At 30.8% G+C, this 72089-nt stretch overlaps 4 protein-coding genes and 1 pseudogene across 4 annotated transcripts; all 5 read right to left on the reverse strand.

Moving 5' to 3' along the window:
- Window positions 1-3870: 3870 nt before the first annotated feature.
- Window positions 3871-5628, reverse strand: LOC108488171 (protein NUCLEAR FUSION DEFECTIVE 4-like; annotated as a pseudogene).
- A 12565-nt stretch (window positions 5629-18193) lies between these two features.
- On the reverse strand, window positions 18194-20480 carry LOC108487598 (protein NUCLEAR FUSION DEFECTIVE 4-like). The gene has a single exon (XM_017791969.2). It carries the CDS (start codon window positions 20272-20274, stop codon window positions 18439-18441), a length of 1836 nt encoding a protein of 611 aa, XP_017647458.1. The 5' UTR covers window positions 20275-20480; the 3' UTR covers window positions 18194-18438.
- A 14272-nt stretch (window positions 20481-34752) lies between these two features.
- LOC108489412 (glycine-rich RNA-binding protein RZ1C) lies at window positions 34753-39302 on the reverse strand. The gene is made up of 4 exons (XM_017793950.2): window positions 39173-39302; window positions 38893-39042; window positions 35240-35730; window positions 34753-35161 (listed from the first exon to the last, which is right to left on the reverse strand). The coding sequence occupies exons 2-4, from the start codon at window positions 39001-39003 to the stop codon at window positions 34933-34935; spliced, it is 831 nt and encodes a 276-aa protein (XP_017649439.1). The 5' UTR covers window positions 39004-39042; window positions 39173-39302; the 3' UTR covers window positions 34753-34932.
- An 832-nt stretch (window positions 39303-40134) lies between these two features.
- Window positions 40135-45565, reverse strand: LOC108487224 (protein SEEDLING PLASTID DEVELOPMENT 1). Its single transcript, XM_053020417.1, has 10 exons — window positions 45380-45565; window positions 44319-45155; window positions 43598-43812; window positions 43075-43225; window positions 42792-42983; window positions 42358-42520; window positions 41937-42241; window positions 41460-41636; window positions 41180-41341; window positions 40135-40625 (listed from the first exon to the last, which is right to left on the reverse strand). The coding sequence occupies exons 2-10, from the start codon at window positions 44775-44777 to the stop codon at window positions 40323-40325; spliced, it is 2127 nt and encodes a 708-aa protein (XP_052876377.1). The 5' UTR covers window positions 44778-45155; window positions 45380-45565; the 3' UTR covers window positions 40135-40322.
- Window positions 45566-51690: 6125 nt separating this feature from the next.
- Window positions 51691-56049, reverse strand: LOC108487088 (ACT domain-containing protein ACR10-like). Its single transcript, XM_017791320.2, has 6 exons — window positions 55537-56049; window positions 54876-55097; window positions 54145-54250; window positions 52848-53184; window positions 52125-52409; window positions 51691-52017 (listed from the first exon to the last, which is right to left on the reverse strand). Exons 1-6 carry the CDS (start codon window positions 55688-55690, stop codon window positions 51880-51882), a joined length of 1242 nt encoding a protein of 413 aa, XP_017646809.1. The 5' UTR covers window positions 55691-56049; the 3' UTR covers window positions 51691-51879.
- Between the last annotated feature and the right edge of the window lie 16040 nt (window positions 56050-72089).

Raw genomic sequence — 72089 nt, forward strand, 5'->3', positions numbered from 1 at the left:
CTAAGATAGGTATTACTTATTTTAACTGTTGAAATTGGATAGCTTTAGGGCACGTTTTCAAAAACAACAATTGATTTCAAAATAACACGACAACAAGCAAAGCTTCCGCAATGAAAGTATTTTCCAAAATTAATCACTTTTCCTAAAAATGACTTAATCAAATCGGTTTCCTAGAAATATCCATGACGTTAAGGTGTGGCAATGGCGGTATGCATGTCTAGGATTGGATCCGAAGGAGCTTGGTATTAGCGATCCGATGGACTCACCACCTCTTTTCCGGTTTCCTACCTGGTGCACAGCTTCCATTCACATTAACCTATAATGAAATTATCTTTTAAAACATTAAGTAAGTTTTTCTGGATCAACAATATAAAATATTTTGAACGCTTCGATGTGGCATGTCGGATCCGGTCATAACGTCTGGGCCGAGTTTGGGGTGTTACACCTTAACCCTAAACCGTCGCCGGAACAGAGTTACGAGGCATTATCGGACATATCGGATAATTTACAAATAATTCTTAAATAAATAACAAACATGATATAGAATAATCATAAATTCATATAAACTTTTACTAATTGACTTCATTCATTCATTTTTTTTAAATAAAAATTCAATATAACCCTTTTATAAATATCTAACCATCCCTGCGATTTCAAATCGCAACCAAACCAATTCCAATATTTTAACCAATGCATTTATATACTCAAATATACTTGAATCATACATGACATATTGACTTAACAACTTAAGTAATGAAAACCCTACTATCATTTTTAATTAGCTCTTAAAACTATTCAAACCATTTTAATTCAATATCAATGCTATAACAAGTTCTACCATTTCACTAATTTAATCATCAAAATACCAAATACCTTTCTTTACAACAAAAATTATATAACATACTAAAATAACCATTAAAATCCCTAAGTACTTGCCACTTTCACTTAAGGGAATAAAACATCACCAAAATCTTTTTGCTGGAGTCGGGATAGTTCAGATGTTGGATCGGGACACTGGACTTCTATTAACCTGCGCACGGAAACAATCGTACGCTGAGTATATCATACTCAGTGGTATTACCATAATTCAAATTATAAACATAATAATCATATAAATTAAATCATCTAAATTTAATATTTACTAAACCAATTCAAACATAAATTTGCCATTATCAATATATTCATACAATTTAATTTAGCTATTCGTCAATTGAAATCATATACATTCATGTTGAGCCATTATCTAATTCATAACCATTGGTTCATGCTTTCCATTCTCATACTCACATTCAAATCACATTTTCAATTCTTGTTCCATTTTTACATTTCTTTAAATGGCTTAACCAATTCCTTTTATTCAACTTAACTTTTCTTTTATTACCCCTATTAACAGACTCGGACTTTGGCGGATACTCGGATCCAACCAAACACACCAGTTTGGCACCCAGTGCCTCATGCATAGTTCAAAGCAAAGTTGACACCTAGTGTCTCATCGGCCTAGCTGAAGTGAAGTGGTACCCAGTATCTCATCGAATCTATCCGAATAACACCCAGTGTCTCATCGACTCGAGGTCGAAGTATCCTTGAACACTTCCAATCCTCCAATCCTATGGCATGCCAACTATATCCGACTCAACCCGACTAGTTAATAGGGTTTCCAGATCACATATAAATCTCAATTCGGTTACAATTTCTCACATTTTCAATTCAATCATTTTCCACTTTTCAATCAAATTTTCAATTCACATATTCATAGTTCAATACACTTTCTCAATTCAATATGCATTTCAATTATTTACATATAATAACAATTCAATTTAATTTCATACAATTCAATACTAATACTTACCATGCATATCAACTTAAAATTCAACAATTAATAATAATTAAATTCGAATTATAGTAATACCAACACGTATTTCTCATTCAATTCAATTTTCTAAATTCAATTCAATAAAATTACTTACCTCAATATTTACTTAGTATAAAAAATAAATTTAAAATTAATACTTAATAATAAATAACTTGAATTATAGTAATACAAACCCGGATTTGTTCGATTACTCCTCGACAACTTTTTCTTTTCCTTTCGGTGTCGATGCCTCGGGTTCTTTGCTAGCAGTTAAAGCATAAAGCTCTCAAACCCTAATTTCTTATTTTTCCTTTTTCTTTTCTCCTTTCCTTTCTCTGTTTCGAATGGTTCTGTTCTTTTCTTTTCTTTTCTTTGTTTCTCATTTTACTTTGTTTTATTATATGCTTTATTTATTTATTAACTTAATTAGTTTAATATAATAATAATTATAATAAATATCTATTTAAAACAAATGTATGTGTTACAATTGTACACATATATATTTTACATTTGTATATTATCATCCACATGTCCTTACTTTATTTATTTCATAATATAATAATAATAATAATAATAATAATGATAATAATGATAATAATGATAATAATGATAATAATGATAATAATATATATTATATTATTATTATTATTATCATTATTATCATTATTATCATTATTATCATTATTATTATTATTATTATTATTATTATTATTATTATTATTATTATTATTATTATTATTATTATTATTATTATTATTATTATTATTATTATCTTTTTACTTAAATTTTAAGTAAATAACTAAATATATTACAAGTGTACCTATTTAATTATTATCTCAATATACTTGTATACTTCATCACCCTACACTTGACACACAATTAGATTTATTTGTTTATTTATCTATAATTCATATTATAATTTAAATAAAATAATAATTAAATAATATAATAATTAATAAATTAAGAAAAATCTTATATTTTTCTTACACTTATGTTGCCTCATTCTACAGTAAATGGCATATTTGCCGTTTTGACTTTTTTATTTAATTTTAATCTACAATTAAACTTTTACCTTTTATTCAATTTAGTTCTTTTAACTATTTACACTAAATTAGGCTAAATTCACTTAATTAAATCCTAATTAAGCACTCGACTAAACTCATAATTACTTCTAATAATTATTTATGACTCGATTTACTAAGATAAAGGTCCTATAACTCATTTTTCTGGTGCCCGTGAATTTTGGATCATTACAGAAGACCTTATTTGAAATAAAGATTGGAGGAATTTATTGTGGATAATGTTGCAATTCAAATGGTGATTTCATCTTCTAAAAGTTACTTGGAGAAGTTGTTATATTTTGCCTATAAATATGCATCACTTATGCATGTGTGATGTAACTTTTGTGAGTGCTTGCGCTACATTTTACTCATTGTTTGCTTGTGTTTGTACTTTGAACTCTTTATAGGCCTTATTAGAGAGTTGATATTTGTTGTGTTGTGAGGTTTTTTAGGTGAATGATTGTAGCAAGTTGAGTTTATTTATTGGGGCTACAATTACTTTTCATGTAAAAGTAGATTGAATTTTAGTTTATTATTTTTCGAATTTTATTTACAAAGTTTGTGTGCCTATCTTCTCTCTTTCTCTTATCACTGTCTTTATTACACAATTTCATTAGAATTTGTGTTTAAACATATATTGAAATATTAAATTGATAAAAAGTCAATTAAGATGTTTTTTTTTTATATTTTTATTATTTTAATTAATTTTATTATTCAAATTATGCCATTTGGCTTTGTACGATTACTCAAACCAATATGTGTTTTATATGGATATATTTAAAGAATTACACTTCTTACTCGTATACAAATATGTTAAACTTGTACTTCAATCTTTAGGCAGTGCCATTACAATATCTAAACAATCATTTGTTGCACAATTAACATATACATAAGAAACGCCTAACAAATGAAGTAAAAAAGATGTCCAACAATGGGAGACAAAATAAAAATGATGCCTTAGCTTTCCACCATTTGCATCTCTTGTGCCGATTTCAGAGCCATTTCCTTCTCATTTTCCGCTATTTCATCTCTGAATCTCTTGTAAATATCACCCCCATAGTATTTATGAGTCCTAAGAACCAATACAAGTATCACAATCGACCCAAATGTGTTAGTGGCAGCAAGGATCGAAAACGATAGCCTGTAACATTGTTTCCCAATGCAAGTCAGCTCTTTCACCATTGATCTCGTCATCCCCTTTGCTGCCAACTGCTTCAATGCCTCTTTATCATAAAGTTTCCCAACGATTCTCACGTTAAGTACAAACGAACCCAAAGGGCTTGATAGCTGAGCACAGTTGAAAAGCGTGGCGTAATATTTCAACCCAAAGAGCTCTGAAACTATGGTGAAAAGCAATGTTTGTTGAGCTCCAAATGAGAACCCTAACAACAAAGAAGCAAGGTAAACAGAACCAGGCCATGGGAAGGCGATGAGCAAATCACCTACAGAAGCTAATAGGAAAACGAGTGACATTATCAATGGCCGAGGTATTTTGTACTTCAAAAGAATGATTTCAGAGACAAATCCAGCGAAAACTCTACCAAATTAGTTCCATATACTAAGCAATGAAACAACTGTGGAGACAGCTTGATGTGGATACCCCAAGGATTCACCAATTTGACCTAGGTTGTCCGCTGCTGTTAAGCTGCAGCCCAATCCACAAAATGTACCAAGGAAAACCAGGAACATGTCTATGCTAAAAAGAGCTTGTAAAATGGAGAAGTCTTCACCTCTTTTAGGTGGCTTGAAAATACTTGAACACCCTGAGGCTGAGGCTTCCTTGGTCTCCATTGATTCATATTCTATCTCGGACTTCATCTCCGTCTCCGGCAGTGTCGGTGCCTCGTCTACAAGCCTAATTGGGGCAGTGAGTTGTTCCCTATTCCTCCAAGTATAGAATTCTTCTCTTACAGCTATGAAAAACGGTGAAAACATAATGAAACATACTGCAACCCCACTAAATAGATAAGCAGTATGGGAAAATGGGACCTTTTTTTGAGCAATGGTTAGTGCCATGATCAACAAAGCTAGAACAGTTGCAATCCCCAGATATTCATGCAACACTTTAGTTTCATTAGGATGTGCAGAGATCTTCATGGCTCTAATATTATAAACAAAAACCAAAGAAATTGCAGCTGGAAACCAACCTATAAGAAGAATCAAAGACTTTGAATCATTCCCATAGATTGCATAATAAATCTGTGTGAAAATTGCACCACTCAGCCCTACAAACCCTTTCATCAACCCAAGCATCATCCCTCTACTTTGTGGGAAGTTTTTTACACAAGTAACTAGTGAACCAGTGTTGGCAAAGTTTTGGGAATTTGCACCAATACAGATATATGCACACATTTGCCACACTTTTGGGGTAGCAATTGTTTTGGTCACTGCCAACCATATCATGAAGTAGCCTGTGAAATTCATTAAAGCACCCACCAGCAACACGAACCATGTGGGGGTTTCCTCAGCCAGGAGCCCCGAGACAACTCCGACGTTGGCTCCGAGGTCCTTGAATGTGCTCATGAGGTTGAGTGTGGATTGGTCGGAGCCTAAGGTTGATTTTATGTCTTTTGAGTAAACGCCGAATAGATACGTTGCACCAGCACATGCCATGATTAAGAATGATGCGAACATCATGAACCATCTGCCAGTGATGACTTGGAGAAAGAAACGGCAGCAGACATAGCCGGAGCTCCCGCTGGCGGTGGTTGCCATGGTGGTGCTAATAGCAAACCTGGCGATTTTGAAGTTTCGGGGCTGAAAAGTAGTGAAGTAAATGATAGTTTTCTTGAAAAAAATGGAAATCTAATCCTTAAAAAACAATAGAATTTTAGAAGTAAAAAAACAAAAGTCAGATTGGATTTTCAGGTGAGAAATAATCTTGGATAGGTGGGAAGCAGAATCTGAGTAGATTGATTGGGAGCTACATTCAGTATGGATTTTTTTTAAAATTATTTTAATTTAAGTTTAAACACGTATCACCTAGTTATTTTGATTTAGGTTAGATATATTTTAGAGTTTTTTTTTACATAATTTATCGTAGATTTTAGAGTATAGTTCGTAATTTATGGTTGTCTCCTTATAACAATTAAATTTAAATTCTTTTTTTTAAGAGCGTAACGTATTTTACTATTACATTTAATATTCTTTTAAGATATGTTTCGATTTTTTTATCTGAAGTTTAGAATTATACATAATAATCTCTCTTTAACTTTTAAATAGAAAATTAAGTAAATTGCAATGCTTTCAATTCCATGTACTTCTCGTTAACAATAATTTTTAATTATTCATGTATTGTAATAGTTTTATAGTATACTATAGTTTTCCTCCTGTAATAACTTAAAAATATTTTATTATATTTTTGTAATATAAATAACCATTTTAAAATTTTTAAATGCATTCTCTTTTATTTAAAAAATAAAAATATGTTGAAATTTAAAATAAAAATCAGAAATTCATTTGAATTCAAAACTCAATTGAATTCTATTTTCTTATTTAAGGTTCCAATAATTAATGTCTATTGAATTTATAAGATAAAAAATAATTGATTCCAAAGTAGGACGTAATGTAGCACGAAAAATATATTGGCAAAGAATAGGTGGAATGGAAGGTTCGGAATGGGTTGGGTGTTGCTTCAATTGTTTGATTTAATTACAAACCTAATCATTAGAATGAATAGGAAAAGGATTTTGTTCATTTAATCAGGAACACACATTATTAATGTTGAGAAATGAAAATTGTATGTCACATTAAATTACTACTGTGAAAATAAAATAAAATAAAAAACACATAGATTTTACATGGAAACCCTTTCGAGAAAAAACCACGGGCAGAGGAAAAAAAAATTCATTATGCCGAATTCGAAAAATAATTACAAAAGAAATAGACTATGTCTATTTATAGGCTTGTAAAGCCATATTCTAGTAAGACTGAAATATCTTATTCTAATCAATATAAAATAGATAGAGTTTAATAAGATTTAAAAAACCTTATTCTAAAATAAAATAAAAGAAGTGTAGTTCTATATGAATTTTACTTTTATTTTATTTCACCACTGTATTTTATTTAAATAAGGATTCGGGTCATTTAATTCTAACAATCTCCACCTTGACACGAATTCTCAACGAACAAGTTCTTCATCGAGAACTCTCAACGAACAAGTTCTCCACCTCTTCCATAAAACCCCTTAAGGGTTTAACTTCAACAATGGACACCAACTAAGTCTAAGCAATGCTCAAACTTGGTTATAGGAAGTGACTTAGTTATCATATCTGCAAGATTTTCATGAGTACTAATTTTGCTCACAACAATATCACCACAAGCAATAATATCACGAACAAAATGATATCGAACATCAATGTGTTTTGTTCTCTCATTAAACATTTGATGTTTTGTAAGGAAGATTGCACTCTGACTGTTACAAAATACTGTACTGATTTGAAGGTCTTAATTGAGTTCACTAAAGAGTCCCTTCAACCAGATAGCTTCTTTACAAGCCTCAGTAATTATCATGTACTCAGCTTCAGTGGTAGACAAAGCGACTATAGTTTGCAAAGTAGCTTTCCAACTGATTGTACAACCTCCGATTGTAAAGACATAACCTGTGAGAGATCTTCTTCTATCAAAGTCTCCAGCAAAATCAGCATCAACATACCCAATGACTCCATCTCTAGTTCTTCCAAACTATAAGCAGACATCAGTAGTACCTCGTAAGTATCTTAAAATCCACTGAACTGCTTTCCAGTGTTATTTACTGAGATTCGCCATATATTTGCTAACTGCACTAACTGTATATGATAAATCTGGACATGAATAAACCATAGCATACATGAGAGATCCCACTGCACTAGAGTATGGAACATGTGACATGTACTCAATCTCATCATCTGATTATGGACAGAAAGTCGATGAAAGTCTGAAATGGGTTGCTAAAGGAGTACTAACAGGCTTAGCACTCTGCATATTGAACCTGCAAAGAACTTTCTCAATGTACCCCTTCTGACTTAGGTACAATTTACTTGCTTTTCTATCTCTAGGAATCTCCATACCAAGTTTCTTCTTTTCTGGTCCCAAATCTTTCATCTCAAATTCTTCACTTAGTTGGACTTTGACCTTTCTTATCTCTCCTTTATCTTTTACTGCTATCAACATGTCATCAACATAAAGAAGTAGATAAACGAAAGAGCCATCACTATTTTTCTTAAAGTAAACACAATTATCAAAACTACTTCTTTTGAAATCGTGAGAAGTCATAAAGGAATCAAACCTCTTGTACCACTGTCTTGGTGACTGTTTCAAACCGTAAAGAGACTTTTTTAGCAAACAAACATAGTCCTCTTTTTTTTATACTGTAAAACCGTCTGGTTGTTGCATGTAAATGTCCTTCTCAAGTTCTCAATGCAAAAATGTAGTTTTTACATATAACTGTTCAAGCTCCAAATCATGCATGGCCACAATACCAAATACCAAGCAAAGCTCAAATCGAACCATGCTTCACAACTGAGGAGAACATATCTGTGAAGTCCACTCTTGTAATTTGACTGTAACCCTTTGCAACAAGCCTTACTTTATATTTGGGTTCTTCAATTCCTGGAGCTCCTTCTTTCTTTTTAAACACCCATTTACAACGAACAGCTTTTTTACCTTTAGGAAGTTTCACAAGATCCCATGTTCTGTTTTTTTGGACTGATTTCATCTCCTTTTGCATAGCAAACATCCACTTTTTTGAGTCTTCACAGCTAATTGTCTCAGAATAATTAGATGGCTGTCGGTTTGCATTTATATCTTCAGCCACATTTAAAGCATAAGCAACTAGATCAGCCTCGACATACGTCTTTGGAGGTTTAATTTCTCTTCTAGTTCTATTTTTGGCAATAGAGTATTGTGGTGAAGAAGCAACTATATTCTCAATTTTTGTACTGGCTTGAGAAGTTGACTCTGTATTAACCTGATGCTCCACCAACTTTTGATTTTCTTTATTGGAAGAGTCTTTAAGAGATAAATTAGGTAGCATAGCAGTTTCATCAAAAACGCCATCTCTGCTAATCACAACTTTTCTATTTTCAGGACACCATAACTTATATCCTTTTATACCGGCTTTATAACCAAGAAAAACACATTTAATGGATCTCGGTTCTAATTTTTCGTTATCAACATGAGTATACGCAGGACACCCAAAGATCTTTAAGTCAAAATAATTAGCAAGACTACCAGACCATACCTCTTGTGGAGTCTTTTTCTCAATGGCAACGGATGGAGATCGATTGATCAAAAAATATGCAGTAGAGGCTGTTTCTACCCAAAATGACTTTGGTAAGTTGACATTTGACAACATACATCGAACCTTCTCCATGATCGTCCTGTTCATTCATTCTGCAACGCCGTTTTGCTGTAGAGTATAACGAACTGTAAAGTGTCTCACGATTCCTTCTGACTTGCACAGTCTATTAAACTCATCAGAACAGAACTCTAAGTCATTGTTTGTGCGGTGGTATTTTATTTATTTTCCCGACTGTTTTTCAATCATAATTTTCTAAGACTTAAATGCAGAAAACACATCGCTTTTCTGCTTTAGGAAGAACGTCTAAACTTTTCTGGAAAAATCATCAATAAAAGTTGGCATATAATTAGCTCCACCTCTCGAAGGCACTCTGGATGGCCTCCATAGATCAAAATGAATATACTCCAACGTTCCCTTCATGTTATGTATTCCTCTGGTGAATCGAACTCTCTTTTGCTTCCTAAAAATACAATGCTCACAGAACTTCAGTTTGCAAATTCGTTGCCCATCAAGAAGTCCTCTTTTGTTCAATTCTGTCATGCCATTCTCACTGTCCTAGGCGCATATGCCAAAGTTTAGTAATATCATCATCTGACAAGGAAGAGGAAACGACAGCTGCATCATCAGTAACAGTAGAACCTTGCAAAACATATAACTTGGCAGTCTTTCTCTGCCCTTTCATCACAACAAGGGAACCTTTGGAAATCTTTAAAACTCTACTTTCAACTGTGTATCTGTACCTTTTTATATCAAGAGTACTCAACGAAATTAAATTTTTCTTCAATTCTGGAACATGTCGTATGTCACTAAATGTTCTGATAACTCCATCAAACATCTTAACTTTAATTGTTCCAACACCTACAATTTTACATAAAGTATTATTTCCCATCAAAACAACACCTTCAGCCATTGTTTCGTAAGTTGTAAACCAATCCCGATTAGGACTCATGTAGAAAGTGCAGCCTGAATCAAGTATCCATTCCTCGCTCACTTTAAAATTATTGACAGAAGCGACTAGAAGTTCATCATTGCTGTAGTCTTCTACAACATCAACTTCACCAGAATTTTCTGATTGTTTTCCCTTTTGATTCGCAGCCTCCCTTTTAATCTTATTCTGTAGCTTATAGCACTCAGATTTAATGTGCCCTTTCTTCTTGCAGAAGTTACAAGTTTTACCTCTGTTTGAAGACTTCGATCTACCTTTAGATTTACCGCGAGGATTCCGTTCATGTGTCCTTCTACGATCATCATCAGCATTCCAATCTTGTCTCCCACGAATAATGAGACCCTCTCCCTGAGAGTCGGGTTTAACCACAAGATGCTTCATCTTATCATACGAGGTCTAAGAATCATAAACCTCATCAACTGTGAAAGACTCGCGGCTATATAAAATCGTGTCTCTAAAGGTTGAATAAGACAGGGGCAACGAACAAAGTAGAATCAACCTTAGATCTTCCTTATCATACTGAACCTCCATGGCCTCCAAGTTTGAGAGAATTTCTTTAAACACTATTAAGTGTTTGTGTACAGACGCACCTTCCTCCAAACGATGAGCATAAAGACGTTACTTCATATGCAACTTGCTTGTTAGAGTTTTCGACATACATATTTGTTCTAGCCTCTTCCATAATGCAGCGGTGGTCTTCTCTTTCATCACATCCTGCAAAATTTCGTTGGACAAATGCAAATGTAATTGTGTTAACGCCTTTTGATCCTTACGCTTCTTCTCTTCATCAGTTAATATCGAAGGCATCTTATCTATATCCCTAGCAGGGCATCCTCCAGATCTATTTGCGCAAGAACTGCTTGAATCTTAATCTGCCACAACACAAATCTGGTGTTGCGATCCAACATCGAAATTTCATACTTCAAAGACGCCATTACCGTGATCGAGATGAACAACCCAGAAGCTCTGATACCAATTTGTGAAAATAAAATAAAATAAAGAACATACAGATTTTACGTGAAAACCCTTTCGGGAAAAAAACCACAGGCAGAGGAGAAGAAAATTCACTATGTCGAATTCGAAAAATAATTACAAGAGAAATAGACTATGTCTATTTATAGGCTTGTAAAGCCATATTCTAGTAAGACTGAAATACCTTATTCTAATCAATATAAAATAGATAGAGTTTAATAAGATTTAAAAACCTTATTCTAAAATAAAATAAAAGAAGTGTAGTTCTATATGGATTTTACTTTTATTTTATTTTACCACTGTATTTCATTTAAATAAAGATTCGGTCATTTAATTCTAACAACTACACAAATTTTTCTCAAGGACTGTAATTTTTTTCGCTACTCAAATTTATTCTAATATCAAATTATCACCTCTCCTTTTCTATTTCTCTTATTTACTTATAAATGTAGATAAAAATAAAATTGATTTTATAAATACCATAAAAAATATTGGGATATCAACTTAAGATGCAAAAACCTTTTTTTTTTCTTATTTATACAGAAAATCGAGAAAAAAATAATTAAGAAAGGTTTACTTAGGTTTAAAAAATCCTCCATAAAAAAATAAAAAACCAATTGAGCTATTGTGAAAAAAGCCAACACATTCGTTTCATTGGTTCATCATTTAGTTTCTCGACGATCTTTGCCATGCTGGTTAGTAATTTGGAAAAAGAAAACAAGCATTTCCTTTTTCTACCTTTTCAGTTTTTGTTATTCCTATAGATTTATAATATTTATCCTTTGGAAAAAGTTTGTTTTTGTCATAAAACATGAAATTTTAAATGACTAAATTACACTATTAATTATTAAATTATAGTTAAATTTTATTTTAAAATAAACTATTTAAAAGTTTTCATTTAAGTCATTGATTGTTAAAATAGATGTTATATGACGTTCTATGTTTGCACTGCCTGTATTAATTGAAAATTCGCATTCCCTTTAATTTTATAGTTTAATTTTTTTATGAAAAAAACTTTAAATGTCATAAATCTGTAAACCAAAACTTAAACTTCTCAAACAACTTTCTTCTTCGATCTTCGACATTAATCGTTAGATAGATTTGGATCTAAGATATATTTTACTTGTTGATGGGTACTCATCTACTACACTAATCGTCGAATAATAGCTTGGCTATTCACTACTTGGACTTATAAAATGAACTGCCTAGTAACTTAAATAAAAACTTTCGAATAGTTCAATGATCATTGTATAAGTTTTTTAAGTTAAGTGATCAAAACATAAACTTACTAATGATTTAGTGACCTTAAATATAATTTATTCTTCTTCTTTTTTTGTAATAAATGAGGGAGGTATAATTATCAAAATTAAATTGGTTCACTAAATTAAACCAATTAAAAAGAAATTTGATGGTTTAATTAGTTCAATCGTTACCATAAATTTGAAGAATGATCAAACTTGTGAAAATTTGTTGAATTAATTAAAATTGATTGAATAGTAGAAAAACAGAGTAAAAATTGTTTAAACCAAATTTAAGTTACTTTGAATATTTAATTTTATTGTTATAATTTATAAAATTCATAATTGTGTTTCTATTATTATTATTCATTTACTTATTTGTTCTAATTTTTTTAACTTTTTAAAAATTTATTTTGTCATGATGATATTAGTGTTATTTGAATTGAATCATCTGGTTGGATCTAAAAATCAATTGGAATATTAATCCAGTGAGAAGTCTATAATCAGTTCAGCCGAATTTGGTTGCAAGAAAGAAAAAAAGATTGAGAGACAAATAACATGTTGATAGGCCCAGATGTAATAATTGGCAATGGCTTGTCCTAACAACTTATTATGTTTGACCTCGACAAATTATGGCTATCAAAGTCAACAACCCAACTAGAGTTGAGGCCGCAACCCATTTTTGTTGATAATTTTCTATTTTATGCTTGGCTAATGCGTTTCATTTTTGTGAATTGCATAGTGTAATAAAAGGTTTATTCAATAGGAAAGGCTCATGAGAAAAACAACCTATAATTGCTACCAAATATTAAGGTTTTGGGATCCAAGTTTGAATCTCGTAAATGTCGTGCCTAAGTTTTTTTTTTTTCTGATTATTCTTAATTTATTTTTTTCTAAATATTTTTTAATTTTTAGGGTAAATTACATGTAGCTAACAAAACAGTCACTTAAGTTTCATTTTAGTCATTCAACTTTAAAAAAAAAACAAAATAGTCCTTTTAACCATTTTCCGTTATAGCCGTAACGGAAACATGATATGGCATTTAACAATGGGTTAGTTTTCATTTTAACAGTCCTTTTTAACCCTAAATAGCCCTGGGCAATAGAAGAAGAAGAGAAAAAGAAGAATAAGAGAAGAAGAAGAAGAGGAGGAGGAGGAGGAAAAGAAGAATAAGGGAAAATGGAAGGAGCTTTGTATCAAAAGTTCTCAATGGTCAAAATCAGGGAACTCAAAGATGACTACGCTTCTACGGCACCGACACCTACATGGCCAACGCCCTCTGCCGCACCAAGGACATCTTCAGGTGGTCATTCCATTGAGATCTCCTCAAGCTTTATTTTTTCTTCATTTTCTACAGTTTTGAGAATGGATTTGGCTGCTGCAACGTCTTCAATTGAAGGCATTGGTGGAAAGGGATTCTAGGCAACTCACGATATTCTGAGTGGGACACGACGCTCTTGAAAAAAGCTTTAAGATCGGTAATGATCTGTAAAGTCTCATGATTTCTTGTACCGTTTCTACAAAAGCTAGTGATAGATCTTGCTTTGACATCACCGCCATGGCTATGGTGGTTTTTTATTTTAGACAAGGAAAATAGATTGTTTTAGAAAGCTTATCTTGAGTGTTGGCAAAGGATCTTTTTATTTTATATTCATTAATCCTGGATGGAGTCATATCTTCGAACTACAGATGACTTGATCCCGTAAAGTATGTAAGCAGGCTCGAAATGAGCTCCAGTCAGCTACTACTCACATTTACGCTTCCTCCTCTTCTTCATGTGGATTCTTAAACTGAAACCTTCAAACCCGCCTTTCCCTCTTAAATGGGCTAATCAGGTTCAGTGCTAATCTCCTTGTACTAATTTGTTCATTGATTAATTACCAGTGTCATCACCTTCTATGGTGCTTGAGTGCTTGGTTTTTCAAGGATGCGGGTGGCTTGGGGTTGTTAAGCAACTGTTGTTGTGGCTCTTGATTTGTAGCCATTGTTTTGTTGTGGGAGAAAAAAGATGAAGAGAAAGGAGAGAAGAACAAGAAAAAATAAAAGAAGAATAAAGAGAAAGAAGTTGAGGGAGAAGAAGATGAAGAGAAAGATGAGAAGGAAAATAAGAAAAATCATTCTGACCAATCATCTTTTCTTTTCTAGTTTGACCATTTGATTACTTGTCCAACGTGGCAAGTTAATTGGCCACATCAGCTAGTTAACTGGCCATGTCAGCTATCCCGTTAAACCTGTGACGGAAAATGTTAATGAGTGACTGATTTGTCACTTTTCAATAACGTTAGTGACTATTTTGTTATTTTTTAAAGTTGAGTAACTGAAATGAAACCTAGGTGACTGCTTTGTCAGTTACCCCAAAGTTGAGTGACTGTTGGTGTAATTTACTCTAATTTTTATTATATTGTATGTTGTATTGAATTAATTCTAATTCTAGTCAATCATACATGTACTATTTAAGATTTGTACTTGTAATTGTATTTGTAAACTCATTTAAAAAAATGTGTTGATTGAGTCTTAACTCAATTGGACTAAGTATCATTGTCAATCTAGGAGGAGGTGAGTTCGAATATATTGAAGCACATTATCCTCTTATTTATGAGTTGGGAGGAGCTATGGGTAGTTCTAAATATTGTGTTAAAAAAAAAACAAATATGATCAGAACATATAATGAAATTATTAAAAAAATAACCACATATACTTTTTGTTTTTCCTTGCTCGTTACCTGTTTTTAAGTTGAATTTTGATATATCGGTAATGTAATTTTTTTAATTTTACATATGTCATTATTATTATTATTATTATTATTATTATTATTTTAAATTTTAGGTACTCTATAAAATGACGATATATATAAAAATGACGATATACAATAGTAGACAACATATCATAAAAGTTTAATTACTTTTATAGGAAAAACAATTAATTTTGAGACAATATCAATGATTTTTTCTTTTCTTTTACCCTCTACAATAAAATGAAAAAAGAGAGAAATATTAGCATAATAAAAATAAATTTTAAGCAAGTCAAATTATTATATGTATTATGTTAGTCTAAAAAGTAGTTGATAACACGATTACTAATAAAAATAGCAAGAAAATAAACATCATATGTAATTTTATCTAATTGTTTTACTGCATATTTGTTGGGTTATTCCTTTTGTAATATTTAACATTATTATCATCTATTAGTCTTTGACCGAGATCATCATCATTCGAATTTGAATTTGCATCATTAAGATTATCAAGATTTTCTTCTACCATGTACTTTATAAAGTATTTACCATCTCAATTCTACTTATGATTGAAGTTATAAAATATGCAACATGCTAATACAATCCAATATTTTCTTATGTTATACTAAGGTGAAGATGTTAATATGAGAAATATTTTTTTAGAACAAAAAAAATCTTCTCAACCATATTTCAAAACCTCGAATGTCTTAAACTATAGGGCTCGCGAGCTGTTTACGGTGCTTATGTTTGTCAACATTCTCTCAAATGATATCATACCCGATGATATGGTGTAAGAAAAATTTTTCTATTTGCATAACTAGCATCAATTTTATAGTATTTGGGTTCACAATCCAAATAGTTTATAGCTTTAATTATAAAAATTTATATAAACTTAATTTGGAGAAAGACTTATACTAGGTTATATTCTATTTTATAATACATAAATTAAATAAAAATAACATAAATTTTATAATAGATAACATTTATAAAAAAATTTACAAATTATCCAAAAGTATATTATTTTTATAATATATAGCATGGACATATAAATAATTTATGTTCATACTTGACCATAATTTTTATAAATAAATTATAACATTTTTATAACATGTAATTTATTTTTATAATATGTAATGGAATGACAAATGTAATTATTTTTATAATAAACTTTTAGTTATAACTTTAAAAAAATTAAGATTTAAATATTATAATTTTTATAACTTAATAAAATACACCAATTATTTTCATAATATAAGAAATTTTTACCATAAACTATCTTAAACACTTATACGTATTCATGTTTACAATATAACTTTTATAACGTGTATAAAAATAATTTTTAAAATTAGACTTGAATATAATTCTCTATATAATTACTCCAATTCTTACCTTTCTCTATGAATTAAAAATTATAATCGGAATGCTCTAATTACACCTAATTCAATGAGACCTATCAATTATAATAATTATCCAAATACATCATATTTCTATATTATAAATAATTATACTTAAATCTAATTGCTATTATCTATATTTTTTAATAATGTTTTGAAAGTTGTCATAGGATTCAATTAATATAATAAATAAATAAATAAAAGGAAAAAGACTTGTGGAAAGACTTGAAAAGTCTTTTGTGTAAGCGCCGATTATTCGGGATAGTTTATCCTCAATATTTAACCTCTACATATGCTATTACGAGTGGGTCCAAAAGCCCAAATGTATGGGTCAATTCAATGTAAACTTGACCGCACTTTCAAAACCTCATAATAATAATAATAATAATAATAATAATAATAATAATAATAATAATAAACTAAGGGTAAATTGCACTAATTGTTCCTAAACTTTTTAAATTTATATTTTAGACACTTAATTTTTTAAAATTACATAAAAATCACTAAGCGTTATCAAATTGTTACATCTTTATCACTTATCTACTAACTTCTCTTAAAAAATAACCTTGCAGTTTAAGTTAAAGGGTTAATAGCTAATTTGGTTCATTAGCTATGGTTAAAAATCATTTTAATTTATTTTTAAAATTTCTTGAAAATAATTGTAAAAAATAAAAAAAATGTAACGAGAGATAAAAATTCATATAAAAATAAATTGTAGCAATGAAAAACTAATAATTTTGTAGTTAAATTTTCCACATCCAAACTCATAAAAAATCACAATATTCAAACTTTCACAAAAAAAAATACCCATTCACTTTGATCATACTTATTTTCATTTATTTTGTTGTTTTATGCTCTCTTCATTTTCATCTTTCTTTGCCTTCTTTCTTTCTCTTTTCATGCAAATTGAAGTAAACTCCGCTCTTCTCGAATCATTAAAGATAATATATATTTTATTTATAACTGAAAGTAAAATCTGGGCTTGAAACTTGAGAGAAGAAATGATGGATTTGGAGAAGAAGAAAAGCATTTTGTATTACAAATTTAAAAATTCCAAAATTAAAAGTTACTCAAAACCGAGTTACAAAAAGAAATAATAAATTTAGAAAAGAAGTAAATCATTTTGTATTATAATTAAAAGAAAAAATCTCAAATTTCAAAAATTTAAACTTACCAAAGAACCCAAACAATATAATAGAAAATTTTGCTCCTCTCTCTGCCCTCTTTTTCTTAATTTTTCTCCGTTTTTCATAATTATTATTAAGAAAATTTTAAAAAGTATTTAAATTAATTTTGACTATAGTTAAGAGATCAAATTAGCTATTAACCCATTGGCTTAAGGTGTAATGTTGACAAAAATATGATAAAGTTAGCGACTATTATGTAATTTTAGAAAGTTGAGTGATTGAAATGTAATTTTAAATAAAGTTTAGGAACAATTGATGAAATATACCCATAAATTAATAGATGCCATTAGAATCAAATAGAGTTTGAATTTTATTTTAATTAAATTCAAAATTTTAAATGAAATAATTAAGTATTAAAAAATTGAAAATAACTTCATTGGCACCCTTTCAGATAATATTTCTTTTTGAAGGTATAATATTTTTCTTCCTATAAACTCAATCTTTGCTGTCCATCGGAAAAATATCATCCGCATTGAATCATATTTCAATTGTATCTATATATAAAACAAATTGTTAAAGAAAAAAAAAAGATTGTATAATCAATATGACAGACACAGTTGCCAAGTTGCCTTATTTTTTTATTATTTAAAAGCCCCTGTAAATTTTGTGAAATCACCCCAAGTCTTTCTTTTTTTAACACAAACACCCATAAAAATTATAAAAGAAATACAAACAAAACCTATCCATATCAGATTCAACAAGACTTGTCTCCCATATTAAATTTTACCTATATCTTACCCCACTTGTTAGAATTTTACAAATAGTGAAAAGCAACCCTACCCTGTCTTGCCGTTACCGGAAGACTTCACCTCCGGCAACAAAGTCGTGTCTCCGGCCACCGCCATCTCTGCCTCCGCTGCTTTTAAGTCTTCCCGGAACTTCTTGTAAATATCACTCTTATAAAATTGTCTAGTCCTAAGTGCCAAAATAAATGACACAACAGTGCCAAACAAGGTAGCAGCTGTAATTATAATGAAAGACAATTTGAAACAGTCAACCCCATTGCAATCCAGGTCCTCACCAGCTTGCCTCCTAATTCCCAAAGCTGCCATTTGCTTCTTAGCCTCTCTATCATACAAATTCCCAGCCACTTTCACATTGAGTATGTAGGAGCCAATGGGGCTGGCAACTGAACCAAAATTGTACAAAGTTGAATAGTATTTGAGGCCAAAGATTTCAGAAATTATAGCAAAAAGCAACGGCCATTGAGCCCCAAAGCAGAAACCAATGATGACTGATGCAATATAAAGGCCACCGGGGACATTGAAGGCAATCAAAAGGTGACCAACACATGAGAGAAGCATAATCAAGGTTAACATCAATGGCCTTGGGAACCTGTATTTGGTCAAGAAAATTTCCGATACAAAACCTGATGTAACTCTGCCAAGGTAATTCCATATGCTCACAAGTGAAACGAATGTGCTTATGCTTCTTTTAGGGTACCCCAAGGAGGTTCCGATTTGCCCCAGATTGTCAATGGCTGTTAAAGTGCCACCAACACCACAAATTGTGGCTAAGAAAAGAACAAACATGTCAAGGCTGAAAAGTGCTTGCAAAATTGTGTAGTCTTCCCCCCTGTTTGGTGGCTTGAATGCTGTTTTCCAGCACGAAACGTTGGTTTGATTGTTGTTGGTCGGCTCGTTTCCGGTCAACATCTTTGCGGTGCTTAATGCCGAGGGAGTGTCGGCGTTGATGTCCTTGGACAGCTCGGAACTGGGCTTCTCGGTGACAATTTTCAGTGAAGAATTGGGATCATTCAAGGCCCTGTTCCTAGCCTCCCAAAGCTTGTATTCTTCTATAATCACAACACCAAGTGGTAAAAACAGCAAGAAAAGAACCATGGCAGCACTACCACCATATTCAGGTTGAGTGAATACAAGTTTCTTCTCCACAATGATGATCACCATCAAAAAAGAAGCAAGGCCAAGAGAGATATATAGAAACTTGTAAAAAACTTTAAGCTCATTAGTTTGATGAGCCACCTTCATGATCCTAATTGTTCTCACAAAACAAAGCGAGATAGCAGCTGGTAACCAACCAATAAGCAAGATCAAAGCCTTTGAATCATCACCATAGAAAGCATGGTACAACTGAGTTATGATTGCACCGCTCAGACCAACATAACCCTTAAGAATCCCCAGCACAACGCCTCGGCTTTCAGGGAAGTTTTTGACGCAAACAACGAGAGAACCAGTGTTGGCAAAAGACTGAGAATTGGCACCTATGCAAATATACAAACACATTTGCCACACTTTGGTGGGGATCCTTTTGGTGACGGCCAACCAAATCATGAAGTACCCAAAGAAGTTAAGGCCTGCACCAACAGATAACACGAACCATGGGGGTGTTACCTCGGCTATGAGACCCGAAAGGACCCCAACGTTGGTGCCTAAATCCTTGAAGAAACTGAGATAATTTAGGGTGGTTTGGTCATAGCCGAGCGATTCTTTAATGTCACCGGAGTATAGACCAAACATGTAGGTTGCACCAGCGGCAGACATGATCAACAGTGAGCCGAAAACCATGAGCCATGGCCCCTTTAGAATCTGAACAGCTAAGCTCTTGGAGTTTGACATGGCGCCACCACCATAACCTGGCCCTGCAACCACCATTTTTTCGGCTGCAAACAGTATTGTTTTCAACGGAGATTGATGGTTTAGAATTTGTTTGTGAAAACCTTTTAGTTAATAAGTTAATATATATAGAAAGAAGAAAAATTATACAAATGCATGGAAAGAAAGGATGGAGGATAAAATAGTCATTGGAATTTGGAGAGATTCAATAGACAATATAGTTGACTTGGAGTCTCTCAAGGAAACTTCAACTTGTTAGATATTTATTTTTTTATTTTTATTTTTGGATCAACTTTGGATATATTATTTATTAGAATTTAGAAATTATAACATAAATGGGATGAAGAGAAATTTGTGGATACATCCCAAATTTATTTGTTTAAATCTTATCCAAAATGGAAATTGCTTCTCACGAGTTTAGGTTTGAGGTGTTAATAAGTGTTTATAAAATATAATAAAATATTTAAAAATAAATGTTTAAATAAAACAGATATATATATATATATATGCCCATTTTTAAGGTTGGTTGCAATAAAAAAATTGGATACTTACTTTGGAGGTGAAAATTAATAAAAGCTATTAAAATGTGTGAGAATATAAAAAAAATTATTACAAATATAAGAGATAAAAGAAGTTTTTATTTATAGTTAAACTAGTATGGTTCTCACCTATGCTTCACCTTATATTAAATATTTACTCTTTTTTTGTTAAATTATAGAGTAAAAATTTAAATGTTACAATATACTTAAAGTTCTTTTACTCTTCATATATTTGAAATGTAATATCCTTACTTTTATTTGTGGAATTTAGCTCATTTACTTTTCAAATTTAAAAATATAGGTTCATTTGTAAACATCGTTAAAATTCTTCTATTAAATTTGTTAGTGTGACATTTTGAAATTAAAGAAGAATACTCACTTGGTATGCATTTAACAAAAAATGTGTAACGCTTCGAAATTGGGGTTAGAATCATTCAGATTAGTTGGTTGGATCAGTGGTTCAGTGAGACTATTAAGTTTATTTTTGCGCTTTTGTGGTTCATTTGTTGGTTCAGTAGTTTTGACAAATATGATATTGTTATTTTATTTTGAAATATATTTTAAAATAATAATAAATAAATCTGATTGGTTTGTTTAAGAGTATTTTAAATTGATTTACTTTATTTATTTTATTATTATTAAATTTTAATTGAGAGAAAAGTGGGGAAGTTTTAAAAAAACTCTCACTTGCTCTTCTTCCTTCCCACGTTAGTCACTTTCATTTCCTTTTGGCAAATTTTAAAAAAAAAAAAAAAAAAGATCATTAATTCTTCTTCTTGATTCTGTTGTTTGTTTTTTTATTCTTTGAGTGTTATTGCTCATTAAATATAAGGGTATTAGTATTTTAAGTTGTTCCTTTTATTTCAAGAAATTTTGGTTAATTGTTTTCCGTTATTCAAGACTTAATTTGGGCTCTTGCCTTATTCAATCATAAGAGGGTAAGTATCGTTGTAAGGATTTTATCAATTGTTTTGGAATTTTCTTTTTTGTTGCAAGCGAAAACTTGCTTAGTTTTGGGTATTTGTGTAATTGAGTTTTCAGTTGGATTGTTGGTGACAAATCGGTCGGTTCTTGGTGCTGTAAGTAGCGTATTTTAGGTGTGTTTTTGAAACTACTATAGTTAAGGATTGTTTTGATGTTGAAATTCACGGATTTCAGTCAATTTCAATATGGCCCCTATTTTGCAGTTTTTATTTTCTGTTTGTAAATTGACTTATTTTAGTTCTTGTGTAATCCGACGCTAGTTTAAGCCTTTTCTTTGTCTGATTCGCGAGGAAGGGTCCCGTTGAATTCTTAATGATCATGATCATAATATTTATAAGTGTGTTTGGAATATCGTTACTGATTGAGGGAGGTCTAGTAAGAGAGTATTACTGTTTGATTTGAGATTCATTTATGGATTGCTTGATTTGATCACGTTATTTGCATAAATGTTAAATGTGTCGTTTGATAATTAGAGATGTACAATGTTGTATCACTGTTTTGAAACTGATTTCGAGCATATCTGATTTTGAAATAGGCTAGTCTGAGCTGTTTGTAAGTAAGGATAATGGTTAATGAAATTAGAAAAAATAATTTTATTCGTTTCTGTAAAAAGTTTGCATCTGTATTTGGGTTTGGGATATGTTTGAAGATAAGGAAGTTTGATTTGACAGTTTTATTGTCATATTCTGTTACAGCGGTGTGTAGGGTGGATGGGCCTACCATAGCCCAATTGTGGTGTATAGGGTGGTCAGAGTGGTGTTTGGCTGGTTGGTTGGGTGGGTGGGAAATTTCAGTTTGTTGCATATTTTACATATATGATTATATGTTTGTTTGTATTAACGTTGGGACATGTGTGATAGATTAACATAATTGCATTATGTATGTTAGTGGAGACTATTTGTATATTTGGTTACCTGTTTTAAATTCTAGTATGACATATGTATTTACTTTTTTTAAAATTATTTTTGTTTCGTTACATCATCATTTGCCTTTTACCTAAGTTTCAATCTCACACTGAGCTCATGTAGCTCATCCCTTGTAGCTTCTCCTTTTCAGGTATTTCGCGAAGTTAGTTTGTAGACTAGGCACACCGATGGTCTCAAAAGGTTTTTTTTTTTTTGTGTGTGTGTGTGTTGGTTTGGTTTAAATAAGATTTCTATAAGATTAGTATGGTGATTTTTAATCAATTTGTAAGGCGATTATATAAACTGTGGTATGGGTTATGGCTACTTGATTTGGTTTTAAAATATTTCGATGCCACGCATGGATTTAATTTCATTAAATGTTATTATTCATTTTATAAACATTCAATTTTTAATGTATTAATGTCGTTGGGTTTTAAAATATTTCGATGCCACGCATGGATTTAATTTCATTAAATGTTATTATTCATTTTATAAACATTCAATTTTTAATGTATTAATGTCGTTGGAATTCTGTTTTGAAATTTTAGTTTTTCTCAAAACTACTACTCTGTTTTGATTACAAAATTAGTACGAAAATAGTAACTTGTTTTTGAACTGGTTTAAAGAGATAAAATGGTTTAATGTAATTAAATCTTATTTATGGTTTCAGTAAGTTGCAAAAGAAAAATGTTTTCGAAAAGATTTTCTATGTTTAAATCAATGATTTTGTAACAACTCGTTTTCAGTTAAATCGGAACAGTGGTTTCGAAACCACAAATTCGAGTCAGAAAGAAAATTTATTTTAATAATATTGCATGGTCTGCATTATGATAGGAAAGACGTATGAAAATTTCAATAAGAAAATTTCGATAAGAAAATTTTACCGATTTCATGTTTAATTATAGAAAGGACCAAATTGCATAAAATGAAAAAGTTGAATTCTAGTAACTAGAAGGATCAAATAGCTATGGAATTCAAAACTTGAGATTCTTTTATGGCAATTAGACCATTAAATGGAGTTAGTAGGTATTCATGATGAATCATCTATGGAAAATTAGAAAAAAAAAAGACTAAATTGGAAAGATGAAATAATAAAAGATGATATTTTAATTAAATAGAAAATATCACCATTTTATATCATCTTTCCCAAATTTTTCTATGGAAACCCTAGCTAAGAGAGAGAATTTCAAGCAAGCTTAATTGGGAAAGTAATCATGTCTCATTTTTAGTAATTTTTATATTTCCGAAATCGTAATAATCTAATCTATCTATTTTGGGGATTAATTTGTAAAGTTATCAAAGTATTAAAATTTTTTCATGGATGAGTATGCTGAAATTTTGAAATTTTTGGTAGAAAATGAAAGGTTGTTGATAGATAAACAACTTTTGTAAAGGAAATTTCCATGAAATTATGATTTAGGGACTAAATTGTAAAAATGTAAAATTTATGGAAAATTTCTGAATTTTATGAATTTCATGAGCTGTAAATTTTATATGAAAAATTTGATTAGGCTTGGAATAAGGATTAATTGCATGAATTTCATTTTTCGAGCCTAAGGATGAAATAGAAATTAATCAAAAGTATAGGGGCAAAATGGTGCTTTGTCTAAGATGTAAATTGGATTGAATTGGATATGAAATATGTTAAATTGATGTTAAATTCATTTATAAATATCGGGAAAGATCAAATAAAGAGTTAGATCGAAGAAAAGAAAAAGTATCGGATTAGTAGATTCTTGAATACGAACAAGTATTGAGGTAAATTCGTGTAACTAAATTCTACATATTTACATGTTTGAATGAAACGTTATATATGTGAATGTTGAATTGTGAAATTGATATGTTTATGAAATTAATCATAAATTCAGAAATGTCTGAAAAATGTTAAATCCCATTTGAATAATAAAATTCGATGGACACAAGATTTCTTGAATTGGTTGTAGTCTTGCATGTGTTGTGGACACACCATAGCTCTTACAAGCATCCCTTTATAATCCCTCTCAAGCTTCCCGTTATATGGTTCCTGCGAGCATCCTGATCGGTAGTGATCCTGCATGTGTTGCGGACTACCGCGACTTTTTGTGAACGTCCTATTATATGATCGGTTGTGATCCTGCATACAGTGCGGGCACAAGCACAACTCTTATGAGCGTCCTAATATAGGCTCTTTATGAGCTTCCTGATATGGCTCGCTTCAACTTCCTATTATATGACTATCCGGAGCTCCCTGATAATAACTCTTCGGAGTTACCTGTTAAGCTCAATGAGCTTCCTGTTTAAAACTCTTATGAGTTTCCTGTTATATCCTGGATAAGCTTTCATTACATGGCTCACATAAGCATCCTGTTATATGACTCGAGAGAGTGCTTCCTGATTATGTGCCCTAATGGGTACCCTTCATTATGAGTTGACGGATTACAGTTTTGTACACCTTGAGTGTACTACATGTGTATCCATCGATATTTCAAATAAATTCAACGGGAAAAGTTCTGGCATGGTTAAACTGAGCTTAACATGATTTGTCATGTAAATGCACATGTTAAATGGAAATATGATATGAAAAACATATGTATATGAAAGCTATTACATGATAAACCTATCTTTGATTCTTAATGTTTACATGTAATACATGACTAATAAGTTTCTTGAGATTATATGTGTTTAGGCAAATTGCCAAATTTCTTTTGATGAATTTTTTGTGCTTATTTTAAATGTAAATGAGTGGTAAGTAAATTTTCTGTTATACGAACTTACTAAGCATAATATGCTTACTCTCTTTACTTCCTCTGTTTTATAGTGCTTGGAAGCTCGTGAAGTTAGAACTTGGTTAGAGACACATCACACTAACCCTCGGACTTCTCGGTATATAAAGCAAGCAATTTTTTTGTATAATGGCATGTATAAGCTAAATAGGCATAATAATGAAATGTTTTGGTTGTAACTTGCCATTGGAATGGCTAGTGTTAATCATATTTTGATGTAGTTATATAAGGCCTTATCATGCTTGATGTGTGTATTGAAATGGTTGAATGATGGAAGGTACATAAATATATTAATGGTTGCATGAATGGGTAAAATATACTCATATGTTTATATGGCCAATCAGGTAAGATCAAATACTTGGATAAATGGGATGTTATGACATGCATTGAACTTGAAATTGGCTTGAATTGAATGTTCTATTGTGACTTGTAATGGTACGAAAATAGGTTGGATATATTGATGCGAAGTTGGGTGAGAAATAAGGCTTGAAAATGGCATTTTTGTCTACACGAGCGTGTGTCTCAGCCATGTGTGACACACGGCCATGCGTACGGGCGTGTGGTTTGGCCATGTGTCCCCTGCATCTTATAATTTAAGAAACAAAATGCTTCGAATTGCTCAAACAGGCAGAGACACAGGTGTGTGTCTCAACCGTATGACTATCATATGGGCGTGTGACTTGGCCATGTGACCCCTGCACTTAATTTTCAAAAATTAAATTAACTACACGGCCTAGTACACAGACATGTGGTTGACCGTGTGACCCAAGTCAAAGAGTTACACGGGCATGGACACGGGCTGGCACACAACCGTGTGCCTCACATCGAATACCCACATGGCCTGAGACACGGGCGTGTCACTTGGCCGTGTGAGCCACACGGCCTGACCACACGGGTGTGTGTCCCTTGCACTTAAGAAAAACTTTGAGATTTTGTGAAAAAATTCTCTGAGTTCCCAATTCAGTCCTGACTTGTTTCAAATGCATAAATTGGGCTTCAAGGGTCCATTTAAGGGATAATATGATTAAATATGATTGGTTTCTGATATGAATAGTAATTGACATGAATTAATTGTATTTGTTCTGTAAACTCCGGTAATGCTCATTAACCCTGTTCTAGCGACGAATATGGGTTAAGGGTGTTACAGATTTTGTTTTGAGCCATTTCGGTTGTAACAACTTATTTTCAGTGGTTTTAAAAACAGTAGTTTTGGGACCACAATTCTGATAAGTGAATTATTATTTTATTATTTATTTAATGTCTACGGGATTATATTAAGGTCGTATTAAAGTTTCGTTAACAAATTTTAAAGTTTAAATAGTCGATGAGGTAAAAAGGACTAAATCGTAAAATGTGTAAAAGTTAAATTCTATTAGTTAAAGGGGTCAAATGGTTATGAAATCTTAAAATAATGGACTAAGAGAGTAATTATACCATTTAAAGAGTTAGTGGACAAATATGGATAAGGTTTACTTGAAATTTTTTATTATTAATAAGGGTAAAACGGTAATTTAGTAAATAAACCTAAAATAAACTAGGTAAATGATATCATCTTCCCCATTTCTTCCTTCTGTTGGCCAAATTCATCATTTTTGAACGGGAGAGAGCTTTTATTTGAATTTATTCTTGCATGGTATGATTTTACGCCCCATTTTTAATAATTTTTATGTTTTTAAGTTCATTTTAGCTTAATCTAGCAAGCCCGGGGGTTAATTTATAAAATTTTTAAAGTTTGAGGGACTTTCCATGGTTGTTTTTTATTATTTTTGAATTTATTTGAATGATTATTAATCATTGTTGTAAAATAAATATGTTTTGTTAAGTGATTTTTGATGAAATTGCAAATAAGGATTAAATTGTTGAAAATGTAAATCTATGGGTTTTATTGTGAAATGTTGGTAACAATGGGTTGTTTCAAGGTCTTTTGTAACATTGAGTAACATGAATTTAGGTTAAAATGAGTAATATTCAAGTTATGAGTTTAAGGATTAAATTGTGAAAAGTTAAAGTATTAGGGTAATTTTTAATTTTACATAAATATGAATTATGGATTAAATTGAATACAATAAGCACTTATTTGAATGAAATTATCTATTTAGATCAAGATAAACAACAATCAAACTTAAATCAATGAAAGGCTAAAGTTTCGGATTAGTTTCAGATTCTACTTCTACGACCTTAGTTATCGAGGTAAGTTCGTATGAACTATGATCGTATTAATGTTAATTAAATTGATTATTTGCTATGTTATGTTAATATAAATGGACTTAAAATTATAAATGTATCAACTAGTCATTAACCTAACAGGATCTCTCGATCTTTTACTAACCTAATGAGTTGGCAAGAACTACTTATCTCTCGACCTCACGGTCCAAATCGAATTGGGGTAAGGTGTTCATGGATAGACAATACCAATTTTGGGTTCATTCTCACCTATATGACTTCCTAGAGTTATCAAGCCTAGGGTTTTAAGTTCTTCCTATGCCAACCAGCTAGTTCGTTAAGAGACCCTGTGTAGAAGTTAATTACTCTGACGTCTACTCGTTAATCTCCCATTAATGGATAAGTTCCCCATGGATCTAGTAAGCATCATAAACTTGATTGAAACAACAAATATAAAGAATAGATCAAGCAAAGAGTTTAAGAAGAATGTTGATAATAGCATGAACGATAATTCGCAAGGAGTTGATTGTTCCACAAATCGAGTTTCGCAAAGAACAAAATAAAAACTAGTATAAAATAACAATATGAAAAGAAACCTAAGTACAAAATAAACTAAAGAGAATTAAAAATAAAACTAATTGAAAGTCGTAAACTAAAACTTGAATAAAAACTGTCTATAGAGTGTTTAGAGATATCTATTTATAGGCCTAGGCTTGGTTGTCGTTCATTGATCTAATTCGACTAAAATTTTAGCATTAAAATTTGTTGTGCAAACCAAAATACCCTTGGTTCATTACTTCACCTCATCACATCGGTGTCGCGACTTACATTGTTTTGAATTTGAGTAAAATGTTATACGCTCAAACTTATCTAGACTTACATTGTTTTGAAATTTTTAATATCATATATTAACTAAATTAATACTCAAGCAACCCAAGTTATAATGTATCAAATAATCGATTTCTATCAAGTAGTCCAATAATATTAAGAGTAGAGTAGCATTTTATTTGCCTTCTTTGTTAAAAAAATATAATGCAAAATTTAGCCTTCAATGTTTATATCTTTTATCAATTGGTCCTTATTCTTTTTAGCTAAATATGCTTTCTATCAATTTTATTTTTTAACAAAATACTAAATAAAATATTAAATTTTTAAACATGATAGCTTGCATGGCAATCCACATGCACTTCGTGCTAATATTTTTTTAATTTTTATGAATTTGTTGTAATTTTTAAATTATTTACTGACATGATATATAAGACAAATAGTACTATATCAACATGAAAGCACATGTGGATTGTCAGATTGGTTACCACACTAATATTGTTAAAAATTTTAATGGCTTAGTCAATGTTTCTGTTGTAAAAAAAAAAAAGTAATTTAATTTTTTTAAAAGGTTAATGATCAAATTTAGCTTAAAAAGGATCAAATTGAAAAAAAGATAAATATTAAGGGCTAAATCTGATATTAAACCTATTAAAAAATTTTGGACCCATCAAAAAATTTTTGGCCCTTTATCTGAGGATTCTATTTTACATGCAAGTAAGAAGGAAGAAAAAAAAACAATTGTGTACATCCCATCGTCACAATAAATAATAATAAATTTTCAAATATAATGAGACTGTCCATGATGAAACACTATGGTCAACTGTATGTAAATATATATATATATATATATATATATATTAAATGTTATGAAGAAAAGGTGTTTGTTTGCTGATGGCTAGTGAAGTTGACTTGGTGATTAGATCTGATCTGCAGCAGGGGAAGAGGCTGCAACCCCACCTATTCTGTCTTCATCACATCCTCCAAAATTTAGGGTTTAGTTTTCCTTTTTATTATTTGCGTTGCAAGGATGTGAATTAAGGGTCCCTTTTTAAATATAAAATTATTTCATTAACACTTCCCTGAATCGTAATCCAATTTTAAGACATAACACTATTATTACCTTTCAACATCCTTTGATGGAAATATAGAAAACAAGTGGCTTAAATTTTAGGTACAAAGTCTTTTTTCTCATACGCAATTTAGAAAGTGACTTAGATATCAAATTTAACTTAAGTTATATTTCGACTTCAATTAAATTTAAAATTGAGATCAAATAAATTTTTAAAATGAAAATAAAATTATTCTAATATTGTTTTCTTCGTCCACAAAATTCAGACCCAAAAACTTTCATAAGAAACGTCGAATGGATTACTAATTTTTTATATACATTATTGGATGAAGTAGAATATGGGTTTTTCTATTTTTTATTTTAAAAAAACCTTAAAAAGCATGCGGATTCTTTAGGAAGAAACTATATATATAATTATTATATTAATTATATAAATGTAAAGATTCTGAAATTGGGTTGATGAAGCATTGAAGTAAATTTATATATATACATAAAGGAGATTAAAAATGGATATTTTTGGTTTCATATTAATAGTTAGGTCATAGATTCTTGAGATGTTTTATTTTGGATTAGCTGTCAAATTGGAGATGAAGCAAAAATTATTCAAAGATTTGAAATAAAATAACCCAGTATTCTAATGAATCTAACTTAAAGCAACAGCTCAAATATAATTAAATAATTCTTTAATTTTATTCATGTGCATATTGAAACTAAACCTATAAATAAATATATTTTTATTTTTAATAGTTTTTAGTAAGGTGGGTATTATCCTAATCATATATTAAGAAATTAGTGTATGATCAACTTTTCAAATTATTCCAAATTAAGTAAAGTAGATGAGCAAATTGTTAAATAGAAATGTGGGAATTAGTGAAATGAGATTTTAGGTCAATTCCATTTTTCAACGGCATCTTCTACTATCATTATTTTTTTGTCCCTATGAATAAATGGATTTTATTGAATATTCTATATAAATACAAAGAAAACATCTCTCTCATTCAATTTTTATTGAATATACATATCTAATTTTTGTATTATCATATACATTTGGATATGACATAAGATAAAATTATTCAGATTTCAACACCGCAAGAAGAAGTTAGAAAAGTATTGTTCATCACTAGCCAACAAACCTCATCAATAAACAGCATTCTATGGATTTTTTTAAAAATCAAAACCATCTTAACGAAAACATATATATTCATATCAAACACTTATCTTAAATCTAAAGAAGATAACACTTTAGATATATAAGAAGAGAGAAGATTGTGCATATATGATTTGCATATTCATTATATGGTGAAAAGGAAATACTAATATTTTATATATTTTATTTTATTTTATTTTATTTAACTTAATTATAAAAATTATTTTTAATATCTTAATGTATAAAACATCATTACATTACATTACATGAGCTGTCAAATATAATAATAATAATAATAATAATAAGAGTGCTACTTTAGAAAACAAAATTAAGGGTAAATTATTAAAATAGTCAATTTTGTTTACTTCAAGTTATATTTTAGTAACTTATATTAATGTATTGTAATATTTTAGTTATTGAGCCGTTAATTGTTGTTAACGGTATAATGATAAGTTGACATGGCACATTAAATCATCATTTCAAACAAAAATTTTAGGTTAAATTATACAATTGGTCCATATAATTTTTCGTTTTGAGCAATTTATAATTTGTTTCTTTTATGTTCTTTTAACTTTCTTTTTTTTTTTCATTCTCTTTTGCTTCTCCCTTTATTTTCCTCCCTTCTCCATTTCTTTTAACATAACTTTTCTATGTTTTTCATTTGTTAAAACTAGTCCCTATACTTTTATTTTTTTTGAACAATTTAATCTTTTCTTTTTATTTCTTTATTTTCTTTTCATCTTCCCTTTAATTTTAACAAATGGAAAACATTACATTAAAAGAGATGGAGAAGAGAGGAAAACAAAGAAAGAAACAAAAGAGAATGAAAAATAAAGAAAAAAAATGAAAAGTTAAAAGAACATAAAAGGAAAAAATTAAATTGCTTAAAATGAAAAAATATGGGGACCAATTGTATAAATTAACCTAAAATTTTTGTTTGAAATTATAATTTAGCATGCCACGTTAACTTACCGTTACACTATTAACAGCAATTAACGGCTTAGTGGTTAAAATGTTATTACATATTAAGGTAACGTAAGTGACTAAAATGTAATATTTCAAACATAAATAATTAAAATATAACTTAAGATAAATAAAAAAAATTATTTTAATAATTTATCCTAAAATTAAAGTCTTAACTTAAATGTCAACAACACCCCCAAAAGTCTTGGTGTTGGGAAGGCAACACTTGCTAAATTCAACACTGGTTAAGGGAAAGTCAAGCACACCACTTCATGCGCTGCAAATTGCAGTCAGCAAGCGATCCTTGAGTCACTGTTTTTTTCTTCCCTCAATTCTATTTATCCATTTATTAATAAAAAGTTAATTATATTTTACTTTTTATTATTACTTTTACTATTTTTTTAAAGATGTACAGTTTTCTAACCTCTTATTTATATAAACAAGATATCAAATAATTTAAACTCTAGACTAAATTAATGTAGTGAATTAATTTTGTACCAATTCAATTTAAAATAATTAAAACCTATTAAGTTTTTAGAATAAAGTAGAATATTATGAAGGTACTTTTGCTTCTTTTTAATATTTTTTATAACATCAATAAAATTTCACCATTTGAATACAAGATATTATGATTTTAAACATCCAACTTTATTATATTAAACAAAATTTTATTTAATCATTATATAAATTTTAATAAATATATTTTTACAATATTTTTCCCTAATTAAAATTTATAATATTTATCAAAATTATATATAAAAATGCTTCATCAAGGGTTCAACTTTTTATTTATTGGATAGGAGTAGGATCATTGTAGTGGGGCCTAAAAGCTAGGAAGAAACTTTCTACTCCCTTGATAGTACACTTTGGTAACTTTCGACCTACCATAATTCAAAGCATGATAGTAAGTTCCACACCCATTCCGGTTGTACTGATTAGATGTGTACCATTTTAGTACTAAACTAAAATGTTCAACATTTTTTTTTACACCGGTTCATACCGACTCACTGACGCGATTATCAAAGAAAAAAAGTTTGTTCACCATTCAAATTCTTTTATCAAAAAAGGAAAAGGAGTAAATCCTTACAAATTTCATATTGAATGGTGGGTTTTTATTATTAATTTTATTCATTTGATATTTTTAAATATATTTTAAAAAATATTAATAAATTTGAAATGATACATCTACCACTTACTACCTTGAATCAAAGCCTAAAAATGCATTTATTAAGACCCATATCTAAAGAACACATTGGTGTTCTTAACCCACCAATAAAAGCCCAATTCCGCTTAGAAATAAAGTAGGCTAATATATCTAATGTTAAAATGTCTCTATATTTTTCAAAATTAGAAATTTAGTTGCTATATTTTTATTTCATGAAATTAAATCACTCTACTTTCATGCTTTAAATTTCAAATTTAGTTGATAATATTGTTGATTTTTTGTTAAATTCAAATTAATTATAAAGTCATTTTTAATTACATGGTTACTAAGTTTTTTTTTCAAAAATATCATAGCAACAAATATAATAAAAAAATAAACAATGTTATGAGTTAGACACGAATTTTGAAATCTAAAAAGTACAAGGCTAAACTCCATAAAATAAAAATATAAAACTAAATTCTTAATTTTTAAAAAAATATTGAGACTTATAACATATTTTAACCTATATTAAAACCATTAAACTTTATTTTAACAAGCCCATATACTTTTTTTTAATTAAGTAAACCCTAAACTAATATTTTTAGCCGTAAAAGCCTAAACAAAATATTTTAATCTTCAAACTAGATTCATATAATAATTTATTGAATAAAATAATATTTTAATATTTTTAGAAAGTGTTTATATACTTAAAATACATTTAATCAGACTCTTTTGCTGAAAGGAATTTAGGGATGCTGGTAAGGGTTTTGGTCCTAAATTTTGTAAAATTATTTTTAAGATTTTTAATTTTTAATTTTATTTTAATCTTATAATTAGTATTTAAAGAAAAACAAACGTGTGTTTGGCTCTCCTCAAAAATTTCAAAGTTTTTAAAGTTGATTCTTTTATAGAATTTATATTTTTATTATAAAGTTAGTGATTTTTTTAAATTTAATTTGATAAAAAATAAAAATAGTATCTAAATATTAATTTGATAAAAATAAATTTAATAATTTCAATATTTAAGTATAAATTATATCTAAATATTAATTAGATAAAAATAAAATTAAATAATTATACCTCTAATACACATTAAGTATTTAACTTATTTTGTTTTCCTAAATTTTGGTAATCAAGATTATCACAAAATTAAAAATACCTTAACATGTATATTTTATAAAAATATATGCCTCCCTTGATTTTCAACAAATTTAGCTACCACATTACTATTCTTTTTACTTTTTTTTTTAATTTTATGTTGATATAAAGTACATATTATTTCTATTAAAAAAGTATTTATTAATTTTTTATTCGTATAAGTTAATAAGATTACCATACTCATTATTAGAAGGTATAATGACCTTTTTCGTAAAATTGAAAAGGTAAATAAATCATTATAGCTTAGGAAACACGAAGTCACCCCACCATACAACTGCAAGCTTTCAATAATATTTATTTTATAAATATATTTGACAAATATTATATATTTTGATACTTAAAGATAATTGTATAACTCTTTAATATTTAATTCAAATTTTAGAATTTATTTTGATAAAAATCATAATTAGCTTATAACATTCATCAAATCAACCTTAAAATCTAAATCAAATCACATTTATTAGACTTTATTTGACAAATTAAACACAATTAAATAATTCACAATCAACATTAAATTTATTCTATAAACAAAATCATGAATAATTCAAACCTAACAATATTTATAATTAATTTTCAAGAAATTAATCTTAAAATCTTAATCTTAAAATAACTAACACTAATATTTTTAGTATCAAAATACAAATACTAGATTAAACCGAAAAATAACTCACATAACATAATTAAAAAGTCAAACTCAAGCATGGAATAATATATTAAACCGTATAAAAATTAAGGATTTTTATGGATAAAATATTGAGGCTATGTGCTTATTTAACTATTTTGTTTAAACGTTTAAAGGCTTTTTATTATTATTATTATTAATTTATATTAGCAGATAAAGATTGTAGATAAAACTTAAAAGGCAACTCGGAACACATTCATCTAGCAATAAATAAGAGAAAACGAAAGGAACAGATTCTCTAATTTAACTTGTCAAATTCTACCACTCATAGAAATTCCAGTCGATAGATAGATAGATAAACAAAGTACCTAAGCATACTGTTTAACCTAAAGGTTGAGCCAGCGTAACAATTGTTAATAGCGGTCAAATGAAGACGGGCGACCTCCCATGCCCGGACGATCATAAGGGCCAGCCCTGTTCCGGTAGCTTCTTCCGTCGTTTCGCGCTGGCCCTCCTGCTCCATACCTATCATTACCTCTTGGAGCAACATCTCGATACCCTCTCTCTTTGCCAAAACCATTTTGAGGAAAACGATCAGAACCAGCATAACGATCACCAAATCGATCTCCAGTAGGTGGATACCTGCATTGTTTACAGAAGTACTAGAATTGAAGTTATGATATGATGGATGAAGCCGAGCATGTGCAGAAAACCTAATACCTGTCACTAATATAACGATCACGGCTTCCATATCTATCATCTCTACTGTCAAAACGGTCTCTATCTCCATAGCGTCCACCATCATAACGGTCATCTATGTATCGATCACGATCTCTGAAGCGATCACCACGATCATCAGCCCCACCATATCTTGACCTTGAAGAGAACATGCCGCCACTCCCACCTCGGCCACCACCAGCTGAAGGGCAATCTCGGGCCCAGTGCCCAAAACGCCCACATTTGAAGCATTCATCCTGTGCTACAGGCCTGTCTCCACCTGCATAGCGACCCCTGCCACTTGATGAGTAACCTCCTCTATAACCATGATCAAGATCTTCACCCATCTTGGGTTGAGCCTTATTCACTGAAATGGTGCGTTCCCCCAGCTCCCGTCCATGCATCTCCCTGATAGCTTCATCCATGGACCGGCGATCAGCAAACGTGATAAATCCAAATCCACGTGGACGCCCAGTATCTCTTTCCAACATGATCTACAGCCATAGACAAAAAAATCTCATGCCAAAAACAAAGAAAATGTAAAGCAAGTACCAACTACTACTAAATATATTTATATAGCACGCATTAGCAATTTATCATATAGAGGAAACAAATCAATAACACGCATCATTTGTAGACTTGTATAGAATAAAACATGTATAAATTTCCCTGCAGAAAAGATTAACAGAGTACGTGGTGAATTCATGCCATGCAGCTTGAAACATTTAATAAATTTGAAAAATATCACTCTAAGACAATTGCCTCTGAACTACTGTGACTCAATTAATTATATCACCAGATAGTTCAATTTTATTATAAAAAGAAAGATGTCGAAAGGAGCATGGCATTACAGGGAAAATCGTAAAATTCATAAAATATATCAACTTTCATCTATGGAAATGAAATAAAGGGATTTCAAAATCATGGTCTGCACAATTCGTACAAATAGTAAGGGAGAAAAAAGAATGAAGCATAACTTACTTTCTCCTTGTTATAGTTGGTAATGCATTGATATGTTTGCAAAGATTCTTAAAACAGAACAGAAGATGCTGCAAAATTTCCCTTTTTCTCATCTGATAAAATAGAACTCTGACCTGAACTCATTTCCCATGTGATCCAACATTTCAGTTCATGCATAAGTTATTAGCTCCATATAGTCAAAAAAATGGTTTTCTTTCTGATTTTCTGTTTCTCTGTTCCGCTTTATAAAGTTACATTACCCTCAGTAAGTGTTAACAAACAATAGAACACTACGGTTTCCACATTGGCCTAAAATCAATCCTTGCCAAGCCAAAAGCATTTTCCATATCAATGGGTTTGTCTGCAAGCTATAAAAGACAAGCCTCACCACAAGTTTCTTCAAGTGGGAAATCATGCCCAAAACTACCTGCTTCTAGGGATTGGCTAATTCAGTCAGCAGAAATGCCAAAAGAATCAATGATGCATGATCACACTACCAGAACTTATCAAAATCAAGAGAATAACTGCTCCACTCACCATGAAGTTCAAAGAAATTCATATCCTGGTGAAGTTAGAAATTGTGGATATAATATATACTAAAATAATGTATTTCTCATGTCCATGTGCATCAGTTTAGCAGTTAAAAGCTGGTTCAGCTAACTGCCACAAGTAGTGAGTCCAATATCCTATAGTTTCAGCATTCTGGGTAAAAACAAGTGGATAACTTCGAACAGGCTCTCGTCGTAAAGCTGAGGGAGATAATACAGTCACTATGATGCTATGTGTACCAAAACATAGTGCTCCGTGTGCTCTATTATCTGCCATACAGACGCAGTCCCAGTAAAAAGAACAACAATTTCAAGTTCCTAAGGATTTTCATCACAGACATGAGAAAAAGAACAACTTGGGGCTTGCTAAATTTTGGCTGAATGGTGATAGAAGCATGAAAGAATGACATTTGAACTTGATATACGAACACCCAAGGACCAAGTCTGCAAACTGATGCAACCTCACTTTCAGACTAGTTTAGAATATTAGATGACAGGAAAATTTACACAACCGCATCAATAGTCCAACGGAAAACAGGCACACAACTAATCTGGTACTGAACGTTTCCATTCAGAATCAATTGAGGTATTCAAAGAAAATCAAAAAAGAAATCTCGAAATAAGGCCAAAAACTGGATCTTCCACCATTGGCTAACCACATCAGCAGATACATTGCTATCAATCCCATTCAAAACCATGTATCTCTGGCCTCAGGAAAAAAAAAAAACATAATCACGTATGAGGATACAACGCTGCTCCTTGCCATCATTTGGAACATAATGGCCCGGAAAACTGTATGCTAAAGTGTAGAGACAAACGTGGAACCACACAAGCACACTCCAAACAAAAGAGGTCATGAACGAGAGAATTGTACAGCAACATAAAGCTCCACAAGGACTTGACAACTAAGAAAGGTCAAGAAATGCTTCCACATACCCTAGCAAAGCAAAAGACATCTTGACAAAACTCTGGTCCTCTTGGAAGGCAAAATGACACAAATCATACTCATTTGTTGTCCATGAGAAAGAAAACAATGGTATTGCCATAAAACTTTCTGGCACTGACTTCACAAAAGCTTCCGTGTGATGCTTACCACAAACAGCCACTTAAGAAACATTCCATATTTCTTTAGACAGTCATTTCAGGCTCATCAAAAGTAAATTTCACAAATAATGCAAAAAAACTCATGGCTTGTGCCTTCATGCATGGACCCTTTAATCCAAACAAAACTGTTTCTCCACAACATAGTTTAAAATAATCAGTTTTAACTTCAGCTCCCTTCGTTAATCATACCCCTTAAATATATACTTTCTGCTTGAACATTATGAACAGAGATGACTTTGCACTTCAACTTGATGCAGTCACCCTGACCAAAAGCACTTCTTAAAAAACCCATCCACAGCATGTCAAAATATTTTTACAGCATTTCAACAAGAAAAGAAACAAGAAAAATTAATTTGATGAAGAAAAGGGAAACAAAAGCAAATTGAACAAATTATTTATAAGCCTAATATCATATATGCTTGTAAAACAAATTCTACTATTGATATATAAAAGCAGTGTCTCTATTAGCATCGACGTTCTAAAATATAGACAAGAGACTAGTAGCAGTGCATGTATAAAGAGCCATAGAGAATTTAACATGACAACCACCTTCCAGAAAAAGAACATTAAAATTACAAAATATTGTTGAATAATATCAATAAGGTCTTAACATAAGGTTGCCTTATTAATAATTTGACCCAATCTTTTTCTTTTTCTTTTTTTAAAATCCAGTGCTAGTGAACACATTCAAAACAAAGTAAATATAACCCCCAAAAAAAAAATTTGCTTAAAGCATATAATATTCAGCCAAATTTAAGGCAAATTCAACAACCCTTTTTCCCATTCATAAGAATTTTTATCTAGTTAACTAAATAAGTATCTCTTTTGCTTTCTATGGCCTAAACATATATACTAGAAAAGAATAAAGAAAGCATAAATAATATTATAGTATATATAGTCAGATATATATATTGAAACCCTAAAAACTCAATGTCAAGATCCACCACTGAACCGAACATAACATGAAAAGGGGAAACCAACCAAAAAAAAAAGAAAAAAAACAGTTTATTTATTATTTGAAGCACAAAAAAAAAAAAGGGTAACCTGAGATTCAAGGATTTTGCCAAATGGACTAAACGCATGCTCAAGCTGTCGTTCAGTGACATCCCATGACAATCCTCCCACAAATATTCGGTTCTCTTCTTTCCCCGCCATACTTTCACATATAATTTTCCTTCTCTCTTCTTCAAAAACCTGCAGATGAGAGAAAATAAAACCCAAAAACAAGTTAAAAAGCTAAAATCTTTATATGTTTCCTGAGAAAAATCCTAACTTTTCCAGGAAAAGGAAAAAGAAGGGAAAAAAATTAATTTTTGTTGTTTACCACTTTTCTCTTGGCTTCGGGGCTGAGAGATTTTTTTTTCTTTTTGGTATTTTTATGAGAGAGAAACCCTAGATAATTTCTAGAGACACGTGAAAAATTTTAAGCTGATCGGTTGTTGTACCTTCGGGAAAATGGGCCTTATGGTACAATACTTGTAAGCGAAAGATTGGGCCTTTGTATTCTGGATTGGCCTATTAATAATTGAAAGAAAGTTTTGCCAAATAATAAAAATTTTAATTCATAACTTTTAATTATCTTTTAAATTTCTTAAATATCTACTAAAAATATGTTTAGAGAATAAATTTATTATTTTTAAATTTTTAAAAATAATTTTCATAATAATAAAATTATATTCTAGTGATACTAAAATGTATTTTTATTACCTCAATATCAATTGAATATTTTTATTTTATTATTTTAATCGATTTTTAGTTAATCTTTCTATTTGTCACTTTCAATCTTTCTTCTTATTTTAATAAATATATATGTTCATAGAAAATTAAAGAAATATCGTTGTAGATCAAAAATTACAATTCTAATTTTTAATTTTAATATCGGCATGGATATTGTTATCAATAAAACAAAACTTGAGTTCAAATGCATTGAAATAAATTATTTTCCTATTTATAGGTTGAAGGCAAGTTATGGATAATTCCAAGTGTTATCCCAAAAGATTAAATATGACTGAAAATTAAAAGTCAAAGCATGGATTTGGTTATATTGGATTAAATTGTAAAAATACATTTTTAAATTTATTTGATAATTTCTGCAATATTTAAATTATTATAACATTTAAGCTCTTCAATTTTATATTAAAATTCACACCAAAATTTTATTAATTATTTATTGCATTTATCTCCTATTTAATATATAATCTTCTTTAATTGAACAAGCCGATACAACCAACCGGATCGGACGACGGTTTATATCGGTTGCGTCATCGGTTTGACCTTCACTCCCAATTTTTATTCTTGTGTAAAAGGAGTACCTTTCATTGAGAAAGAAATGATAATAAATGGCATTAAAATTATAATACAATTTCACATTTTAGAATGTAAAATAATTACATCGTGAGATACATAACCTACAAATAAACTGTACAGGAATTTTAGCATTGTATCAATCAATGATTCATATGATTGAAATCATGTTATTCAGGCAGGAAGGGAAGCCTAGTAACACTTGTTCCTCCGCAGCTATCAGTTAGGGGCTTTGAGCCAGTTTCGTTTCGTAAATTCGATGTAGCTTTCAGGGATTTTGATGATACCTTTTTGTTCAATCTATGAGGAAGAATTTGCAACCTTGGGTTAAGCTCAGTACCTGAGTTCTCTGCATCCAACTGATAGCTTTTGACAAGCTCAAGTTGACGGGCTATTATTTCGGAACGTCTCGGGAGAAGCTCCACTGGTTCACCACCGGGAATGACGATATACTCGATCGCCAGACGAACCTCCTACAAGAAAACAAAGAGAGCTGTCGGTTAACAAGAGTTTGTTACGTATGGATCGCAGTTCGTTCAATGATGTTTGAGCAGAAATGATTTGATTAAACATGATAAGAGCAGCGTTTAATTATATTCTGGGATTAGGAAGTTGCAACAGTACTATTTAGCATAGAAATAAAGCTTATTGTTGATGTTCTTCGATGATAAACTGAATAAGCTGCTTCTGAGCAGTCAGGTCGAGGTTAGGGTCCTTGAGAAAACAGAGATGCAGAGGTACTGGAGGTTTCTTTACCGGGCATGCTACGGTTCATATAAGTTCAAGAGAAAAGCTATTGAGCAGAATTGGCAAAACTCAAGTGGGTTTCAGTTCCTCTGTTTCCTCACCCGAGAACTTAGTAGCTTATTCAGCTGGTCATCGAAGAACATCAACACTTAATCAATGGTAACCACAAGCATTGCTTCTGAGCTGTAATATTTGTTCACCTTCACCAACAAGATTTCAAGAATAACTGAAGAATTTCAGAACTGTTACGAGTAAAGAGAACAAGGGAAAGATTTAGCACCTCTAAGGCATCGATCTCTTCTAATGTAGGTTTTCGTTTTGGTGCATCATCTTCAATCTCAATATCAGAAGAATCTCTGTCTAGAAGCCTTGACCTTGAGGCATATGATTCCCTTTCGAGAATCATGCGCACTGCTTTGACCATTTGTGCCATGGTATTTGACTGCAATCCAAGAAAACAAAATTTTATATTGATTAAGCACATTTTATATAGCACCAGAACTAATGAAAGAAGTTGGTTTTGTCAGCACAATTTTTTGTGAAAATAGATACGAAGATACCTTAATAACAAACATTGGCAACTTGTGAAACTTTGCTACCCCACGAATCCACGGATTCTGCTTTATTTCAGATGCAGATGCTAATATTGCATCAGCCATCCCAATGTCATCAGTGACGTCTACTTCATCTTCAAGTCCCATTACTGTTGCTACTTGTAAGAGATCAGCTTCTAGGATCTAAAGGATACATCCAACCAGCAAAAATTATATTAGCAATGCCATGCACGAAGAAACTGGTAGCCTCAGGGGCATTGCAAGCAGGGCACCACATTCACTAAGCTTATCAAATGCACCCACAATAATCTATTAAATATCATCCAATAATAATATGAATCATGTTTCTTTTCGGGGAAAAGTTCTAAAACAATATCTTACTCTTGAACCCCGACCTGCTTTTTCTCAGCATGGCCTCAAATTATTATATGAAAGGAAACATAATGAAATAAAGGTAATGGAAATGAAATTTGTGTGCTTCACCTTGTAAGTATAAACAAATATTGGTAAGGTCCTTCTGCTAGCAGATCCAGTAAACCTCTGTTTCCTTTTCGTTTTAGGAAGATAATCTTCATCTTCATCACTAAAATCAACTTCAGCAAATTTTTCTTCTTTAACAAGCAAGTCAGATTGTTCATCTTCCTCGCTGTAATCAACTTCAGCACCTTTTTCATCATTAACAAGCATGTCAGATTCTTCAAGATGATCAATTTTATGCACTACAGTAGACTTGAGAGGAACATTAGCTTCAGGCTCCATCTGGCGGATTTCGAATAAAGGAGATTTCCCTGCCAACCAGAAATGTTTCTACTTAAATATCTTATTAAGAGAACACTTCAAATCATACTCAAATGTAGATTCCAAAAGAAGGTTTCTAAATAAATATGTAATGTATATACTCTACCAGCCAGTATAGCATCCACCGTTGCATCAAGTCTATGATGAACACGACACTCAGTCCTAGATATCATCTCAACAGCACATGTAAAAGTCGATGGGCCCTTCCTTTCGAGAATAGTCTTTTGCACTTTTCTTTTCCTTGCTTCCTCATCACCAAGAGTTACACTCTGTTTTCAAACGAAAGAATGACTTGTAATCCCATGTAAATCCTGCCCTAAAATTGGCATAGCTTGGTAAAATTTATTTATATATAAATAAATTGTACTTGAAACTTTTTACTTGTTCCATAAATTTCATAACAACATGAAATCAAACGAACAGACTCAGACAACAACAGTGTAAGTAACCTAAGTGGTATATCCAAATGGAAAAATCCACTTCAAGTGTATTGAACCCATACATGAGATATGAAGTAAGATAAAAGAAGCTGCTTCGCACCTCGATGCCACCAACAAGGATCTGTAGAGAAGGGTTCTTGATTATGTTGTCAATGGTCATTCCATGGGCCGTGCCAACCAACTGAACTCCTCGTTGAGCAATAGTGCTGGCAGCTAATGCTTCGAGCTCTGTACCAATCTCATCAATTATGATGGTTTCTGGCATATGGTTCTCAACTGCCTCAATCATAACCTGCAAGGTAATCGAACCCAAGATAATTTAGCAAACTGCAACCTCAAGAATAAGTCCTTTGACATTTTGCAATGAGAAAAAAAACACTCACATTATGCTGCATATTTACATTTGGAACTTGCATTCTCCTTGCACGCCCTATTCCTTCATGGGGGACATCTCCATCACCGCCAATCTCATTTGATGTATCTACAATGACAACACGTTTCATGTGTTCATCTGCCAACATTCTAGCTATTTCTCTGCAAAAAGAAACAAAGATTTTGTCATATGCCAACTGTACCACAAAAACTAATACAGTTTTATGTCAAATGCCTACACAGAGATATCTGAACAGATTGAACCCAATAAGTTTCAGGAAACTCAAACAGTCAGTCAATGAAACTGGTGTGACATCAGACAACATTTAGATTATTAAAGGTATCAAAAGAGAGGTTATCTAATCTAAACAAATTACAACACGAAGCACACAATTAAAACTAATCTTCTTTTTAAAAGCTGAAGAGAAAATCACACAGTAATTATTTGAAGTAAAAGGACATTCAGCGACAACATAGAGATCATTCAAACTTCAAATCAGTACAGTGATTTGTAAACGGTACGCAGGTAAGTACCTGATTAAGGTTGTTTTACCAACTCCTGGAGGACCTATGACGAGGATGGAACCTCCTCCTTCGATCAAGTCACGGATAATCTCAGCACTTCCAGACACAGCTCGACCCACACGGCAAGTGAGGCCAATAATTTGCAATTTACGGTTTCTAATAGCACTAATGCGATGTAAAGATCTATCAATACCCGAACGGTTGTCATCTGAAAAGTCACCAACCTAGAGCAAAAAAAGTAATTTCAGTTCACTTAATATTTGCCAAAAACAAGCAAATTCATTCCAGAACTCATCCACCCACAAAAATCTCATTTTCAACAATCAAAGATACAATTAATATTAAAATATAAATCATTATCATCATACAACAGACATTGTACTCATCATACAAAATATAAATTATTATATCATCATACAACAGCATTATATTAGCTTTCTATTAAAGTTCATTTTATCACCATCAAAAAGAAAACACTTTTTGCAATATAATATTAAAATACCCTAAACCCCATAATAAGGATCACTGGGGCTCCGGTCAACACTATACTGCTATAAAGTTCTGACGTAAAGGCATCACTTAAAGTCAAAATTTTTACCAAAATCTGATCTTTGTTAAACATAAAACAAAAAATCATACCCAAAGCTTAATCTAATTGGTTGACCAATCATCATTAAAAACCTATGGAAAAAAAATTCAACCTGATCATTAGTAATTCACTTAAAATTACCTTAGATGTTGCATGCTTTAAATCTTCATGCTTAACAGGTTGTTCCGAAATAACCCAATCCCCCAAAGGAAACCTAGCGAGAGGTTTCCTCCCCAAATCCATAACCACCTCAATCAACTCCCCAATCTCTTCATGCCCGTTAAGCTCACTCCTCATCCTCGACGGCAACATCTCGAGGAACAAATCGAGCTCCGTACATGACTCCACCCGGGAAGTCGAAGCTGGGTTCGGGCAATCCAACGACGACCCATTGGAGGACGTAGTTCGATCGGAGGGTTTACGGATCTGTGGGGTCCGGAGAACAGAGGGTTGAGATTGCTTCAAAGGCGGCATATATGGTCTTTGATGAGCTCCGCCGCGCGCGGACGTGATGAAGTGGGAATGCCTCTGACGGTAGCGCCATGAAGCGGCGTTGTTGGTGATGTCAATAAGAACAAATCTCGAATTCAAAGCTCTCATTTCCCTTTACTATGAATTTTATTTTCTCTTTTGTTTGGTTTTGGTTTTGTAGTAAGGGGAAAGGAAAGGAAAGAAGATATGAGAAGCAAGGAGAAAGAAGAAGATTCGAAGGGATCTCCTCTGGGATTGGAGAGAAAGTGGGACCCCAACAGAGGAAAGGCAGGCATTAGCGACCATGGAAGTTGTGGAGGTTGATTGAGAAGACACGTGGTGGATATTTTGGATTTTTTGGATGACATTGTAAAAGAGTATAAAACATGGATGACTGACTGTAAAATTTAAGTGATGGTTACATTTAACTATCAAGGAAGGCAAAGGATGCAAGGAGGAAGATGAAGTGCAAAGAAGGTCAGAGACGGCGTCGTTCAGTTGTTGGCCCTACAAATTAGTGGGTCAGAAATAGTGTGAACATCAATCAGCCATTCCAAGACGGCGATTCAGACCAAAATGACGGAAGTGTGGATCATGTAAAGCAAAGTGACGATCTTTCTTCACCATAATGCCTTATTGGTGAAGAGAAGTTTGGGTTGGGATGATCTAAAAGAGGACATGGTCAACACGCAATAAAAAAAGGAATAATAAGTTGTTTAAACTACACCAACCTGAAAAGTCTTTGGGATGAGTACGGAGCCATCACATTCACAAATCTCTGGATGCAAATTGAGGAGTAACCCAGGTTTGAAGAACCCACACCATCGCCAAACTTATACTTGAACCTGCTCAACAAGTAGCTAAATTTGAAATTAAATATTGTCAATTTAATTTCACATTCAATAGATTAGATTTCTATAATTTTATAGTAGCATGGACTGCATGGTATTGTTTATTGCCACTCTTGAATAATTAATTGGCTTATACTTCCAAAACCAATAAACTAATTTAGTCAATGATTTCAACTTTTTCAAATAAGGTTGCTCGTTCAAGGCCTGGTGCTTAAATTTACTACAAAATAAAATTTACTTCACCTTAGATAAAATTGGAAATTTAAACTTCCTTGTCTCATTTCATGTTAGAACAATTTTTTTTTTTTTAGCAATTAAAATTTTGAGTGTTTGCATATTTAACTTTCAATAGCTAATGATCATCCTCTGTTAAATTAATCTTGAAAAGGAAAGAGAGGAGTTTAAACTTTGGTGGATACTTATATTATCTTTAACCTTATGTTTAAAGCTTACTAGAATATTGTTGGTGATCACTTGAAAAGACTTATAAATAGGTTGTTTGTATCGCATTGTTGGTGGATACTTTTTTAGGTATTATTTGGATAGGTTTTCTATTGCATTGTGAGGTATTTGGGTGATCCATTTGTAATAATTGGGGTTGGAGTTGGTGCTACAATTACATATTTGTGTATGGGTAGATTAGACTTAAGCCAATAGGTGATTCAGATGATTATTGAATAAAATCATTCACTAAGCGAGGCTCCACAAAGTAGAATCAGAAACAGCGTTAACAAATATTGTATGTTAATTATCTCCTTACTTTACTCCTTGCCATGTTTTGCATTTATTTTGTTCCTTTCGATTCTATTCCAATTTTTGTTAAAACAAAACCATTGTACAGCCAACCAAGTTATATGTTTGAACAATAGTTGAAACAAAGTGCAACCGGATGCTTTTTTAGTTACAATTTAAAAAACTTATGGTAAAAAATTGTATGTAACCTTCTTTTATGCCCTTTTTTTTTTTTAATTTTATCTCCCTTCTACAAATTTTTTATTTTTAATTTTATTTCACTTCTACAAAATTTTACCTTTTTTTCTTTTTTATTCCCTTCAAACTTATCCTTTTTATCATGGCTCTTAATTAAAATAAAATAAATAATAAAATATAATATTTGAAACTAATAATAATAACAATACATGCACGAAATTTATTGATAATGGGTATCAACAATGAAGAAGATAAGGAGGAGAAGGTAGTGGTATATAGGAGGTCAATTCACCTAATAAAATGGAGAGCCAGAAAAGTACAAAAGGTAGAAAATGGGTATTATGCTGAAGAAGACTGAGGTTGAGGACTAGTAAGAGGGTTTAAGATCTGATCCTTTATTCATCGCTCTTTAGGGTATTTATAGGAGAAAGGTCTCCCACCTAATAATGCCACATTGCTAACAATTCTGGGACATGGTGAGTATGTGGTGGAGCAAGTGGCAAGGTTGTTATAAGATGGTTGTCATCAAGCAAGACATTGCTCTGACATTCTCCTTATTGAGGTAATACAGGGTAGTTATGCTTTAGTGGTCTCACTTAGAGATAAGAGCATTCCTACCAAGAACAGGTGGTTTAATAGTGGGTGGCGAGGTAGAAGGTGGTCTATCCGAGTGCCACACCTAGAGATTGATCAAGCCACGGACAAATGGGTAAAAAGGAATGTGGATCCCAGATTTAAGTAAGTACAATAGGGCCTAGAAACTCCGCTAAGAGGATGAAACCCTTCCATATGCTAAACTTATATTTGTGGTGCCTCGTGACAAGACTTTTGCACATTAACAACCTTCTCATCCCCATCTTGTGGTTCACTCATAGGAAGCACTGACCATAGGGTCGTTTTCTTCCCTCTAAGCTCATCAATCTCTGACTACCCTTCTAGGAAGTTCGATAATAGGTTTATAGCTTGTTCAACCATAAATGTCAAACCGACAAAGAGAATGAGAAGAAAAGGCAAGAAAATGAGGGTTACCCTGGAAATCCTAAGCGAAAAACCCCAAACCAAGGAAGACAACAATCAAGAGAGTAAGAAACCCAAAAAATAGAAGCACTTGAGGACCACCTACACAATAGTAGAAAACTAGAAAGAAAAATTCGAAAACCAACTGCGATAAAAATGATTACAAGGTTGAAGAAGAAGAGAATATATAGGATTCTCTCAAAATGGTGCATTTTATCATTTGTACTCCTCAATAAGTTACAGCTAATGACACCTGGACACGTGTTGGATGAAGAGTTGCTGTTCATTATTACTCTGACTCCCCATGCATAACTGTTTAGCTTTGCATTAAATGCAAATATTTTGAAAGCTTCAAGGTAATCATTCATCTCCAAACACGTACTTAGTACACATAATGAGCAACTTTTAGTCTTCCAAATCAGTCATTATCATACCACCTACTATTTTACCCCTCACGAAGATTACAAATCGTCTCAAGATAGGCTATTTTATAACTTACCTTTCAATGGGGGGACAATTGTTAAATCCATGCTCAACTTGAATACATGGCATCACTAGAAGCTACTTAAAAAGAACTTGTGGACAATCCTCCACCTCCTACCAACTGGCTGGCCATAGTGTGAGTAGCTAGTTGGATAGACCACCTATTCCTAGCAAGAACGCTATTATCTTCAAGTGGGGCCATCAAGGGACCACTGAGTACCTCGTACTTCCACAGGAAGAAGAATATCAAAGCAATGTCGAACTTAACGACATTGCCACCTAGTTGACCACATGCTCACCATATTCTAGAATTGTCGACGACGTGACATTACTAGGTGGGAGACCCTTGTCCTATGAATACCCTAAAGAATGATGAACGAAGGATCAAATCCTAGACCCTCTTACTAGTCCTCACCCTCAATCTTCTTCAATGTACTACCCTTTTCTCTACCCCCTTATATTTTTTCCAACTTTTCACTTGATTAGGCGAATTGCCTCCTATGCCTCACCACCTTCTCATTATTACCTTATCCCTTGTTGATACCTAGTTGTAACGCTCCAAACTTCATATTTTTATTTTTGTGAAAAAGTGACACAAGTGTGTATCTGCTTTAGTGGTTAAGTGTTTTAGGTGTGTGTGAGAGGTCCCAAGTTCAAGTCTTACCTTGGGCAAATTTTGGTATTTTTATGAATTAAGCCATATCTCTGATTAGTAGGATTATAATTAAAAGTTCGTCAAATAGTTGTCAGAATTAGCTTGCTGGTCTGGTGGCTAAGTGAAATGTTGGTGTGAGGGAGGTTTTGGGTTCAATTCTCTGGGAGTGTGGGAGTGGATTGAGAGATTGAGGGGTTATCTGATTTAGTTCAGATTTTTTACCCTCTTTCTGAAAATTTATTTTCTCTCTCCCTAATTCTAAATTCTAACAGTTTTCAGTTTCATCTTTGTATATTGCTGAAATTCTTTGTTTTCCTTCTTCTTTTTTGTTTTTCTTTTTTCTTTCACTCTTGTCGAAATTCTCATTGAATCCTCCCTTTCCTTTTTCTTTTTCATTTTATTTTTATTATTATTCCCTTCTTGCATCAAGAAATTGCGTTGGTGCGGTTTCGGTAGGTAATTATTTCCCTTCTCTCGTATTTGTGTGTCATTCGAGTGAGAATCTAAATATTTTTCTGGAATTGATGGTTTAGGCGAAGGTCTTGGAGTAGTAAAACCGTTCTTAGATTGAATAGTGGTTACAAGGTCCTCTGTTGGCGGTAAGTCAAGTTTTAGGTAATTCTTTAGCGACGAATTTGTTAGTTTTAAATCTTTAAATGGCTAAATCGAGGTTGTGTACAATGATTTTTAGGCTTTGGTGTGCTTGGGAGTGCTTACGTGTTGGAAACGATACAGATGTGTACCTATATCGCAAAAAAAATGAGAATCGGTGAAAAGTCAAAAAACGGTGCTGTCGACACCACACAGGTGTATGGTCGTCTGTGCGGTAGGCCGTGTGACGTAACACAGACGTGTGATCGACGAAGCAGGCCGTGTGCGACACAAGGGCCGAACTAAATTAGGCCGTGTGGGCCCACACGGATAGTCCACACCGGCGTATGAAATTTTTGGGCCAAGCCGTGTGATCCACACGGAAAATGCCAATTTGGGATGTGTGGGCCCCACGGGCGTGTGGGCCCACACGAGCATGCCACATGGGCGTGTGAGCCCATTTTTTTTGAAAAGTTCTATAGGGTTACACGGGTCGCCCGAGTCGATTGTGGACCTACTATAGGTCGGTAAGTATTACTTAGACCCCTATGTGAGTGATCTGCCTGTTTGATTTCTGTACTGAGCATGAATTCTGAAATAAGAATGTATGAACTGTAATTGCATAATAGCATGGCATTTTATGCATGTTGCATTGCATCGGGGTGGGTTGATGATTTTTTGGAGGAAGTGTCTGAAAGACTCTTAAGCCTATTTATCTAGCAGCTTTGCTGCGATATTCTGACTTTGTGCAGCATTTCGGTGCAAATATTTTTTTATGTGACGTATTTCTGTACAGCATGGTGTGTAGGGATAGGTGGATTGATTTAAACTCCACATAATGTGTAGGGTTGGACAAGGATGGTGTGTAGAGACTGCTGGGTAGGATTCTGGTATTCTGTTTTGATCTGCTTATTATATCTGAGATGGGCTAAGGCCCTAATTTATATCTGATTCTGTATCTGAGTGGGTTAAGGCCCACACTGACTCTGTAATGGGCTCAGGCCCAAACTATATATACATGATTGATTTCTGATGTTATGCTGTGTGCATGTATTTTGTGGGGATTACACACTGAGTTTGTGAAAACTCACCCTTTTTTGTTTGGTCTGTTCAGGTAATCCCCAGCATTAGACGGATCGGAGCAGCGGAGGACTCGGCGGTGACCACCACTATTTCGTACTGATTCAATTCATTTTTTTAGTTAATTAATTTTTCGTTATTAATTTGGGTATTTATTTTTTTGTAATTGGGACTTTTGGGACTGACTGTTTAAATTTCGGATTATACTTTGCTTTCCAGTTTTATCTCTACAAAAACACGACGTTTTCTTGAAATTAAAGATTTCCTAAAAAAGAACAGTTTTCTCAAACAAAAAGTTCACAAGCTTCCGCTAAAAAGTCACGATTTGAACCATAACAACAAACATGCATTTTTTTTAGTTAATTAAAGACTAATAAACTGGAAGGGTTTTCACTCGATAAATTAGACTACAAATTCCATTCCAAATTCCATTCCATGTGACATCGCCAGATTCGACCATAACGTCTGGACCGGGTTTGGGGTGTTACGTTAGTTCAACAAAATTAAAATAAAAAATAATTTAAATTGTGAGTAAAAGAAAATTTAAATAGGTAAAATACATTATTAAGAATATTAGATGCACTCAAATTGTTTATCATAGCATTGCCATTTTTCTTGAGTTGATATTACGTTAACTTGTGATATAAACTCCATCGACAACATTATCAATAAGATTATGGCATAGCCACGATGTTGGTGAAAATAATTATATAATATATTTATTAAATTGTGAGTAAAATGAAATTTAAACTCGTAAATCATCGAATTAAGAATATTATTATTATTAAAATAAAGCATTGGTCAAGTGGTAAATTTAAGATTTTTCTAATGCAATTGGTATGAGTTCAAAGCTTATCATATGCATTTTTTTTAAAATAAAAATACTAAAGTATCATTTAATAATATAACTTATTTAAATTACGAAAGGACATTTTCAAATTTTCCTAACCAAGTTAGTGTCCAATTGACTCATAACATCAACTCAGTCATGGACTTAAATAATAGTATAAATTAATAAATAATAACTAAAAATAACATAAATAATAAATAAATAAATAATAAAATTAACAATACGAAAATAATAATAAAATAATAAAATTCAAACTCAATCCAAACTTCATCCAAATTTAATCCCAACAAAATATGACTATAATATCAATCAACACAAAAAGATAAAACCACCCCAAGCGATATCATGTTGTCGAACAGAACTCCATCGAGTGTTGAATCCCAAGCTTGTGGGTGCTTCAACCTCGTAAGCGTTGCCATGTGACCGTAAGAGATTTTAATGCACCTGGATGTGTTTACAACCTTTTTTTTCCTTTTCAGCAACAAGAATGCTTGATTTTATTGATTATGATTAGGTTTAGTTGATTTTATTGCTTAAGTTTAGGTTTTTAGATGTATTTTTAATTGATATTATTGTATTTTACAGTTTGGTAAAAGAAAAAACTTCTTCATTTCTTTGCAGGCAACTTTACAATTTTACAGTTTGGTAACTTGTTAGCACCTAGCATTCAGCAAAGACTTAAAAAGGACCAGAATAGAAAAAAGGATGTGCTGTACATTGAGTTAGGAAGAAATTCTAGGCTTCTGAGCATGATTTTCAAGTGATCTAAATCTACTATTCCCATCCCATTAACAATTTTCTAACACCCTCTTCGATCATATTCCTCGAAACATGATGACTATCTCCTTCGTCGAGTAGGATCCTATATACTTCCCATTCTCGATCACATATCATGTGTCTCCCTATCTCGACCTGACAAAAGTTTATGTAGAAACCGAATTGCAGTTAGAAATTGGAGGACAACAATCATTTTCACGAGTGTTATGACAAACGATAATAATGGATAATGTAGGTAATACCGAAAAGATCTGGATGTTGAGATTCTTGAGAGCAAGGGTTATGTCGTGAAAAACAAGAGGCCGGCCTCTGCCGGACAACTCAACAGGGTTTGCTACTAGTAGCTCGGTATCAGGTCCCCTGCTTACCACGGCTACTCTAAGAGGACGAAAAAGCTCCATTCTTAGACGAGAGCACAGCGCATTTTGCTTATTGCGGTCTATGATTTTCTTGCCATCTGCTTGCACTATGAACAAGTCCAACTCACAGCCACCTCTTCGGTTTGCAAAGAATCGTCCATACGAAACCTGATACAATATGTTAATTTTATAAGGAGCATGAATAGGAAATCGAGCAATCAAGAAGAGAAGCCAAGCTGCATAGTTTTGCAACCTTTTACAGTTACGAAACAACCCTTTATGGACATTCAAGACTTTCTGAAGGTACTTCCAAGCAATTTTAAAGCATCAAAATTGTTAGTTTTTTTCTTTAGATTTACCCATTGCAAGCAAATTCAATGCAATGCTGGAGCCCGACACATATTTCGACATAGGTATGACGATATGATCTCCGAAAACCCTCCAATATAAGGGGAAAAAAACATACTTGTCCCAAGACACATACCGTATCCAACACTAACATCCAAGCCTGAGTAACATAAGTTCAAAGTTCCGCATAAATGGGATCACAAACACCAACATAGAGAACCGTTTCGAATACATAAGTTAGCAGTTCACTATATGTACCTGGATATTGTAGTCCTTTAGGGTTCTCATGGTATCATATATTAGACCTTTGTGATCCTGGCAGAGGATTTGAATAAGTGTGTGGGAGGGGCTAAGGGAGTTATCAACTGTCACTGATATTGGGTCAGAAGCAAGTAATCCACCTGGATGCGGTGCAGGCAGCTCTAAACTGAACATGTCTTCAGTGATTGCAGAAGGAAGAAACGATGTTCCTTGTGAACATGCAGTTATTTCCTCGCCAGCTGATTCAATCTCACAACTTTCCAATATATCACCTAGTGCAGTTTTCAAGTGAAGAATTGTTTCACCTTGCCGTTCTTTTGTATGAAGAAGTTCCCTAAAATTATCAAAAGGGGGAGAAGAACCAAGTTACAAAAATGTCACACACATACATGCCTGCCAACAAACATACAATACATGCATACATCTACATATATATATATATATCAGAAACGATAAATACATGGACTGCCCCTAAGAAGTTGACATAATGGTACAAAACTCTGTACATATCTTCTCTTCTTTCCTAATATTAAAACACACTTTCTCTCCATCACAACGTGCCATGCAAAGAGGTTATATATCTCTTCCAATGCCATAAACTAATTCCTCTCTCAATGTCAGATTAATTACAGAAAAGCTTTATTTAAAAAGTTCTAGATCGGACGTTTAATGTACTAATAAATAATCAAACTTCACATTTTTTACACTTGGAAAAATCATCAATTTAATGCTCATAGATGATGAATGTGAGAAGTTCTATTAAATTTAATAAAAAAGGTCAAGTACAACTTAGGAAAATAGTGATAACTGATATGAGAACCTCATAATAGATATAATGAAGTGGAAAAACTATATATGGTGCCTTGATGTGTCTCTTATTAGATAACCATCACCGAACAAATGTCCGTACACTCCACTTTGGAGTTTATAGAAGTATAACATTCCCTTTAAGAAATCAGTTGGTTTTTATGTTTAAGTCCAAAGCAATGATTCCCAAGGAAACCAAATTGGAGTGTATTTATGACTAATCGATTAATTTCCAATTATTCCCCATGTTAACATTAACATCCTTCCCCTATTTCACACTTAAAGTACATGTCACTTATCAGATCTACTTTATCCCCCACTGGCGCTGGTTATGGAGAAACCACCATGAAAAATTCATACCCTTAAGAATCTGAATACCCAATACAAAATTAAATAGGCCTAAAAGAACCAAGCAACAGTGCATAGATGAAAATCGGAAAAGATCACTTTGAATTTCAAGTTAAAGAAGTTCTCAACACTAGCAAACCTGGTATCAGTGATGAAAAAGAGGTCCATCACTTTTCCATCTGGAGTAGTGGATACCTTCACTCTCTTTATTGTAAGCTCCAGGTCAAAAAGGACCAGAGTTATGTCTATAAAAACAATATAGGAAATTTTATATCAACCAAAAGACATGGACATACAAATTTAACATAAACATAAAATTGCTCTTAATGAATATCAATGATCAACAACTACACTCAGTTACGGAGCAGTAACCGTAAGCAATTAAACAAGGAAAAGTGATTATCAAATTCAAAAGTACTTATACTTTAAGAAAGATTCTCATTTCTATTCACAAGACAATTTCTAAATTCCATTCATTTTCCCATGCATTTTGGCTTCTCTAACATCTCAAAGAATAATAAAAGTTAACATTACAATCTTAATCCAAAAGCAAGAAAAAACCAAAAATAATAGAAAAGGAAAACAAATTCCTTCTCGTTATAATATTTCCAGTTAATAAACAAATACCGAACTTATCCGATTCAATTTAATCAAATAACTTTTCTTAGTTTCAGCATAAATGGAAACATGCAACAAAAGAGGTGGCTCACAAGATCGCACTTTCGAAGTTTAAGCAGTGAGGCAAAACGAAATCAAATGCCTGAAATACCTCAAAAAACAAGTGAGAGATGGCTAACCACTTGCTAAACCTAACATTGAATTTTTAATTTTTTTTCCATTATCAAAGACTTAAAAGAAAATAAAGATTACCATGTAACAGTTCTTTCCTAACACAAGAACACCAAAACTTCAGAAGATATACATCCAGTCGCTTTGGTTGCTGATTTGCAGGCCGGTAATAGTCTATCCCAGATGTCGAAAAATACGAAGGACAAACTTCCAATAGCCTTTTTTCAAGCAAATCCCACCTTGTGTTTGTTTTCCCATCCACCCAAAGCACTATGTAGCACCATTTTCCATCTGTTGAGAAATCTTATCCACAAAAAAGGAAAAAAAAAAAATTCAGTACTTGACTTACGCCTCCAAATTCTTTGTAGCATCAACACAAACAAAATCTAAAAGTTAAAAAAGGATGAGGATAATAACAGACTCAAAAGTACATATCATAAAGAACTCTGATCAAGCAAGTATTTTTTGCTTGCTATACATAAATTAAAGATTAAAAATTTATTAAATCAAGACAAGCAGTAACCAATTTGATTCATTGTTCATATCCCCAAAAAAAGTTGCCAAGAAAACCCCAAGGATTGATATTCAATCAGCTAAATAACATCCCATTAAAATAAAAAGATAAGATAAAAAAGCTAAGAAAATCACAATGACCCATCATTTATAATGTTAACACAACTCCAAAAAAAAAAAAAACACCCAAAGAAATGTTAATAGAAATGGTGAGTGGAAAAAAGCTTACCTCCTCTAGCAATGCTTAACCCAAAGTGCAAAACAATCCTACACAAATCACAGCCTAATCCAGTCTTATCAGGGCAATTCACCGATATCACAGTGGGATCCCCAGCTTTCTCTGCTGGACTTATCACTACAACATCTTCCCTCAAAATTCCCATATTTTTCCCTTTCCCTTTCTCTTCACTCTGTTCTTTTGCCCTGTTTTTTGCTTCAAAAGACTGGGCTTTCCCCCCTTCTTTGTCTCTCTTTTGCTTCCTTATTTATTTTGTTGTTCAATTTTGAAGCAAAAGGATTGAAGTTTCCGTCAATAGCAGTGAGAGAAACAAAACACAAGACATAACTGAGAATAAAAAATTCAAAAAGGAAATTTATTATTATTATTTTCTCTTCCTCTGTTTCTCAGTTTCTTTCCATGTGATTTTCAATTTCTCGCCCAATTTCAGAGGTAATATTTATTAAAAAAAAAGGCTTAATGAGAAATTTCTCAAAATGATCCTAATTGTATTTTTGAGCATATGTAAAAGAAAATTTCAAAATGAATGTATATTTCTATTTACAGATAAGTTTTAATTTTGAAACTTTTTTAAATAATTATGTTTATTTTATTTAAATTAAAATTCATTTTTTAACTTCATAAATTATTTATTTTATTATTTTCCACATGTAATTATTTTATTATGTTATCTAAGTAATAAATTATATCTCATTAAAATATTCCACATATAAAATTCCACATCATTCTTATAACTTTTTAACACTACTTTCATTAAATCTATTAAAAAAGCAATTTGAAAAAAGAATGAAGGTTGAAAGCAAAGAAAGGCTCAAAAATACAATTAGGGCCATTTTGATAAAACATGTAAATACTAATGGCCAAATTTGTCATTAAGCCTTTAAAAAACAGAGGTCTTTTATGATCAAGTGAGGTCAGCTTCACCTAAGCTCTAAACGTGGCTTGTTATGATTTGATTTCTAGTCTTAAAAGTCAATCCAACTTGTGAAACTTTTGAAATTTATTTTCTTTTGGTCCATAATTAGATTAAAGTTTTATTTATAGTAATTCCTTTCTTATAAAAGCAGTTCATTTTATTTAATTTCTCTCTTATAAAGTCTATTTTCACTTTTTTTTAAATTCAAAGGTTTTTTTTCAAAAACAAAATTATCTAAATATCTCTTTGGAGACTGAATTATATTTATGACTGAAAATCACAATGGTTTGAAGATTTAATACTCAAATATTATATTGTTTTATTAATTCCAAAATTATGATTATAAATTATAATGTAACAAAATAAAATATTAATTTTATTTATATGCGCACAATAAAAAATGTTGGACTTAATTTATTTTTATTAATATTTATGTTATATTTAGATATTAAACTTAATTTAAAGTAGTAATAATGATTTATTTGACCCTTCAATTTCTGAAAAAATCATTTTAGCACTCCATTTAAGTTTTCATCTTTTTTAGCAGTAAAATTTTCGTTGTTTGTCAAATTGCTCAAAAAGGGATGAAAAAGTTATTATTTGTTAACTTTGCTAACATAGCATATACGTGGATTACCATGTGAATGTTACATTAACAATTAATTAATTTTTTTGAAATTGAAATTTTAAAAAATTATGTTTAAAAATTAAAAATTATAAATATTTTTAAAAAATAAATTTTTTGACAAAAAATGCAAACAAGGGCGAAGTCAAAATTTCTTTTAGGAGGCGTAAAAATATAATTTCACCATTTTAATAGTATATATCTTTATTATTTTTAACAGATTAAATAATTTTTTTATCTTTTGAGGAGGTCAAAGTGCAATTTAACTATTATTAATTTAAAGTTTTATAAATTATAAAAAGGCCTAATTGAAAAAAAAAATTCATTTTAGGGGGGTCGAGGCCGATACCAGCCCCTGAATCCGCTACGGAATGCAAGCTCAATAGTTAAAAAAGGTGAAAATTAAATAAAAAACTAAAATAATTTTTTTCATAAAGTTGAAGGTGGATAATAAGTTATTATACTTTAAAGGGTAATTTATAAAAATAGTCACTTTTGTTTACCTCAGGTTACATTTTAGTCACTTATATTTGAAATATTACGTTTTAGTCACTTATGTTACTGTTTTGTTACGAAGTGATCACTCTACCGTTAAGTTCCGTTACCTCTCTAACGGTAATCCTACATGGCAGTCCAACTAGATTTTAAATGCCAACTTAGATTTCTAAATGGGATGAAAATAGATTTTTAATTAAAAAATTTAGTTAATTAAAATTTTTAAACCTAAACCTTAACTAAGAAATCTGTTCATCTCCTCTTTTTATTTTTTCTTCAGTCTCTTCTTTTTTTCAATGGTTCTTTTTTCATTTGATTGTTAAAATTATTATTAAGCTCAAAATAGTTGAAATCAAATTGACTGCTTCATAAGGATGGATTCAATACAGGGTTCAGGTATGTCTTCTTTACATTCCTCTATCTCTTTTATTCAATACTGAAAAACAAAAGAGTGGATTTTTTATTGTTTAATGAAAACCCTAAATTACAATTCTTGATATGAATATTAACAACTAAAAGAATTTTAGATAAAAAAAAGGATACCCACAAAGGGATTGTGAACAAATAAGCCGATTTAGATCAGAAAAAATCGAATTGAGAAACTAATTATTCAAGAACGTGAAGAATTGGAAAATACAATGATTAGAAACAAAAATGATTATCATCTTCTTATTTGTCGACAACCACTTCATTTTAAGTTTTAGAACATAAATTTGTCGGTGAAGAAGACATACATGGACCCTCCATTGAATCTTCTTTTGTTTTCGTATGTGAATAAAAAAATTTGATGATAATAGCTTTTTTAGTCAATTGAAACAGAAAACTAAAAAAATAGGGAAATGAACGGTTATTTAACTAAGATCTAGGGTTTAAAATTTTTAATTAATTAAATTTATTTAATAAAAAATCTATTCTTATCTCATTAGGAAATCCAAGTTGGCACTTAAAATCTAGTTGGACTGCCATGTAGGATTACCGTTAGGGAGATAACGGAACTTAACGGAAGAGTGATCACTTCGTAACAAAATAATAACATAAGTGATTAAAACGTAACATTTCAAACATAAGTGACTAAAATGTAACTTGAAACAAACAAAAGTGACTATTTTATAATTTACCCTACTTTAAAATATTAACTATAAAATTAATGTAGTTTGGATAGTAGTTTAGAACATTGAAAATCTTCGTAAAACAATTCTCATCGTTAATTATGATATTTAGTTTTAATTACATAATTGGTTATTTTGAAAACTTTTCTTCAATTTCCATGTGATTTGATAATTATTTATAATTTTATTATAATGTTTAATTTATTCATATATTAATAGATTTTTTTCCCAACAATTACGCGTCATAATAATATAGTATTAATGATAAGTCCAAAAGAAGAAACAATGAAATAATAATTTATTTTATTAATTTAGTCCAATTTTAGTGAATTTTATTTATACCTTCATTAATGGGACAAATAGCACAAATAAAAAGAATGAAGAAAGATCACTTTATCAAAAGGAAAAAAAAGTACACACAATTTTTTTAAATTCTCGTTAATATATTATTTAATACTTGAATTTAGTTTTAATATTTTATTTGGTATTCGAATTTTTTTGTTAAAATGATATTTAAATTTAGCTTCAATGTTTAATGCTTTAATTTAGTACATAATTTTTTAATTTCATGTTTGAATTTTCTCTCGTCTCAATTAAGTACTCGAGTTTTTTGTGTCTCAAATTAAATACCTATATCTTTTTACTAGAACATAAGTGTCGAATATTCATTGAGTCACATGATGTCATTTAATTTGTGTACTAAATTTAAATATCAAATTAAATATTAAAACAAAACTTGAGTGGTAAATTATACATTAAACCTTAATTACGAAATGTCAAAGGACAAAGCAATAGCACATCATTCTTTGCTTGTGGTTGTGGTATCACTATTAAGAAAGTGAGGTTTTTTAGCTTGGGTAGGTAGTTTGGTGAATGGTAGGTGAAAATCATTTATTTCCATTCGTTTTGTATTTTTTAATATTAAAAAAAATTGCATTTTCTCTATTTTAAATATCAACTACTACTACTTTGGTGATGCTTAATGCTCTTTGTTTTCTTTGTCCTTTTCTCCATCTATTCAATTAGGTACCATAATTTGTGTTTAAATAGTTATATAATTTATTGTATAATCATATCATGCTAAAAATTATTATAGATTGTTGTCGAGTGAGTTTTAACTCAATTAATATGGATATTGTTGTCAATGCAGGAGGACAATGGTTTGAACACGCTGAAGTGCATTATCTTCCTATTTATGCATTGAGAATGGGTTCTAAGTAGTTCTAGACTTTTAATAAAACACAAATATAATCAGAACTTATAATAAAATTCTCTTTATTAAAAAAAGTTATTATTGTCTAAAATAAGTTAGTACCTCTTTTTCCACAATTCCTAACTTTTGTTCCTTCTTTTTCCAAATCTCCCACTTTGCTAAAGAGATTCCGTCTCTCATTTTAGGATAAATAAACAAACCTAAAAAATGGATATGGATTTGCTTTTAATTGCACTTCCTTAGGTATTTTTAAGGCTGGTATTATTCATTTAAATTTGTAATTTTGTTGAAAATTTGAAGGGTTTTGAATAAAATAACGGGTCTAAAAATAAGTTCGAGTGAAAAAATTAAACTTGTTTAAATATGAGTCGAATCTGATTCATTTTCTAAATATATAATATATTATATTATATTATTTTTATATTTTATGTAATTAATAATATATAATACTATAATGTAAACATTAAAAATATTAAATATAATGCAATATAAATATGGGATTAAAATAACTCGAGTTTATCTTCTATAATTTTTTAAAAAATTAAAATTGGATAATGGTGCCAACCTATCTTCATATAAACAACTTTATCATGTGCGTTGTTTAATTTTAAAAAAAATTGTAATATATATATATATATAATTTCCTACTAATATTGTAATAAAAATATGTTTTCTATGATTATATTAATTTATAAAATTAGATTTCGGAACATAACAATAATAACTTTATTTTTAATTAATAATTATTTTCAGAAAAATAAAATTTATAATTACTAAAATAATTTATTTGATTTTTGACTAAAAGGTGATTTTTAGAATAAATAAAATTGTTAGGCTCTATTTTTGTAAATTTTTAATTTTGATTTTTTATTTAAAAATCAACCCTACATAATTTATTAATTAGATTAAGATTTGATTTTAATTATTATTATTTAAAATTTTGTTTTAATTTTATACCTAAATAAATTTTTGTTATTGATTTCTTCACCTGCATAATTTTAATCAATAATAGCGATGTTATTTCTTGACCTAAAATTAATTATTTTAATTATTTTCAATTTATAAATAATATATATGATTGAAATATTATTATTTAAAATTTCCAAATATTTAATAGTTATATAAAATTAAAATTTGATCCATTAATAGGAGGGTAAACTATTAAAATAGTCACTTTTATTTCCCTCGGGTTACATTTTAGTCACTTATGTTTGAAATATTATGTTTTAATTACTTACGTTATTATGCTATAACATTTTAGCCATTGAGTGTTAATTGTCGTTAACGGTGTAATGGTAAACTGACGTGGCACACTAAATCATCATTTCAAATGTAAATTTTAGGTTAAATTATACAATTGATCCCTATATTTTTTTCATTTTGAGTGATTTTTTTCTTTTACTTTAAAAGAGATGGAGAACAGAGGAAAAAAGAGGGAGAAGCATAAGAGAATGGAAAATAAAAGAAAAAAGGGAAAGTTAAAAGAACATAAAAGGAAAAAAATTGCTCAAAATAAAAAAAATATAGGGACCAATTGTATAATTTAACTTAAATTTTTTGTTTGAAATGATGACTGAATGGGTCACGTCAGCTTACCGTTACACCATTAACAGCAATTAATAGCTCAGTAACTAAAATATTACAACGTGTTAACATAAGTGACTAAAACATAACATTTCAAATATAAATGACTAAAATGTAACCTAAGGGAAACAAAAGTGATTATTTTGATAGTTTACCCTTAATAGGATATTATTTTAATTGTTAAAATCTTATCAATGTTATAAAACCCGTGCATAATAGAGTGTGTAATTCAAGTATTTAAATTATAAATTATTGATATTATTTAAATAATATATTAAATTTTAAATATTATATTATATTTTAAAATAATAAAAATGAAAGTAGATATCATATTTATCATGTGTCACTAAATTAAACATCCATGTCACGTGAGACCTAATACCTTATAATATATATAATTTATTAAATTTTATACACAATAAATTCCCCGTTTGTTTTTTTTAATTTTAAACATTATATATATATTTTTTATAATTTGCACTCAAACACACAAAATTTGTTTAGGATAAGATAGAAAAGGATTGGATAAAATAATAACGTTATATCATCTATATCTATTTCTAATAATTTAATGCCACATCAATATTTTCATCTTAAAAATGATTAAATTTAAATAAAAATTTTAAAATTTTAAATAAAATTATTAATGTAACATTAAACTATTAAAATATATAATATATGGATTCCATACAATTTGTTGTGGGATGAGCTTTAGGGGTACATTCCAAGTCAGCTTTAATTTAGTGAGACAAACAACTTTCTAAATTAGCTTTTTAAATTGATCGTCAAAGAATTGTCCTCTTTTCTGTTATCTTTTAAATTAGCATTTATTTCTTAAATTAGTAATCACTCTTTTTACTATAAAAAGTCGTTTAAGTTTTGTTGTGAGGTCAAATATGATAATTGCAGTTGAAGGACTAGCTTTGAATAAATAGATGGATGCCCTTTGTTCAAGATAATACACTTCTAATTTCGAATTTAATAAATTTTATTCAATTTTTAAAATTGTATTTGTAAAATCATTTCTTTTAAACAAAGCATAAGTTAGTAATGTTATAAAAATAGATTTTAATTTTCTAATTTTAATTTTTTACCAAATTAACTAATATTTAATTTAAAAATAATAAGCATTGTTAAATAAAATAAAACTTGATATTTTGAAGATTGATATATGTCAAATCAATCAATTGAATCCACCTCAACATGTCGAGTAATACTAATTTCATAATTTTCAAAAAAAAAAATACAGACCGTTCAATTTTAAAAGGTTTTTTATAAAAATAATATAATAAATAATAAATTATAAAAATAGGTCGGGAAAAAATATTTACGAAAATGAGTTGTTTTGAATGGTCTCCATGGCAATACCATTAAAAATATATTTGTTCTCATTATACCGTATTTTTTTCGATATATTTCAAAAAATATATATTGGTGTAAATGCATTGTCGTGACGGTACTAAATTTAAAAAAAACCATAATAGCCTAATGATTGAAGAGAAAGTAGGGCGGTACTATTTAAAACATCACATTTTCATAAATAAATTTTCTCTAATCTATTTTCGTAATTAATTATTTTTATATTATTTTTGTAATAAAAATAATTTATAATTATCCGTACATAAATTAATTGAAATAATAAAATTGAAGTAATATCTTGTATATTGTCAGTGTAATTTTTTATTCTACAAATAACCTCAAAAGATTATTATATATTTTTTTAATATTTTACTATCTGATCACTTACCAACCTTCAATTTTATTTGTGGAGTCTAAAACTCCATTGATAATATACTAAATATTTACCATCTAGAAAAATATAAGTATAATTATACTATCAATATATTCTGAATAATTACTATTATAAAGCACAATTTGATTGATAGCAATAATATATAAGAATCATTGTTAAAAATATATGAATTTAAATAAAATAATTGTGAATTGTAAATCTTGAAATCTTAAAATTTTTACTATCAAATTTGAATATTAATCAAATTGGTAAATAATAATTATATATTCAAATTAAATCTTTAATATACATATTTAATTTTCAAAAGAGTGATTTTATGTGAGTATTCCTTTTCTATATAAAGTATTATTATTATTAGGATAAATTTCAAAGAAGAACAACGTGACCAGTATTATTAGCATTATGAAGTGGCTTCTATTATGGATATGTCATTCTAAATTTTCCACGTTGAATTTCTTCTCAATCCAAGTTATTCATTTCTCAAATTCCTTTTTACATCTTCCTTTTTTAATCAAAATGGTAATAATCACTTGGATGCATAAATGGATTGACATTACATGAACATCAATAATTGCTAAAAGTTGATAATAGTATTTCCTTTTTGTTCAAGAATGAAAAGATTTTTTTTTCTTTTATTCATTTCAAAATCTATCATCAACACTACCTTCATTGACACGTAATTAGTTTTTGTTGAAAAAAAGTATCAGGGTAATTACATGTTATTATTTACTATATTAAAAGTGATTTAATTTGGTTAATGTTTATTATTGCAATAGTCTGATTTTTCAGTGGTGTCGGAAACAGTGGCTCGAGGCCACCAAATCTGGTGAGTAAGCTCGTAAATTTTATTATTTAATATTTACGAGTCAAATGTAGTTTTAAAAAGATTTTTGAATTGGTAATTTATGTTTCATAATGAATTATTACGTTCAAATGGTAAAATCCTAGGTCATGTGGTTTTAGAAAATGAGGCATCGAGACCTCATTTCTATAAATCGAGCCGTAAATATTTTTATAAATATTTATGGAGTGTCATTAAGGTAGTATTAGAGTTTCGTTAAAAAATTTTAACATTTCAATAGTTAGTTAATTAAAAATGACTAAATTGAAAAAGTACAAAACTTATTAATTATAAGAAACAAGTGATTAAATGGCTTAATTAGTAAACAATGGAGGACTTAAGAAATAAATAACCCTAAGTTAAAAGGTGAGGCGGCATAAGCAGAGGAAATAACAAAATAAATTGAATGAGTGGCAAAATGGTAATTTACTAGAGATTAAAATAAAACAAATAGGCCATTGAAAGATTTTCTAGGCATTTCTTCTCCAAAATTTCGGCCAAACTGCCATGGGAGAGAGAGTTTAAGGTGGTTTTGAATAATTTTCGCTTCACGTGAGTTTAATTTTTACCCCTTTTTTATAATTTTTATAATTTTTAGATTGTTACAATTAGGTTCAACTAAACTTTACTTTAGTTTTTGATTTTATTGAAAATTTTAGAAGTTACCATTGATGAATATTAGATGTTTTTGATGAATAACATGGATTTAGAGCTTTAATTTTGTTGTATGATGATTTTATAAAGCAATTTTGTTAAAAATTAATTTTAGGACCAAATTGTGAAAAATGTTAAAATATTAAGGTTTGGTAGTAAATTTTGGTGTATTAAGCGCTGTATGATGGCCTAGAATATTTATATAAATTATTAATTGAAGAAAATTTGTTAATTTGATAGATTAACTAGTTAAGAGATTAAAATGAAAAAGTTATAAAAGTTTGGGATGATTGTGTAAATTCAAAAATTGAAGGGTATTAATTATGAAATGAATTGGAACTGAAATATATTCTAATGGATGAGTAATTTTATATTTTAGATCAAGATCCCGTAGATACTCGTGAGAAAAGAAAAATAGCAGAATAGTCCCTGAACTTCTGCAATTATTATAATTCAATTCAAGTAAGTTTGTACGGTTAAAAATTAATATTTATATAAATTTTATGAATGGTATTATGTATTTATTCTATTTTTGAAAATGAATTATTGTTGGAATTATAATATTGAATTGAATATTCGGATTGAATGGAACGCGAGATTTGAGTACATTTGTTATTTGGCGTATGATGCTATTGAAGGAAGAAATCAGCTAATTACCCAAGTAAATCGGGGTTTAGAATTTTTTTTGAACTCTCATGCTTTGCTTTCTGGTTAGCTCTCACGAGCTTTTATTCAGCTCTCACGAGCCTCTGGTTAACTCTTATGAGTTTCTGTTTAGCTCTTACGAGCTTCTGTTTAACTCTTATGAGCTTCTCTTACGATATATGAATCAGATTCACTGTTGGTTTGACTAATCTATTCAAAGGCAGAATTCGAGCATGCACAACATTTGAGGATCGTATTACAGACTTTGAGAGAAAAACAATTGTATGTAAAATTTAGTAAATGTGAATTCTGGCTTCGTGAGGTTGAATTTTTGGGTCACATAATATCAGATGATGGGATTCGAGTTGATCTGAGTAAAGTTTCTGCTGCGATAAATTGGAAAACTCTGAAAATTTTTCAAAAGTGCGAAATTTTCTGGGTTTAGCAGTTACTATCGACGTTTTGTTAAAAACTTTTCAATTATTGCTTCACCAATGTCCAGGTTATTACAGAAAAATGTTAAGTTTGTTTGGTCGATTAGTGCCAACAGAGTTTTGATCAGTTGAAGAAAATGTTGACAGAAGCTCCAGTCTTGACTCAACTTGAATCTGGAGTAGCGTATGTTGTTTACAACGATGCATCTCTTAATGGTTTGGGTTGTGTATTGATGCAGTCAGGAAAGGTAGTAGCTTATGCTTCTCGATAGTTAAAGCCGCATGAGAAGAATTATCCTACACATGATCTTGAGTTGGCCGCGATTGTATTCCATTTGAAAATTTGGAAGCATTATTTATACGGCGAGAAATGTTATGTGTTTACAGACCACAGAAGTTTAAAGTATTTGATGACTTAGAAAGAATTAAATTTGAGACAGATATGGTGGTTAGAATTACTTAAAGGTTACGATCTGGTTACTGATTACCATCCCAGAAAAGCTAATCTAGTTGTGGATGCACTTAGTCAAAAGTCGTCCTTGTTTGCACTTTGAGCGTTGAACGCTCATTTAGCTCTTAATGACAATGGTTCTGTATTAGCAAAGTTGAGAATGAAACCCCTATTTCTACAACGAATTTGAGAACTGTATGATGACGATCCAAAGCTGGTGTTGAAACGAAAAATGGTTCAGAATAATTTAAGTTCAGAGTATAGTGTTGATGATAGTGATATGTTGTGTTGTAGCGATAGAATTTGTGTTCCGAATAATTTGAATTTGAAAAATGATATTCTTTCTGAAACTCATAGTAGCACGTACTCCATTCATCTAGGTAGTACAAAGATGTATTGGTGGCCGGGTATGAAACAAGAAATTTGTGAATTTGTAGCTAAGTATTTGATTTGTCAACAGGTGAAAGCAGAACATCAAGTACCAACGGGTTTATTACAACTTGTTATGATTCCTGAATGGAAGTGGGAACGAGTCACGATGGATTTTGTATCTAGTTTACCTGTAACTTTGAGAAAGAAAGATTTGATCTGGGTAATTGTTGATAGATTGACTAAATCAACACATTTTATTCCAGTTAGAACAGACTTTACACTTGAGAGATTAGCGGAACTATATATATCTGAGATTGTGAGATTACATAGATTTCCGACATCTATTATTTCAGATCGAGATCCGAGATTTACATCGAGATTTTGGAACAAACTTCATAAGGCTCTAGGTACTAAGTTTAATTTCAGCACAGCATTTCATTCTCAGACTGACGGGCAATCAGAATGAGTGATTCAGATTCTGGAAGATATGTTGAGATGTTGTATACTCGAGTTTGAAGGTAGCTGGGAAAGGTATCTATCATTTGCTGAATTTGCATATAATAACAATTATCAATCCAGTATAAAAATGACACCGTTTGAAGCATTTTATGGAAGAAAATGTAAAACACCGTTGTATTGGTTTGACCTGAGTGAATCCAAAATGGTAGGAGTTGATTTGATCTGAGAAACTGAGGATAAAGTTTAGATTATTTGAGATAGTTTGAAAGCTGCATCTGATCGTCAGAAATCCTATACAGATTTGAAAAGAAAAGATATAGAATTTGCTGTTGGTGATCAGGTATTTTTAAAAGTCTTTCAGTGGAAGAAAGTGTTACGGTTCGGCAGGAAGGGAAAGCTGAGTCTGAAATTTATCGAACTGTATGAAATTGTTAAAAAAAATTGGCCCTGTAGCTTATAGATTAGCTTTGCCCCTTGAACTCGAGAAAATCCATGATGTGTTCTACGTATCGATGCTAAGACGGTATAGATCTGATCCTTCACATGTGATTACTCATAGTGAGATTGAACTACAACCAAATTTGACGTATTTGGAGGAACAAGTGAGAATTTTAACTTGAGAAGTCAAAGAATTACGGAATACATGAGTAACATTGGTAAAAGTCTCGTGGCAACGACATGGTTTAGAAGAAGCTACCTGGGAAACTGAAGAATCAATGAGATTATAATATTCGAATTTATTTTCAGGTAACAAATTTCGATGACGAAATTTCTTAAGGGGGGAGAGTTGTAACAGCCCGATTTTTTAGTGGTGTCAAAAATAGTGACTCGAGGCCACTAAATTCGACGAGTAAGCTCGTAAATTTTATTATTTAATATTTACGAGTCAAATGTGGTTTTAAAAAGATTTTGAATTGGTAATTTATGTTTCATAATGAATTATTAGGTTCGAGTGGTAAAACCCTAGGTGAAGTGGTTTTAGAAAATGAGGTATTGAGACCTCGTTTCTATAAACCAAGCTGTAAATATTTTTATAATTATGTACAGAGTATCATTAAGGTAGTATTAAAGTTTCGTTGAAAAATTTTAACGTTTCAATAGTTAATTAATTAAAAAGGACTAAATTGAAAAATATGCAAAACTTGTTAATTATAAGAAACAAGTGATTAAATGGCTTAATTAGTAAACAAGGGAGGAATTAAGAAATAAATAACCTTAAGTTAAAAGGTGAGGCGGCATAAGCAGAGGAAATAACAAAATAAATTGAATGAATGGCAAAATGGTAATTTATTAGAAATTAAAATAAAACAAATAGGCAATTGAAAGATTTTCTAGACATTTCTTCTTCAAAATTTTGGCCAAACGGCCATGGGAGAGAGATTTTTAGCTGGTTTTTAATAATTTTGCTTCATGTGAGTTCAATTCTTACCCGTTTCTTATAATTTTTATATTTTTTAGATTGTTATAATTAGGTCCAACTAAACTTTACCTTAGTTTTTATTTTATTAAAAATTCTGGAAGTTACCATTGATGAATATTAGATGTTTTTTATGAATAACATGGATTTAGAGCTTTAATTTTTTGTATGATGATTTTATAAAGTGATTTTGTTAAATATTGATTTTAGGATCAAATCGTGAAAAGGTTAAAATATTAGGATTTTGTAGTAAATTTATGGTTTATTAAGGGCTGTATGATGGCCTAGAATATTTAGATAAATTATTAATTGAAGAAAATTTGTTAATTTGATAGATTAACTAGTTAAGGGATTAAATTGCAAAAGTTGTAAAAGTTTGGGATGATTGTATAAATTCAAAAAATTGAAGGGTATTAATTTTGAAATGAATTGGAACTGAAATATATGCTAATGAATGAGTAATTTTACATTTTTTTATCAAGATCTCGTAGATACTCATGAGAAAAGAAAAATAGCAGAATAGTCCCTGAACTTCTGCAATTATTATAATTCAATTCAGGTAAGTTTGTACGGTTAAAATTTAATATTTATATAAATTTTATGAATGGTATTATGTATTTATTCTATTTTTGAAAATGAATTATTGTTGTAATTATAATATTGAATTGAATATTTGGACTAAATGGAACGCGAAATTTGAGTACATTCGTTATTTGGTGTATGACGCTATTGAAGGAAGAAATCAGCAAATTACCCAAGTAAACCGGGGTTCAGCATTTGTTGCGAACTCTCGTGCTTTACTTTTTGTTCAGCTCTCACGAGCTTCTATTCAACTCTTACGAGCTTCTGTTTAACTCTTATGAGTTTCTGTTCAGCAGACGAGCTTCTATTAATGATGTACTCTTATCCGTAAGTCGTTCTTCGAATGGGATTGAAAGACATGTTAGTTATTTTTGGTAACGACTTGAAAATGAATGTATTCATCGATTAAAGTTGTGATTGACAGGGAGTTATCGCGAATGATTTTTATTATTGATTTATTATAGTTTGTTCAGTAAATTTTTTTATTTATTACGTAAAACTTACTAAGCTTCATTAAGCTTATTTGCGTTGTTTAATGTCCTTGTAGATTTTCGAAAGATTGGACGATCGGATCAACACTTAAGTCACACTATCTAGCTTATTTCGGTAGTTTTTGAGACGTTTAATACGGTTTATATGGCATGTATAGGCTTTTGTGTGGATTGAATTAAAGTTTGGCTTGTGTAAATGTTATGAATTATATTTTGTTTATATAACCAACTTATATATATATTGGTTTGAGAATGAGGCATATTAATGATGTTGGTGCGAATGATATATGTTTGTATGTAATTATTTTGTGGTGAACCTTAGTCGAATTGTTAGATGGATTAAATAGGTAAGTTTGGATATTTGGTTGACATGTTTTTAAGTTTTTATTTGAGGTGTTTAAGAGCATGTTGGTTGATTGTGGTGATGATGAATATTTAAGGCATGATTTTAGTTTGTGTTGAATGTTTTGATATGGTTTGTTGATGTTTGATTTGTTGAGGCTAAGTTGCTAACAATTTGTGTAAGAAATGTGACTTGAAAAATGGCCTATTTTCATCCACACGGGTGTATGTCTCAGTCGTGTGTGACACACAGCCAAGTGACACGGCCATGTATCTTTTAATTTGCATAAGTTAATATGCTCAAAATTTTCACACTAGCACATGGGCGTGTGGTTTGGCCGTGTGTCCTAAGTCAGTATACTCACACGGGCGTGTGGCTTGACAGTGCGACTCAAGTCAGAGAGCTCTCAAGTTTGGACACGGGTTGGAACATGGCCATTTGTTCCTATTTCGAATGTCTACACGGCCCGAGACATGAGTGTGTCTCTTGACCGTGTGAGCCACACGGGCGTGTGTCCCCTGCACCTTTGAAAATTTTTGATGTTTTCTAAAAAATTCTTTGGGTACCTGATTTAGTCTCGACTTATTTCTAATGCATATTTTGGGCTTCAAGGGCTCGTATAAGGGACAATATGTTTGATTTTGATTGTTTTTGACGTGAATGTAATATGATATGAAATATCTGTTAATTTATCCTGTAAACTCCATTAATGCTCCGTAACCCTGTTTCAGCTATAGATACATGTTAAGAGTGTTACAATTGTCCTTTAATTATTAAATAAAGTATGAGTCAAATATGTTCAGATACTCTAGTAACTAATTTCTAATTAATGATTACCTGATTAGAAATTAAGGTTAATGTGGAAAAATTATATATTAGGGCTATGGTCTCTAAATTACACACAATGTAACTTTTCTAATATCTCATCTTTAGAAAAGAGAGAGTCACCTTCTCCGAATTTCTTGTGTGCTAATTTGGAAAATCAAAACCCCATAATCCGTAGATTTTAAGAAATCAATGAATTCAGGTATACTTCTGCATCTAGTTTTGTTCTTGATTTTTCTTGATGATTTGACATGATAGATCCTCGTTTATAGTTTTAAGTTTATATCAGATTTTGCTTTACGATTCTAACATGTTTTCTAAGAGTTTGTGATTATAAAAAGTCTTGAAGGTCTATGTGTGTTAGTGATAACATGAGGAAGTTTGATAGAGTTTTAGTGAGAAGGTGTCTTGGCCTTCGGCTAGGTAGTGAAAGAGGTTTATATATCTAGTAAATTTGACATGGAACTCCCTTCATGTGCACTTGAGAGTTATTTACTCGTAGGAAAGCTATTTGCTAGTCTATGTCTATAGTGTAGATATAATTAGATTTGATTTGGGGTTCGTTATTTTATCATTGAATTGTCTAATTAGATCTTAAATTTGATATGGAATCGTCTAAGTGAGTTTTGATATGGTTTAACAAATGATCATATATTGAACATATAAGAGACAAGTGTCGATAAAATGTGTGACTTTATCACCACGATCATGCAATATCATGTGAGGTATTGCGAGGTAGTTCACTTGAGATGTGCAAACTTCTTATTCCTTTTATCAACCTGATTGATTTGGCAAAATTGCCTCACGATATGACTATGTACAACAATATCAATCTTTTAAAATTAAGGTAAACTATAAAAATAGTCATCAAATTATGTATTTGGTTCTATTTTAGTCACCAAATCATTAATTTTTCAATTTAATTACTAAATTTACATAATCTATCAATTTAATCCTAAATTTAAAAATTCAACAAATTTGTCATTTAGTTCAATTTTAAAAATTCAATCTATTTAGCCCTTAACATTGACAAAATTTTTCAATTTAATTATAATTCTAAAATTAAAAGAAGAAGACAAATATTTAATAAATCATTCTTTAAATATTTCTTAACGTGCCTCTAAATCCTCTTGAACAGAAGAGCATTTAACACCATTCGTATTGTGCTTTTTATTTATTTTTAACTAATGTCACATTTGTGCATTTGGTAAAAAATCAAGTTGGCTTAAATCCAACTAAGTGTGATATTTTAGATTAATATCATATTATTTAATTAAATTCCTTTAAAAAGTAAGAAATTTTAAACTATTACAAAATAATTATTTTGGTTTTTTC

Source organism: Gossypium arboreum, chromosome 10 (assembly GCF_025698485.1).
Source record: "Gossypium arboreum isolate Shixiya-1 chromosome 10, ASM2569848v2, whole genome shotgun sequence".
NCBI lineage: Eukaryota > Viridiplantae > Streptophyta > Magnoliopsida > Malvales > Malvaceae > Gossypium > Gossypium arboreum.

Excerpts from the sequence above, each read along its gene's own strand:
- LOC108489412 (XM_017793950.2), bottom strand. The coding sequence starts at position 39,003 with ATGGCGGGGAAAGAAGAGAACCGAATATTTGTGGGAGGATTGTCATGG. Across the intron at positions 35,731-38,892 it reads GCAAAATCCTTGAATCTCAG|ATCATGTTGGAAAGAGATAC; the intron begins GTTACCCTTTTT and ends CTATGGCTGTAG. Across the intron at positions 35,162-35,239 it reads GATCGTTATATTAGTGACAG|GTATCCACCTACTGGAGATC; the intron begins GTATTAGGTTTT and ends TAAACAATGCAG.
- LOC108487224 (XM_053020417.1), bottom strand. The coding sequence starts at position 44,777 with ATGAGAGCTTTGAATTCGAGATTTGTTCTTATTGACATCACCAACAAC. Across the intron at positions 42,242-42,357 it reads GGTGGATGCTATACTGGCTG|GGAAATCTCCTTTATTCGAA; the intron begins GTAGAGTATATA and ends TCTGGTTGGCAG. Across the intron at positions 41,637-41,936 it reads TATTTGTTTATACTTACAAG|ATCCTAGAAGCTGATCTCTT; the intron begins GTGAAGCACACA and ends TGTATCCTTTAG.
- LOC108487598 (XM_017791969.2), bottom strand. The coding sequence starts at position 20,274 with ATGGTGGTTGCAGGGCCAGGTTATGGTGGTGGCGCCATGTCAAACTCC.
- LOC108487088 (XM_017791320.2), bottom strand. The coding sequence starts at position 55,690 with ATGGGAATTTTGAGGGAAGATGTTGTAGTGATAAGTCCAGCAGAGAAA. Across the intron at positions 55,098-55,536 it reads GTTAAGCATTGCTAGAGGAG|ATTTCTCAACAGATGGAAAA; the intron begins GTAAGCTTTTTT and ends TTTGTGGATAAG. Across the intron at positions 53,185-54,144 it reads TTTTTCATCACTGATACCAG|GGAACTTCTTCATACAAAAG; the intron begins GTTTGCTAGTGT and ends TGATAATTTTAG.